General features: G+C 43.0%; 1 protein-coding gene across 1 annotated transcript; it reads right to left on the bottom strand.

Annotated features, from left to right (window-relative positions):
- Nucleotides 1–20,631: 20,631 nt before the first annotated feature.
- Nucleotides 20,632–42,721, bottom strand: E2F7 (E2F transcription factor 7; the record flags this gene model as incomplete). The annotated part of the gene is made up of 13 exons (XM_082256491.1): nt 42,403–42,721; nt 41,786–41,880; nt 35,065–35,340; nt 34,558–34,717; nt 31,702–31,971; nt 29,309–29,467; nt 29,091–29,228; nt 28,804–28,989; nt 27,214–27,298; nt 24,584–24,995; nt 24,241–24,460; nt 23,025–23,437; nt 20,632–20,796 (listed from the first exon to the last, which is right to left on the bottom strand). The coding sequence occupies exons 1-13, from the start codon at nt 42,527–42,529 to the stop codon at nt 20,632–20,634; spliced, it is 2,706 nt and encodes a 901-aa protein (XP_082112617.1). The 5' UTR covers nt 42,530–42,721.
- Between the last annotated feature and the right edge of the window lie 29,368 nt (nt 42,722–72,089).

Genomic DNA, 72,089 nt, shown 5'->3' with positions numbered 1-72,089 from the left:
GCCAGCCACCCACCACAGGGTGCCAGCCAGCCACCCACCACATGATGCCAGCAAGCCAGCCATTAAGTATTAAACAAAAATTAACATGTTCAGTACCAGTTTTTTTTTTTCAAATATTGTCTTTATTTTTCAAAACTTTAAATGTACAAAATATCTGCCCAAAATCAACCGATACCGATACGTTGTGACCAAAATATCGGTATCGGCCCTGAAAAAATCATATCGGTCTATCCCTAATATGGTCACACTCTTAAAAAGGACCACTGACATGGCATAATGGGCTTTATATGCACTTTTACCATAGCAGGCAGAATATATTATTTAAAAATATATATTTAATGATGTTTAATGCATTTGATGACTGGTTTAGGAGACACTTTAAAAGGTTTGATATGTATCAATATATGAAGAATTGTGTTTGATCCCCTTTAGATAGTCCTGCTGCCCTAAAATATACACGTACCTTCTATAGTCTGCTACTAGGAAGATGTTATGTTATCTTACATTGATCTTTTTAAATAATTGTCTATTTTCATATTCTGTTGCAGAAAAGACACAGTATACAGTGTTTATTTTCAACACATCTATGATATTAATATGCTTAAAATACATGCAGTTTCTGTATTCATGGCATTTATACAGGCATGATTCCTTGGAGAAAGAGCTTACTAGACTTGATGTCTCTTGGTCCAACCGTCCAATCCTTCCAAGATATGAAGTCCCGGGACAGGTAGTTGTATGTGACCTAGCAAGCCCATTATTATCATTGCCTAGAGGAGCATCATTTAATAGCAGCAACAGAGCCCCAAAGGACTCAATCTTTTTCTTACAAACTAATATAAAATATTGTTTTGAGAATATATATATTTTTTTATTGTGAAATTAAACAGTTACTTAGCATTTGTGTCAGAGGTCAGGTTACAAAGAGTGAGTAGAGGTCAGGCATAAGTAATGTTTAGTGAGCAGACACCCGGAAGCCCAGAGTAACTCTAGGAGAGCAGGGGTAAGTTGTATACAACACCAGCACACCAGAGGTCAGGTGAAAATAACACTAGGAGAGCATAGGTTGGGTGTAAGTAATACAAGGAGAGCAGAGATCAGGTGTAAGTAACGTAAGGAGAGCAGAGATCAGGTGTAAGTAACGTAAAGAAAGCAGAGATCAGGTGTAAGTAACACAAGGAGAGAAGAAATCAGGTGTAAGCAACGTAAGAAGAGCAGAGATCAGGTGTAAGTAACTCAAGGAGAGAAGAGATCAGGTGTAAGTAACGTAAGGAGAGCAGATATCAGGTGTAAGTAACATAAGGAGAGCAGAGATCAAGTGTAAGTAACGCAAGGAGAGAAGGGATCAGGTGTAAGTAACTTAAGGAGAGCAGAGATCAGGTGTAAGGAACACATGGGGAGCAAAGGTCATGTGTAAGGAACGCAAGGAGAGCAGAGATCAGGTGTAAGTAACACATGGAGAGCAGTGGTCAGGTGTAAGTAACACATGGAGAGCAGTGGTCAGGTATAAGTAATGCACGGAGAGCAGAGGTCAGGTGTAGTCTAGTAATGATTACTGTTGCTTCACTCTTCTGGATCACTCTTGGATCAACTTGATCTCTATTAATGGTATTAGGTAGATGCAGTTAGGGATGAATAATGATTCAATTTTTCAAATAATTTGGCATCTAGATTTATGAAGTATATTGGTCAGAGGCTCTCACACTTAGTTGGGTCTTTCTCTGGTTTGGGAATTAAGTGATGCGGGCCACAAGGGTATTGAGTTAAAAGGAGCCAGTAGCAGATATGCCATTGCATGTTTTAATGTATATTGGAACTAGAATTCTAAACAGTTTGTAAAATTTAGCACAGAATTCTAAACAGTTTGTAAAATGAAAAGCACAGATATGAGCCAATAATACGTTAAACAGGTAAAAACTCCTTAACAAGGTATTCATGTTGCCAAAGATCAGCTTTGTTTCAAGAATAACTGTACATAGTTATACTTCTATAGAGAAACATGTTCTAGTGGCATATCCAGTACAGTTAAATGCATACTGGTTTTATTATTGCAGATATTATGTAATTCTATATTGTTTCATTTGAAAATGTAGGCCATTGGTGAGCTACAATTTAGATTTTTAGAGCTCACCAATTCTCCAATGGGATATACCTTACAATTTAATACTGATTAGAAAAAATATATAAAAATGTATGAAAAGCATGTGCATTAGTAGTAAGAGTTATAGACAGCACTGGAATAGCATCACTGGAGAAAACCAAGAGTGATGGAAAGTTCAGCCAGAACTTTATTACTCAGTTCAGTTTATGTGACTCACAGGTCAAACGTATTGACAAATGCACTCATATCTGTCTTACAGTATGTAAATGGTTGTTGTGGGAGTAAAACATGTTTTGGCAGTCATATTGCTTCAGTCTTCGGTCTGACACACAGGTGCCAATCTTTTGACAGCTGCATTTTCCTGTAACAATGCCAAAGCTGTGAATTCACAGCTCAACCTGAACAGTTCTTTTTACAATCGTTATTTTCCCAGCAGATCAAACTTATGCATGTTGTTGAGATATTTGTACGTTCTGTAATTAAGACCTTTTATTCACCCAAATGCTTTTTAACACACACTTGTTACTCAACCCATAGTTGACCTTTGAAAACAAAGTTTGAATCTGGCTAAAGGCTCATGAAAATTTCATAGGATAAAGCCAGGGGCTGTGAAAAAGCAACCATAACTCGAGAACAGCAATGGAATCTTCTGGAATATGTGGCATTGGCCGCTTTCTAATATAACAAGCAGTGAGTGACAATAAGAATTCATTCGCTCAAGCCAAAAGAATAAAACTTTCCATGTTGTGGGTTTACTCCCAAACGAGCAACAATAGCCTTCATTTATAACTAGAAAAAGTGTGCCCATTTGAGCACATGAGGGATCGTGGCAATGAAAGCAATCCAGTGTCTGTAAAGTCAGGGAAGGGACAATGGACAGTGGAAGAACCTATGGTATACTGTAGGTCTACAAACAGAAAGGACAGCAACCCCTCCCTTATAACAAATCTCTTCCCCACCAACCCATGTCCTCAGGAATAAAACAATAACTGGAACAAAAGTGGTCAACAATCAGAAACTGTTCCCATAAAACGTCACTTTTATTCAATGGGCACAAAATGAATGCATGCATTTCATTAATCATAGTAGTCACTCAAACATTTCCACCTTGCCCATGCAAGGCAAAAGAACAGTGTCTGTCCAAAGGACCTCCCCAGACCTCTTCATAGTCATCTTACCTGCACTCCTTTAACACTCCCTTTCTGCATCACAGCTGGTGACACTTATAGGTGTGTGCAGCCTAATGCATTAGGGTGTGCACACAAAAGCTCAAACACACACTACCGATCACTCACGATGTTCATTCAGAAAGGGAGGGGGCCAGCAAATTATATATTTACCGGCCCCTTTCCCCACTCGTCCTATAACATCCCCACAGCAACAGCCGGCTGGAGAGGAGAGGAGGGAAGCCGGAATAACTGTGGGGGTAAGGGGATCCAGGGCAGTAGGGGGAATCTGTGCTGCACAGGGTGATCAGGGTGTGCCTCGGCACACCTGGCACACCCTGTGCGCACACCTATGGTGACACTATCTGGCGCATACAGCTATAGCAAAGCATATGACTTGCTCCCCTATCAACAATGCTTGGGCCAAGCAGCCGATCAACAGTGTTAACTGTCAAATGACCACAGAGGAGACCCCCAGGTCGCCAACACCACTGATTTCAGCACTGACTTTCATGGAGGAAGGAATAGTGAGGAACGCAGACAAGGTAAATATGAGGGATTTTGGAGGCCCCTTTGCAGAGAGATACTTGCATGGGCAAGGTAACTATATCTCTTTAGAGATGAAAGTTTGAGTGTTTATGATTTCAATTGGCCAGAATAATAATTTATTATGGCCATTGGAATAAATGAATGCTCAAGCACTAAATGTGTCTAGTGTATAGACGCATTTAGGTGCGTCAAGTGTTTCTTCTGCCCAAAAGCTCCTCTCCTGAATGCTTTGGTGATTTTTTTTTTTTTTAGCCTATAAACGCTCCTCTTTTAATACGCTTGTAATCGCCTATGTGTGCATAGATATGTATGTAGTCTAACATAGAGGTGCTTCTACATACTGATTAAAAAAAAAAAAAAAAAAAGTCAATCGCCCGTAAAAGATTTTTTTTTTTTTTTTAAGCCTTGTGTGCATGAGGCATATAGTCTGCAGCTCAATACACAGTGGAGGGTAAACATACCATAGGTAGAATTGAGAGGGGTGCAGCATAGAACATATAGCACAATGTCCAAGTTAAACCATGCGTGAAGGCAATTAAAGTATCTACTGTATATGCGAAGGAAGAACTCCCCCTTCTCCATCTCCTTAAATCAGTGTGCCATCTCTTCTATACTATGTTACAGTGGCACCATGTTTTACAGCAATACATGGTCTAAGCCATTTTACAGAGGTAACATTTTACACAATGCTCTATTGATGTACACTATGAGTACTGTGTCACACACATACACAACTAACTGCAGGTAAGAATTGTAATAATTTGCCCCAAGGCAAACATAACCCCACATATTTTAGCAGGGCCCCCTAAAAAAGCCAGCAGGTTTATTCAAAACAAGCAAAACATCGAATAATCCTCATACTCCCCTAATAATTACCCATAAATTAATTAAACATATGGTAGCAATAATTGAAGTTTCCCGCAAGTTGGTAGTAGTATCTTCTGTGTATCTGGCAGTCAAACAATTGGGCTCCTGGTTGTGAGGTATTTCCATGTGTACACCTGTCCCTGTGGCAATGCCTACCAGGGTTACTGAGCAAAAAGGAATAGATGGAGCCAGAATCTCTGTACCCAGCCAGGTACAGCAGGGTCTGGAGTAATAAGCTTAGGGATGCTATGACCAGTGCCAAAATTATAAGGGACCCACCCAGTAGATTTGATTAAGGGTGCCAATGTAAAGATGTCTGCTACAGAGGCTTCAACCCCTGCTTCAGCCTACCCCTTTTAACCCATCTTTGTCCACTTTTGCCCTGATGGGCTTTTGTGGATGTTCTAAGGCTTATCTTACCTGTACCCTCTGGCATGATACAGGAAAATTAACATTTAACTGAATGTGAGATGAATATTTTTCTTCCTTAGATGCTTTAATAAAAAATGCTGTTTACATCATGTCCTACTTATCTAATCTGTGCAATGGTTTTGCACAGAGCAGCCTGATCCTCCTATTCTCCTGGCCCCTCCACCCTGCTGAGTGCACCCAAAGCAAGCTGCTTGCTCTCAGGGCACCTATGTGTGCTTGCTCCTGAGCCGGCCCTGTATGTCCATAAGACATACAGTGCATGGCTTTCCCCGCCCCCACTCCCTCTTCACTGGCAGTGATTGACAGCAGCGGGAGCCAGTGGCTCCCGCTGCTGTGTGTTAGCAAATGAGGAGAGAGACCCAAGAGAGCCGAGGCTTTGGTGCACAGTGCTTGATTGGAATCAGCCTCAGGTAAGTATTACGGGGGCTGAAGGGGGAGTGCACGCTGAAGGTTTTTTACCTTTATGCATAAATGCATGAAGGTATACAACTTTCAGGCTGGGCTCACACTAGTGTGACTTGGATGCGGGGAAAACAGTTAAACATTTGGGTCTGATTCGTCCCTGAAATAGAAAACAAGAATGCATTGGACCCTTGCAATGACCTACACCCGATTTAAGTGTGAACCCAGCCTAAGGCTTTACAATCACTTTAAATGTATTTTTAAGTGTAAATAGTAGAAATACAGAATTATTTCTGGACATCACATAAAGATTTCTGTCGTTTAGCCTGTGAGCTGCAGGCTATTGTATTCTGACAGCTAGCATCACCATCTCTCAGAATACCTGAACAAGACATTTTCAAGGTAAGTATTTCTTCTAAAAGGTAAGTGAACCCGCGGACAGTTCAGAGGCTATCGTTGCTGAAATGCACTAGTCCTGACTGTCCCGGGGGTATTTTTTAGCAAAAAAATGTTTTTCAGGATGGAACTCTACTTTAAATCTCTGTGTTCTTTCTGCATTTCTTCCAGATCTGTGTAGTTATCTAACAGAGGCGGCTCTAGGCTTTGTAAAGCCTAAGGCAAAACTTGGACATGAGGCCCCACTCACGCCCATAATGGGAAAAATAATTCAAGCGATAAAAATTACCTGTATAAATTGCATATATTAAGAGCCTTAACCTTTGTACTAGGAATTCACAGCTTCTAGAATTTTCTCTAACCAATTCTTCTTTAATCAAAGATCATTAAACATCGGGTACGTATGTATATATATATATATATATATATATATATATATATATATATATATATATATATATATATGTCTGCCCTTACATCACAGTCCCCAGCATTTCCCTATAGGTCATGATTCCCTGAGTCCCTCCTTACATCAGAGTTCAGTGTCCCCCCTTACATAAGAGTTCTCCTTTAAATCAGATTCCCCCAGCATCTCCTCCTTACATCAGAGTCCACAGAATTCCTCTTTACATTAGAGTCCCCCTCTTAAATCAAATTTCATAGAGCCCCCTGTACATTAAAGTCTCCAGAGTTTCCCCCTTACACTGTAAGAGGGAACTTTGAAGACTCTGATGTAAGAGGAGTTCTGGGAACCCTGATTTAGGAGGAATGTTGGGGACTCTGAAGTAAGGGGGGTTCTGGGAACCCTGATTTAAGGGGGAATGCTGGAGACTCTGGTGTAAAAGGGAACTCTGTGGTCACCAAAACTCCCCCTTGCATCAGAGTTTCCAGAGACCCCCTTACACTTCCCTTCCTCAGTATGCCACAGTCTAGGGCACGATAAGTCCCACTGCAGAAGGCTGCCATACCTGAGTCCCCACAGAGGGCACTGTAAATTCCAGTATAGTGCACTGCCATTCCTCCCTGAGGAATGGAAGCCTGCTATGCTTGGACTTGTACTGCTCTCTGTGGGGACTAAGGCATGGCAGCCTGCTATTCTGGAACTTGTAGTGCCCTCTGTGAGGGACTGAGGATTCCTCAGTCCTCCACATTCTAGGGCACTATAAGTCCCAGCATAGTGGGCTGTCATTCCTCAGTCCCTCATAGCTGGGGGGAAACAACAGAGTTAAACATCTAAAGAACAACTCCAACTTCCAATCATGTACAGAGTCCCTCTCCTCCTCCCCCAGCCACCCAGGGGCCACTCTCCTCCTCCCCTAGCCACCCAGGGACCCTCTCCTTTTCCCCTAGCCACACAGGGACCATCTCCTTTTCCCCTAGCCACCCAGGGACCCTCTCCTTTTCCCCTAGCCACCCAGCGATCCTCTCTTTCTCTTCCAGCTACCCTCTCCTCCCCCAGCCACCCAGGGCCTTCTTCTTCCCCTCCTCCTCCACCAACCATTCTAAGACTCTTCCAACTTCCCTGGGGCTACTCACCCCCTTTGCGTAGTAGACACCACAAATCTATGACCAGCCTGCAGAGTGACAAGTCGGGGCCTGGTTACCTTTATGTACCAGGGCAGAGCTCTCCTCCCAGAGCAACAACTGATAGCAGAGTGAGCTGACCGGGCAGTCACTTCCTACTGATGCAGGTACACGCCCACCGATTCGTCCACATTTTAGGATTACATGATCAGACGGCCAATCCCCAGGCAGAGAAGGCGGGGTAAGTGTCAGCGGACAACAGACACCGGGCAGCCGCAGTGAAGGGACTGCAGCGCACTGCTGCAACTTTTATATCCGAGGATTTAAAACAATCTTTTACTTGGGAGATTTCCCTGACTGCGCCCTTCTAAATGATGTCGCTCCGCCACTGGCCGCGAGGCCCCTGTAGGTGCGAGGCCTTATGCGACCGCCTAATTTGCCTAATTAGAGAGCCGCCTATGTTATCTAGCATGAAACCACTTCAGCACCTTGCCTCTGTGCAGATTTCTCCAATAAAGGCTGGTTTAAGCTTCTCTCTCTCCATGTGCAGGGTGACTGGTCTTGTATCCGCCCCCTCTGTTTTCTGCAGTCAGACTGTAGTGGGAGGTCCTGATAGGTCCCACCCACAGTTCTGCTCTCTGGGCAGGTTTAGTGATGATGTCACTGATAATTTTACATGGTAATATTCAGGTTTATAAAAGTAATTATTGAGCACAATGTGGATTTATATTTTTTGTGACTGGGCAGTATAATTGAATAAAAGTTCTAGCTGCTAGGAGTTCAGATTTAAATATTTTTATCTAAATGAGAAATTTAACACCTTATTGTCAGATATCCTGGCATATCGCTGGAAATTGTATGATGACCACAGAAATAATTACAGCTTGCTGAGAACAAAAGGGAAACTTCACTTTTTGGCAACATTCACAGGGTTGCTTTCAGGCATCTGACCTAAATTGCTGCCTAGAGAGACAGTTAGCATACAGCAGTCCAAAGTAATGAATGGCTGTACACGGCTATATGTATACCATGCTTGTGTAAACTCACGTACCTGAGTGCTGCTTTTCTGCATCACAGTAAGTATGATTCATTTAGGGGTACAATAATATCCCAAACACCACTGAGCTTCAGTTTTGGGATGGGTGAATCTTCCCAGGTTCGACTAGTTGGGGGTTTGTCCAATCCTGTCTTAAATACAGGATTACTGTTTAAAAAATTAAGCTAAACCTCCTGATTTCGTACAAATTGTCCAGTGGAACAAATGTTCAGAGACCCAACAGTCCTTTTTAAGGACTGAAGCAACAATGCAGCTGTTGCATTCACATCTCCCCCCCCCCCCACCAACATATTTTTTATTTCCCCAACAAAATTGGAGTTACTCTTGAAATTTAGGCAATCCCCTTCACTAAAAATGTCAGGCAAGCCTAAATTGAGAGGCAGAGGCCCTGCACATGGATGTAGTAGGGGGAAAACAGGTTCTGCAGGACAAATCTTAGACTGCACCATCTAGAGGCAGAGCACGTCTGCCGTTTAAATCTCAGAATGGCTGTGCTATACAGCCACAGCATGCGCTGGAGGCAGCTTCGTGGCTGACAAAGCCTTCTTCTTCTTCTTCTTTCTCCTCCAAGGCACAGATAAGCCAGTTGTCAGCAGCTACTACTAATGTGCAATTATCTTTGTCTTTCTCTGCTAATCCCACCATAGCCCTGAAAACTGTCAATTTGGAATCTGAAATTATTTGATCACATTATCATTGACTTGCTGCAATAGGATGATTTTTGCCATGCACAGGCATCCCTACTTTCAGATATTGAGGATGAGGGAGATAGCGCCAGGACCGTATAGGGAGGGGACATCAGGCAGCATCCCTTCCAAGGCAGGTTTCTCTTCTGTAGCTGCCGGATCAGAATTAATATACCTAAATTACCCCCACAACCAGCATCTCAATGCCAGCTTGGAATAGCGGTTGGCTTTGTAGCTGCTCCCATTAAAGTTCGTGGAAGCATCCCCTTCCACGTTTATGACCTGCCACACCAAAGTAGCAGGTACCCAGCTATCATCATTTTGTCTCAAAGTCCATTCCTGCTCAGCATGGTGCTCAGGCTCTCGCTCCCACACAATGTTTCAATGGAAAAACCAACAGGCAGGGCATATAAGAAAATGTACCCAGTACTGCAATTCAAAGAACTCTGAAATCCCTCTGAAGAATTCCCCTCCCAGGGACGTAACATGTAAGGGCGGAGCCTATAGACCGATAGCATCTTCCACACCTGCTCGCTGTGTGAATTGCAGAGTGGTGGTTCTCTGGTCTCTTTGTTTAATGGTCCTGATGGCTGACAATTTTATTTTTATGTCTTGAGGAATAAAAAGTTTATATAATGAGCACTAGATGTGGCTTTATTGTTTTGAGGGGCTCTTATAATTAAACTTGAGTGGACCATGTGGATACATGTGGAAGAGAGTTGGAGCCATTCAGGGTGGAAGTGTCGAGTGTTGGCTGGTTTAAATATTTCTGGTGCTGTCTTGACCTATAATTTGGAGGTCTAATCCGAAATGAGCAAAATCACATACACATGTGATGTAGTATAGAAGAGACACAAACGGCAGCCTCCACAAGGGGATTAGAAGCAAAATCCAGCAGGAGCTATAGAACATAGAAGAGAACAGAGGCACCTCTAAGTGTAGCACTGTGCTTACATTTAATGAAGGTACAACATTTAGCAACTCACATGATTGATGATTAAAAGAGGCACATCTAAGAATGCAGGCATCCGGGGTAAAGCTGGAGAGAGAGAGAGAGAGAGAGAGAGGGAGACAGGGAGAGAGAGAGCGCTCTAGCAACCGGTGGGCAAAAAAGTCTCAGGTGGAGGGGGGTGGCTTTTTTTGCTGCCCCCCAACAAAGTGCCGCCCTAGGCCTGGGCCTTGTTGGCCTAGGCCAAAATACAGCACTGGCTTCAAGCCTCGCTTTCAGATCACTCCACTGCAGGGTAGTCTTCCCGGTCAAGATTGCAGACTGACAGCAGTGAGAGCCGATGGTGCGGAGGATGGTCTATGTTGACAGCTTTACCCCAGATACTTGCATACTTAGATGTGCCACGTTTAATCATCAACCATGTGAGTTGCTAAAATGTGTACCCTTATTAAATGTAACTATTTTGCTACACTTAGAGGCGCCCTTTTTTATACTCTATAGCTCCTGCTGGATTTTGCTTCTAATCCCCTTGTGGAGGCTACCATTTGTGGATGGACATTTTATGGTTACACAAACTATCACATTGCTATAATCTTTTTATATGGACTATAAACTGAAGGACTTTTATAAATGGTTGTGGAGCGAACCATCTGAATTTCCACTATTTCTTATGGGGAAATTTGCTTTGGATTACAAGCATGTTTCCGGAACGAATTATGCTCGAAATCCGAGGTTTTACTGTAATATATATATATATATATATATATATATATATAATAATCCACATCCCTAATAAGATGGTGTATACACTTACTGTATACAGCCGCATTATTTTACTTTTTTTTTTTTTTTCTTTACACCTCTAAACAATTTCAGTTAATTTTTTAATTGAATTATAAAGATTATAGGGCACATTAAAAGTGTGGGAAAAAATCTTAATTGATTTGTTTTAGCCTGATTTTTTTATCTATATATATATATATATATATATATATATATATATATATATATATATATATATATATGTGAAACTGCTCAAAAAAAACGAAAGGAACACTTTGAAAACACATCAGATCTCAATAGGGAAAAATCTCATGCCTGATATCTATACTGATATGGACTGGGTAATGTGCTAGGAATGAAAGGATGCCACATCATTTGATGGAAATTAACCACTTAATGACCGCCTGCCGCAGTTATATTGCGGCAGGCAGCCGCTCCTGCGCAAACCGTCACAGCTATACGTCGCCAGGGCAGCTCCAGGCCCCTACCTTTATATAGGCCCCAGGTTGGCCATATTCACTGTTACCGCTCTTCTGTCACTTGTAAACACAGAAGTCTGGCTTCTATGCTCGCTTCCCCAGGCAGCTCCCTCAGAACCTCCCCACACAGCATGAAGGCCGGACAAGGAGGGACAGTTGCCGATGCATGGATGTGTTTATGGGCTTCAGAGACAGCATCCCATGTTGAATTAGGCATGCATGGCTGCACCCTTCCTCCTCTGGGTGCATGCCAAGGCACGGCCCTTAAGGCCCTTCAAAATCCTCAGCACCAAGCCCATGATGCTCTTAATCCGGCCCTGTACGTCGCTCGCGTGCAGAGAGCTAGGTGGCGAGCCGCCAGTGGCGCGCTCCCACCCCCCGCTTGTCAGCGGGGAAGCCAATGCACTGGGCAGGCAGCTCCGATTGCTGCCTGACACCCGTGATCGTTCCCTGCTGAGAGAGGATGATGAACTGTTGTAAACACAGTTGACCATTCTTCTCCCTGCAATGATCATAGAGCCCCTGTGATCCTTCTATATAGGATTGCAGGTCTCTATTGTTATTTCACAAGCCAAGCCCCCCAGTTAGAATCACTCCCCTAGGCTCTTATTTAACCCCTTGATCACCCACAATGTTAACCCCTTCCCGGCTAGTGTCATTACAGTAACAGAGCATATTTTTAGCACTGATTACTGTAGTAATGTCACTGTTCCCACCAAAAGTGTCAAAAATGTCAGTTAAGGGTACGACCTGTCCGCCGCAATGTCGCAGTCCCCCAAAAGAAAAGAAAAAAAATAAAAAATCGCAGATCGCCGCCATTACTAGTTAAAAAAAAAAATAAATAAATAAAGTAAATTATATAAATCTTTCCTGTAGTTAGTAGACGCAATAACTTTTGCGCAAACCAATCAAAATATGCAAATTGCGATTTTGTTTTTACCAAAAATATGTAGCAGAAAACAATTATAAATGTTAAAAATTACAACAGTGGCCTGTTGGAGGTCATTTTGTAGGGCTCTGGGAGTGCTCATCCTGTTCCTCCTTGCACAAACGAGCAAATACCAATCCTGCCGATGGGTTATGGACCTTCTACGGCCCTGTCCAGCTCTCCTTGAGTAACTGCCTGTCTCCTGGTATCTCCTCCATGCTCTGGAGACCGTGCTGGGAGACACAGCAAATCTTCTGGCAAATAGTACATATTGATGTTCCATCCTGGAGGAGTTGGAATGCCTTCCAGGTATCACCCCATGCTTCCAGTAGTGAAACTGACCCTAGCCAAGTGCAAAACTAGTGAAAAACAGTCAGAAAAGATGAGTAGGGGGAAAAGGGTCAGTGGCCTTCACGTGTAAAACTATTCCTGTTTTGGAGGTTGCCTCGTTGCTGCCCATCTAGTGCACCCGTTGCTAATTTAATTAAAACCAAAGCAGTTGAAAATGTTTAACAACCCCCTCTGCTACTTAACCGATCATATCAATATCCCAGGAGTTTATCTGACTTGATGCTAAACTCTGATTAAAAAGTGTTTCTTTCATATCTTTGAGCAGTGTAGAAAGAGATTGGATGACCTCCATTTATCTTTCTTATATCCAGGACCTTTTAGTTAATAACTGGGTGCTATTAGTTAAGCACACATGTCCTTTTCTGTTAATATCGGTAATGAATTTCAGTTAGGTATTTATATCATCATGTGACAATGTACAGTACTTTACCACTAACTATAAAGGAAAGCAATGCTGCCATCATGTGGCGTAAGAGGAAATAACATACGTAAAACAAAACAGTGGTGGTCAACTTGTCATGTGTGGATCCTGACATCACCAAAGGGCTGTGCACCATTTTAAAAAGGCTACAAAAAAGTTTCAGAGATCCCAGACATGCAACAGGAGGTGGTCAGAGATTCAACATGCTATAGAAGTAGTTGGAGACATGTTACATGAGACTATTAGAGATCACTGCTATTGCAGCCCCTTTACAAGTTAACTTTTCCACCTTAGTGCTCCCTATAGCCCCCTGAAAATGTACTTGTGCAAGATCTGATATGTTTTAGCAAAATCTATTATACAAGATCAGACAAACAAAACGAAAAAGGGTTGATCAGCACAGAAAAAAAAAATAGTGTAAAAGAAATAAACCAAACCATTAAAGTGGGTGTAAACTCTCCAATGCAACTTCAGCACATTGCACTCCTCAAACAAACCTATTGATCGCTGCCTGTGGAATTCTCCTTACTTGTTTCATCTTCTTACATTCAGTCCCGTCGTTGGATTGAGTCAACAGCGCACGTGCTTCCCCGCCTGTCATTCATGGCACGATGTGTGCCATTTCCCCATCCACAGCATGCCGCGTACGAGAGTTCTGCTGTCTGCAGCACAGCTTTGCAGACTCGCAAGACTGGGCTTTCATTCCCAGCTTCCTGTAAACCTAGTGGCAATCATTTGAAGAAAGGTTTGGATAATAAGCAATCGCACATGCGATTTCAGCAGGGAAATTAAAGCGGAGTTCTGGGCACAAAAATCGACCTTTTTTTTGTGCCCGTCCGCTTGGTCTCCTTAACCTGAAAAGGAATTGGATAGTTAGGTATTTTTTTTTTTTTTTATACTTACCTTGTGATTGGAGATCGAATATACTCACATATCCTTCACTTCCTCCCTCAGCGCCGCGGCTCCGCCATCACTTCCTGTCTTGCGATGATTCCTGGGAGCTGAACGTCATCGCTCCCAGGAATCAATGCGACGGCACCGGCCCCACTCGTCACTTCCGGGGCGATGCCGCATTCCCTTCTAAACAGCTTCTGGGCATGCCCAGAAGCTGTGGAGGAATGCGGCGCTGCACCGGAAGTGACGAGAGGGGCCGGTGCAGGCGCATTCTGGGAGAAGAAGACACGGAAGAGGACGCCGAAGAGGATCGCGCCGGCTTCAGCTGCCCACAAGAGAGATGGCAACGCTGTGGAAGAAATTTTATAAGTGAGTATTTCTTCTAAAAGGTAAGTGCGAACCAGGACAGATCAGAAGCTAGCCATTGTGGAATGTACTAGCCCTGACTGTCCCGGGGGTATGTTCAGTGAAAATGTTTTTCTGTGCCCGGAACTCCGCTTTAAGGAAGGGCGGAAATGACATCCAAAGAGGAGTCAGAAAACAGTACTCAAGATGGTGCTGCTGAATCCCTAAAGACACATTTTTTACAAAGTACTAAAAAAACAGTAAGTAAGCAACGATTATATATTATATAGTGCAAGGATTGCAAATACGCTTTCATATCACATGGAATGAAAATCGCAAAAAGGAATGCAGAGTTTACTTTCTTTTTAAATACTAGGATCTACTTTTTCACTGGTCTAAGTAAAGCTGGTAAGGACAAGATGAATTTCAATCCATACATAGGGGAAATGGAAGAAGTGATTGGCGCTGCCCAGTGGGGTATTTGGGAAATCAATCTATGGTTGCTGCACTCCTGAGTTGAGTTTGATATAAAAGTCTGTGCAATATAATTTATATTAAGACCTGTGTATAGCCTTATAAAATCATGAAACAAATAACTAAACTGTGTAAAATCAGAGGTGGTCTATGCGCATAATCTAAACATGAAGTAAAAACCTTTAAAATTGGGTAAACATATACATACAATATGTGCAATTGGTGAATATAAAGTGCAAAAAAATTGCAATGGTGAATATCAGGAGTGGAGTGATAAATAATTAAATAACTAATCATAAATTAGCAACCATGGAATCACAATCAATAAATATAGCCATAAAAATTCTAATAAATATAAGTGCAAAAAAAAAAATATATATATATATATATATATATATATATATATATATATATGTAGCTGCAAGCGAATAAGTGCAAAGGTGAAAAAAATCCTTCTTATATATAGCTGTGCAAAAACGGCAGCACAAAAAGTAAAGGTGTCCGTATAAATTATCAAACAAATAAATCCAAAGACATGTGCAATCTCGGTGATTTGATAGATCCAAAAAAGTCCTATATATATATATATATATATATATATATATATATATATATATATATATATATATATATATATAGTCCGTATATGGTGGTTAAGGTGCTCTTTTCTCTATGCCCAGAGTGTGGTGAGTGGGCGGAAGGAAAAAGTGTTCCCCTGAGCCTGGGGTCCTGCGCTTACCAGATTCCCTTACCCCTACAGGGGTAAACAGCGGGTCGATAAGGGATCGCTCCCATACACTGGCAATCAGGATATCCCTAGACCTCGATCTCTCTCCGTTATTGGTAATCAGATGTCAGCTCAGTAGGTATAATAAACTCCAGTGCAGTACCCGGGTATGGAGAAGAAAAGGGAAGGAGCCTCCGATAGTGTATTATCGTTTTAAAATCAGCTTTATTAGTAAAGAAGACATGTACTCACATAATAGTGGAACCTAACGTATGCCCGTCTGGCATAGGAGCCGCAACCTCCTCTCTCTCCTGATGACGTCACACTGACGCTTCTCCAGATGACGTCAGTGTGACGAAACGTGTCGAGAGCGTGACCACGTCATTTCCGTCTACCGAACCCGAGGCTTGGAACGCACATCCGGCAGTTGGCACGCACGCTAATCCCAAGCGTGCACCGCGAGAGAGGAGGTTGCGGCTCCTATGCCAGACGGGCATACGTTAGGTTCCACTATTATGTGAGTACATGTCTTCTTTACTAATAAAGCTGATTTTAAAACGATAATACACTATCGGAGGCTCCTTCCCTTTTCTTCTCCATACCCGGGTACTGCACTGGAGTTTATTATACCTACTGAGCTGACATCTGATTACCAATAACGGAGGGAGATCGAGGTCTAGGGATATCCTGATTGCCAGTGTATGGGAGCGATCCCTTATTATCGACCCGCTGTTTACCCCTGTAGGGGTAAGGGAATCTGGTAAGCGCAGGACCCCAGGCTCAGGGGAACACTTTTTCCTTCCGCCCACTCACCACACTCTGGGCATAGAGAAAAGAGCACCTTAACCACCATATACGGACTATATATATATATATATATATATATATATATATATATATATATATATATATATATATAGGACTTTTTTGGATCTATCAAATCACCGAGATTGCACATGTCTTTGGATTTGTTTGATAATTTATACGGACAACTTTACTTTTTGTGCTGCCGTTTTTGCACAGCTATATATAAGGATTTTTTTCACCTTTGCACTTATTCGCTTGCAGCTACATATATATATATATTTTTTTGCACTTATATTTATTAGAATTTTTATGGCTATATTTATTGATTGTGATTCTATGGTTGCTAATTTATGATTAGTTATTTAATTATTTATCACTCCACTCCTGATATTCACCATTGCACTTTATATTCACCAATTGCACATATTGTATGTATATGTTTACCCAATTTTAAAGGTTTTTACTTCATGTTTAGATTATGCGCATAGACCACCTCCGATTTTACACAGTTTAGTTATAAATTATATTATATAAATTATATTGCACAGACTTTTATATCAAACTCAACTCAGGAGTGCAGCAACCATAGATTGATTTCCCAAATACCCCACTGGGCAGCGCCAATCACTTCTTCCATTTCCCCCATCTAAATGCTTCCCTTTTAGGGTTGCATTTTTTGAAGTGGGCAGCAGCCAGGTGCGGTGTCATTTTTTCCATATATACTCCCTATCCTAAGCGCGGAATCACATAAACCCTTTCAATCCATACATGGCTGTTCCAGCTTGAGAAAAGTTGGATCTAATTGCTCTGCTTCTCTAGAATTGGAATTTTGGAAAATTTTCCTTCGATCAGCACTGCAGGTAATTGGCTGATCAGTGTATCTTAATAGCAGAGTCCCCGCAGTCAGAATACAATAGCATAGAAGGGAAGATTCCTCTATCCACCTCAAACGTGTGAATCAGTTTCTTTTTTGATCAGCTAATCAAAAAAAAAAAAAAAAAAAAAAAAAAAAAACAAACAAACAAACAAACAATCTATGGCCAACTTTAGCACCAAAATAGACCATTATTGTCTGCAGACTCCTTGAAGGCCAAACAGTAGTGCTGAAAACCAGAAGGTTGGGCACCAGAGCAATAAACTGTGTTTAGATTCATACTACTGCTAAACTGTATAACAGAATACGGGGTAATAAAAGATATCCCTTTCTTGTCATTTTTTTTTTTTTTTTTGGTCTTTTCTACTACAGAATTTTTCAGCCTTTTTTCCAATTGAAATTAAATATAAAATTGTAATAGGATTAAGGTCCTTTTGAGACATTGCTGTACTGCATGTGCGTTTCACAATAATTGATGAAAAGATAAGTTCCAGTAACACCAAGAGACTGTAGTAGGTTTCAGTGCAGGCGAGTTGCATTTTGTGTGTAGTCAAACCTCCGATTTGCCTATGCAGAGTATAGAAATACATTTACATAAACCCTAAACAGTATGCTACCTATACTTCACTACTCTTTTCCACAGCCGTGATGGGAAGCCCCACACAAGCCAATCCACGTTTTCCCTGTCAGCACTTAGGACTCCATTCAAAACATGTGCAACTTATCATTCGGACCCTGTGTTTTTCAATGGCAACTGTTTAAATATGTGTGACTTTTTAGAATTTAAAGTATTTTTGGGTTCACACAGGACGATTACATATTACAATCAAGTGCATCCTTATGTCAGGCACAATGTGAACTATGAAGCTTTTAGCCTGAAAAAAAAAAAAAAAAAAAAAAAAAAAAAAAGAAAGGTTTACGGATCTCAAACGAACCCACTGAGCGAGTAGTGGCTCAACTTTACTGTCTCTTCCACAATCTGTACTGTAGCAGAGCGTCCTATAGGGAGCCTGGGAGAGTCCTGTTTGGCGTTTATATATCTCCCAGGGTCTCACAGATTTTAGGGATCTCTGATCCACAGTCCAACACAGGGTTTACTCCTCTCGCCTCTGGAAATGTAATCCCACCTGGGTCCTGTAGTCTGATCCCCAGGCCCGGGAGCTCTGGCAAGTCCTGTCTGGGAGAGCTCCAAGGTTGGTTAAAACCAACAAGGCGTGTGTGTACACAAGCAGTATTCTTATTCATCCTGATAGTTAGGATCGGAAGTTTGTGTAGTTGGTTGCTGGGATACGGCTAGGCTTTTGTTTTAGTATTTAAGGGGGGGTTAGATACCAGGCTACCTATCCCCAGCTCACAGTACATATTGAGATTGAGCGAAGGAAAGCCTGAAAAAAAAAAAAAAAAAAAAAAAAAAAAAGCTTGGGCTCTTCTTTCTCTTCATATAACCCTTAGTGCTCAGAAATGTTATGGGTGGCATCTGTAAAGCCCCTCCACAGCCAATTTTTTTTTCCTGTACTGGATAGAGTTGAGGAAGGTAAGATCTTATGCAGAGGCTACAAAATTTAATTGTGTGGATATAAGAAAAAAAGAAAATAGGTTATTGTATTTGCTGACCCACTGGAGTAATCTGTATGTAATACTGTACACGAAAAGGATTCTTTATGTGAATATTCCATGCCATAACTTCTAAAACCTCTAAAAAAGGTTTCTGCATATAGTTTGTAATTATCTAGGGAAACAAAAAACAATTTTATTATATATATATATATATATATATACACACACACACACACACACACACACACACACACATACATATACACACACACATTTTCTCCATCCATATGTGATCATGTATTGTAACGAGTGCAGTGCCTCACAAAATAAGCATTAGTCATTGTGCAGAGTAGGTATTCAAACAACGTATCAGTTGTTCGAGAAACATGCATTCCGTAGTTTCCACAGAACCCCAATCGCAATGGTCGCATCATACCAAACAATTTAGTACCAAGTGTTTTATTGGTCTTTTAACATTATAATAAACAATGTACATTCAAATTCATTTGTTTAGAGCTATGACAAACATAGCTAGAAAGCACATATAATAAGACCTAATATGATAATAAGAGGGTTACAAGCAGCAGAAATACATAAAACTAGCAGTGCAATAATATATTACACTAAGCAGCGCTGAATATGAAAAAATAGCACCATGTGATTTGTGTAAACATGGTAAATACACATTCAAGTATTTAGATAGCCCATTTACATTTAACAGATAAAAGAACTGGTAAACCATATAACCTGCCACATTAGGAATATGCAACTCAGTCAGTGCAAATAAGCATCAGCTTATTACAAAAACAGTATTACCGCTACAAAAACAGTGACCACAGTAAAACTGGGAAATACTCAAAAGATTTTCAGCATTAAGAATTCCTTCAAAAAGGGAATAATTAGAGCAATATCTAAATTAACATATAATAATAAAAAAAAAAAAATTGCTAGAAATTCTATTCAAGTCAATCAAGAAAGGTCATAACTACTACTGTAGTGTTAATAGCTATGAAACATAGTATATTATGTTTATTGTGCCCATGAACATGAGGACTCTGGGCAATGGAGACCTTAAGCTTTGGACATAGAAAAACATATGTATAATAATGATAGAAGATATTTAGTCCACCCTGCTCCTGTGACAAGTACACTAACCGATTATAAATATTTATTACTAAACACGTGAAAATCCAGAATTTAAACAAATTAAATATATCCAATAACAAAAGTTACCATGTGAACATGACACGGTAGAAGTGTTACAATACAGAAGTGTTATGTATGCTCTGTAAGGCGGTACACCAATACGTCCAGGATTAAAAAATAAAAAAGATCACATTTTATTTGGTGTGACAATACAAAAGAATACAATCATGTCTTTTTTCCTTTAACTTCAGATACTGAAGTTTTCGAATTTAACAAATAAGCTACAAGCAATTCATTTTCAAGTAGCAATGGAACTGCTCTTAAGAGCATCTGGGGACTAGTAACAGTATCCCACCCAAACCATTTAACAGTTAGTGTGTTGCTATGGAGACAGGTGGAATTTACAGCTTTAACATATGCTCCCAGTCACACTTTTTGAATAAGACAGCAATTTGAATTTGTAAACTCAGTGACCCTTACACAATTACTTGTTGACATCCAGTAATCCAGACAACTGGTCAAGTCCGTGTTGGTTAAGTGCTGTTTTTCCAGGCATCTCAAAACCCACCAAAATGTTACACTGATTATCATACATCAGTAGGATAACAAGTAAGGTTCTACCTAATTCCTAGGTAAAGGGAAGAGGTTTTCTGACACCTATACCATTATGGAATGCAAAAGGGAAGTGTTCCAAAGGCCACACAGGTCTAGAGAATTCAATCATCAGAGCTACTGCAGATGTCAAGTCTCCTCTGCGCAGAGCTGGAGTTCCTGGCTAGGGACCTCTCATTCTGAAGAGCTGGAGAAACTCCCAAACTGCCAGGTGTCTTGAAGAACGTGTCTTTGTGAACTGGACGTATACTCTTTGGAGTTAATGGAGACTGATTTGAGAGGAAAAAGAAAAAAAAAGTTAATACAACTGAAAAGACCTACAGTTTAAAATATGTTAGCACAACTAAAGCTGGCCATAGACAGTTCAAATCCTTCTGAATCAGCGGAGATTCAAACCATAACTAAAGCTGGCCATAGACAGTTCAAATCCTTCTGAATCAGCGGAGATTCAAACCATAACTAAAGCTGGCCATAGACAGTTCAAATCCTTCTGAATCAGCGGAGATTCAAACCATAACTAAAGCTGGCCATAGACAGTTCAAATCCTTCTGAATCAGCTGAGATTCAAACCATAACTAAAGCTGGCCATAGACAGTTCAAATCCTTCTGAATCAGCTGAGATTCAAACCATAACTAAAGCTGGCCATAGACAGTTCAAATCCTTCTGAATCAGCTGAGATTCAAACCATAACTAAAGCTGGCCATAGACAGGTCAAATCCTTCTGAATCAGCTGAGATTCAAACCATAACTAAAGCTGGCCATAGACAGGTCAAATCCTTCTGAATCAGCTGAGATTCAAACCATATAGTGGCAGACTGAATGTACCAAAGTTGATCAATCACAGGAGAGATTACCCCATCAACATTGACCGTGGTTGCAAAGAAGAAATATTAAAAATAAAAAAATAATAATAATAATAATAATAATAATAATAATAATAATAATAAATTGCTCCATTTATGAGCAGCTTTAGGCCTCATGGACAGTGCTGCTGATAAACGGACGTTTAGGAGCAGTTGGGCATTTTTTTCAGCAGCCTCCGCACTCTCCTCTGTGATCTACTCTGTCCATGTACACCAAGAAGTTTATGGTCCTTTAGAGGCAGTTGAGTTTAGTGGACTTTTTTTTTTAAAAGCAAAAAAAAAATGCCTTCAGACAGTTTATTGGCATTTGAAAACGCTTGTAACAGCGTGCAAATGCATCTAAAATGCAGTAATAAGGGTTTACTTTATAGGTTTTTTCAATGGGGGATTACCCTTCTGACCGATTTTACAGTGTAAAAAAAACTTCTAAACGCAAAAGCCGCTAAATGTGCATAAACGCAGCATGACAGGCGTTTTTAACTGTCGGTTACTAGCTGTCAAGTTTCAGCGTTCAGGGGAGCTTTTCAAATGTCCTGTGTACATGAAGACTTTATTCACAAACTTGTTATTGATAGACAGCCTTTTACATGTGCTTTCATATAAGACTTGTTAATAAAATTCAGGTCCTAACTAGGGATCGATCGATTATCGGCAAAGCCGATATGCACTTTCCCCGATATATCGGAATCACCAAGGTGACCGATATTTCAGGAAAGTGCTTGTCCCGGAGTGATGCAGCTAGAGGCATCACCCCAGTACTGGCGTCCATAGCCAATGGTCGGCTGTCTTGTAATGACAACCGATGCGGCTGAGAAGCTGCTCAGCTGCCATTACAAGGAGTAGGGGGGGGACGTTCCCCCCCCCCCCCCCCGGGTCTCCCATCCCACCGGGAGACCCGGCAACCAGCCCGCACGGCCGCCAAAGACCCGATCAAGCCGCATTCCGCTCTGATCGGGTCTCCATGAAAAAAACCCGGAAGTGATGTCATGAGTGACATTACTTCCGGGTACTGTCTGGTGCCAGATTAAAAGAAAAATGACCGCATTCAAAACAGCCAAACTTGGCGTCTTGAATGCTTTTAAGTGCAGAAGAGGGGTTTGGGGTCTTTTATACCCCCAGATCCCTTCACAAAAGTACCTGTTAAAAAAATAAAATAAATTTTTTTTTTAATGTACAAAAATAATCGTCCCATACGCATTGGCTAAAATATCAGTATTGGTAACAAAAAACCGATATCGGTCGATCACTAGTCCTAACTATATACACCAGACTAGAAGGCCCTTTAAAAAGAGAATAGAAATACAGAAGTTATTAGGTTATGCATTTGGGTTTGAAGGTGCATGCTTCTTGGCTGTTTTATCCCTTCTTCACCAATTAATGAGTCACCAACCTAGAACACACTGGTTTGAGGGGAACAGGTTGGACCACACATACCCGGGAGTCTGCAGCTGTAAAACTGGCATGCATATGCTTTTTCTAAGGGAAGCGACTCTCTAGATAATAATACAAGGATAAGCATGACATTTCAACAGCATGCAACTTTTAATTCAACAGAGGCAGTTACCATCTTCATTTGCCAATATAGTTTCAAGAGTAGATAATTCGCTTTCATAATGAACAATGGATTCCTCACCTGGTTTGGTTTGATTGGAACAGGTTGGACCACACACACAGGCGAGTCTGCAGCTGTAGAACTTGCAAGTTTTTCAGGCACTGGACTCCCACACACCGGGGGAAGAGCTGATGCTGGTTCCAGAGAGGTTTCGCATTGTGAAGGAGGTACTACAGGTGAAGCACCAAACATGATATGTGAAGAAGGCATGCCAGGTAGACTGTAATTCATACTGCCAGGACTAATACCAGACCCACTGGAGACAGCAGAGATTTGGTTGGCAACTGCAGGAGAGCAGATGAATGGCAATGCAGCAAGAGCTGATGATGGCACCATTACATAGGGAACATTCATCTGCGATAGATTATTCTGAGGAAGGCCCATTGATCCTGTAGCTTGACTTGTAGGAAGAAAGAAATTGAACCCATTTAATCCTAAAAAAAATAAAATGTAGAATATGTAAAATATTTAAAACCAGTTTTTTCAAACACTCTGCACCACAATGCATGACTAGAGATAAATGGCGTGGAATCAATGATGTGGCATCCTGCATGAACTTTTTTTTTTTTTTTTATGAAATGATTAGTACTTTGTTAAAGTTACTCATGCAATAAAACTGAACAGGAGTAAAGCCCCGTACACACGTACCGATCGTCGGCCGAACGATCGGCCGTCTTTTGTCCAGGGCTGTCCTGTCCGCTGAAAAGTGCAAAAGACTGCACACGAATTTTGTCGGCCAACAACAGCTGACTGCAGAAGCGATGTCATGTGATGGTTAACTTTCCGTGTTTTTTTTCTTCTCTGAGCATGCCCAGTCTTGCAAATCTACTGATTGTCGGCCGAATTCTGTACTGACTGATGCACAATCGGCCGTTCTGGTGTCGGCCTACAAAAATTTTAATGCCTGCATGACAGATTCTGTTCGGCCGAAAATGCGATGTCGGCTGTCGGAAGAATCATACTAACAAGCCTACAATCGGCCGGCGGCCGAATATTTGCGGCCGACAATCGGTACGTGTGTACGGGGCTTTAGTCAGACACCCATCTCTAACTACAGACCGAAAAGTTTAAGCTAGTGTGGTTATCTCACTGCTCTCTGGAGGAGCATTCCCTCTTCAGAATCAAAAGGGCTAAATCCTCCCATCGGTGTAAAAGAAAGTTATAAACTTCTAAATTCCATTTAATACTACAAAAAATTATACAAATTACAAAAATACAAATTGAAGCATGAACTTACCGGCTGGCGAAGGAACATACAGATACTGTGGTGGTGCAGAAGGCTTAAGACCAGCTTGCAGAATCTCATCTTTTGTATTGAAGACATATTGAATGCCATTTTGCTCAAATGCCTTCTGTACAGCATGAGTTGAGTCTATATGCTTTTCCTCCCCAACACGATCTGGTGATTTATGCTGAATACTGGTCTCATAAAAAGGAGTTTCAGGTGCCCAAATGCTCTAAGAAAAAAGAAAACACATTGATATTTGTCATTAATACTAAATACAGGTCATATGAAAGAAGTGCACAAAAACACATTAGCTTAGCGAACAGGAAAGTCACAGAACTGTGGTTATACCTACCTTTGGTTTGACCAAAGAAAGAGGGGCCTCATCGCTACTGTCTGTCCTTTGTCTTATGGCTGGTTGGTTGCCTTCAGACATGTTCCCCAGATCTGGATTTGGAGATGTATTTCCTTCTCTGTGTTGTGTATCCAAACCCTTCCCCCCAGGAGGAGGATTGCCACACAGCATTAAGACAGATGTAGATGGAACATACATGTATGGCTGATTAGGTAGAAATCCGTGACAACTCTGATCCAGGTTAGAGGGGGCTATAAACTTTAACGCACTCATATCATTCTGAGCAACAGAGCTCTCCTGGTCAACGCGGTGCCTGACATACTCAGAATTCACAGGTACAGGCACAACCACAGAGAATGGCATAGGACTAAGGTTCCCATTGGACGGTTTATCTGTAGTAACCCTCTGAGTCCTGAAAGATATGAAAAGAAAATGTATAAGAAAGAGATGTATAAGAAAACACAAAATAATCTAACTTTGAAGGATAAATATAAATGCCCCCCCCCCCCATATGGCTCTGCTTAAAATGGGTTTCCATAACTAAGAAAAAAAAAAAAATCCTCGCACTGATTTGGAAACTCCAGCACCACAAAATCCTACTAGTTCTTTGTTTGGGAGGGAGGGAGGGATGGGCATCTGTGTTTGTCATAACTAAGCCTGTCTGTATTGGGCAGGCAGGCAGATCTTAACCACCAGTTGAAAAACTCGAATTGAACCCTGTCTGTTCTAACAAAGAGTTCAAGACTTAGAACAGGGGTCTTCAAACTATGGCCCTCCAGTTGTTAAGGAACTACAATTCCCATCATGCCTGGTCATGTCTGTGAATGTCAGAGTTTTACAATGCCTCATGGGATGTGTAGTTTGGCAACAGCTGGAGGGACATAGTTTGGGGATCCCTGACTTCACAAGTTTCACTGTAGAAGTGGCAATACACGCTAAAGGAAACATGTGCTTTGACATTAAAGGGCAAAAACAGGTTTGCCGTTACAAGTTATGTTAAGGAATTCGTAAACCAAAAATGTTATTTTTATGTAAAACAGGCTACTTATGAGTTATAAAAGTATATCTACACGAAAATATAATTTCAAATTAACTGCAGTCAACTGTAAGCAGTAATTTCAGGCTATACAAGTGCTGCAAAAAAAAAAAAAAAAAAAAAAAAAAAAAAAAAAAAAAAAGGGGGGGGGGGGGAGGAATAATTGTAAATCATTTAGATTGTAAGCTCCACGAGCAGAGCCCTCCTATTCCTTCTGTATTGAACTGCATTGTACTGCCCCCCTTTTTAATGTAATCCACTGCGCAAACAGTTGGCGCTATATAAATCCTGTATAAAACTAAATAAAACATTTTAAAAAATATCTTTTTTTTGGACTCCATTGAGGAACACAGGATTTCAGATACAATCCGATTGCTCAAAGTAATCCACATGAAGGATCAACACCTAAATCAGAACGCGGATAAGGTGGGACCCCTTACTAGACAGGATAACCTGCCAACATGACCAAAAGGAGGACACCGAGAATCAACCTGATGCTCAAGACCAGCATGAAGAAGTTCCCCACCAAAAGGGAATGACTCCACACAGAAGGCAGCACTGAACCAGCAAAAAGCTGAGCAACTAGAACTCACCAAAAACAGGTGGGACAACAGCAAATCCCTGAGTATGGAAGAGCATACACACAAACTAATGTGGGCAACGGAAAATTGGGGAAGACACCCAGTAGGTACACAAGAATGCGTAAAAAAAAAAAAAAAAAAAAAAAAAAAAAAAAAAGAGCACCTCGCCTCGCTAGAGTGAAGTATAAGAGAATTTATGGTATGAGCACAACACAACAGCTCACTAGGGGCAAGAAGTGGCTCATGAAAGACCTGACAGAAGAATTCTGCAGAGACGACCTAATCGTAAACACTAGCCATAGTCTTAGAATCTCCTGAACTCCCCCAAATCCAGCAAAAAACACCCACAGCCATTGAGACAGGACATGCATCTTTTCAGAAATGCCCCCCCCCCCTCCAAAACGTTCACTTGATAAAAGGGGAGGGTGAAAAAAAAAAAAAAACATCTGGGGAATCTCCCTCAAAAGGGATCAACCTCCAAAGGCAGCTGTAAGCTACCCTCAGTAGTAGGTACCTGCAGCAGGAAGGTAGTGCATTCTGTCTGCTAAAGATCTAGGGAGGCACAGGGTCCCTCCAGCAATAGTTTTTACTCATGACATAGGATCTGTGTGCACCTCTTCTCTTGGTAGAGATTACCAGTTCAGAGGATCTAGTTTCAAGGACATCGTCCTTTAGGGAAAGAAAGACTAGTGTTGTCTGCTCTCCATGCTTCAGCCTGGACGGCCTCACCCAACAGTGGCTTATTTCTGTTTTCCAATCCTTATTTATGGGGCAGTAAAACCTGACTCTACTGAATGCCTTTGTCCCTCAATGGGCAGGAACAAAATATTAAAAAGAAAACATTTCTTAAATGTACCATAGACATTAAAAGAGCTTCTTGACCTGGCCATTCTAACTTGGAACAAGCAAACATCTAAGGTCTGAGACACCCACAGCTAACTGGGGAAATAGTGCTTGGTCATGTCAGAAAACCTGAGTCAAACACTGGCATTTCTAACAATAATCTGGCTTACCTGCAGTCGTCTTCAATTTGCTGTCTACAGATAGCTGCCAAATGTGCCATCTTGGAAGAATAAGTATCAACGTTCTCCGCAGAAACTAAAAAGCAAAAGCATTGGTTTAAACATAGTATTATGATTAAAGAAATAGATCAAAATTCCTGTACTTTACTGAGATCAATGTAAAGGACTACTACCATAGTCGTTTTTTTGGCTGGCCTTTTAGATTTCACCATTTGACTACCCACACTGTATAAACTCAAATGAAGCAACCCTGCTAGGGGGTTAAAAAAAAAAAAAAAAAAAAAAAAAATGCCAAAAGAAGCAGCCTGTGAAGAAAATTGGTTTTAGATTTGCCTGTCCATCAGCCAGTTTGCCTATTACTGGCTACCAATTTTGTTAATTTGGGTCCAAGGATTTCACTCCGATACCTAATGGCAGTCAGGGTGTCATTGTTTAGCCTGTAGAGGTCTGTGTCTCTCCATGGATATGCCTCCGCAGATCATCACTGACCTACCACCAAACTGTTGTGCTGAATGATGTTACAGGCAGCATAACATTCTCCACGGCTTCCCCAGACCCTTTCACATCTGTTACATATGTTTAGGGTGAACCTGCTCTCACCTGTGAAAAGCACAGGGTGCCAGTGGCAGACTTGCCAATTCTGGTGTTTAAAAGGCAAATGCCAATCAAGCTCCACGGTGCCAGTCAGTGAGCACAGGGCCCGCTAGAGGATGTCAAGCCCTCAGGCCACCCTCATGAAGTCTGTTTCTGATCGTGGCATGAGACATTCACACCAGTGGTCTACTGGAGGTCATTTTATATGGCTCTGGTGGATACCGGTCCTGCTGATGGGTTAAGGAACTTCTAAGGCCCTGTCCAGCTCTCCTATAGTAACTGTCTGTCTCCTGAAATCTCCTTCATGCTCTTGAGACTGTGCTGGGAGACACAGCAAACCTTCTGGCAATGGCACGTATTGATGTGCCATCATGGAGGATTTGGAATGTCTGTGCAACCTCTATAGGGTCCAGGTATCGCCCCATGCTACCAGTAGTGACACTGACCCTAGCCAAATAGAAAACTGGTGAAAAACAAACAGTCAGAAAAGAGAAGGGGGAAAAAAAAAAAATGCCATGTCCTCCACCTGAGGTGGTCTCATTGTTGGGTATCTAGTGCCCCTATTGTTAATTTTATTAACACCAAAGCAGCAGAAACTAAATAACCCCCTCTGCTACCTAACTGACCAGATCAATATTTTAGGAGTTGAATTGGCTTGATGCTATACCGATTAAAAAAAGTGTTCCTTTTGATTTTTTTTGAGCAGTGTAATATGTCCCCTGCTAACTGCTTTGGTTCCTCTTGACAGCCACAGGCAGTAACTAGAAGTAAGAAGGAACATGCTATTAAACTGGGCCAAGGAATTGAATAGAATCAGGATCGGGGAACTCTGCAACAGTGCAAAGTTTCTGTAAACTGGCCAAAGAAAAAGTTAGTGATAAGCCACTCTTGAGATTGTTTATCTTTCTGAATTTTTGCATCCATCAGAGTTGCTTTTGATTCAACTCTATATCACAAAAAAAAAAAAAAAAAAAAAAAAGGATTTACCTTTCTGACACTTGTGAGGGCTACTGGGCTCAGAGCAGACCTTCCTTTTCACAGTATTAATAGCCTGAATGTGGTTAAATGAGGAATGACGTAGCAGCCTCTGCCTGTTGCCATCAACTGTGGCAATACAACCATCTCTTTTAGAATCTGGTGACGGAGTAGTAGTTGTGACTTCCATTTTCTGGTCTACAAAACATAAAACAGAATTTCAACAAATGAATCTGGATATCTACTGGCTGTTCTACATAATTATGTAAAGAGGCAGACAAGATAGAACACAAACTTACCACCTTCCATCTTGAAATCAGTAGGACCAATCCACTTGAATGCAGGTTTTCTTCCACGCTCTTCTGTTACATGGACTTTCTTAATCAGGCCAAGACTGGTTAGGACATTAGCTATGTCATAAAGTCGTCGTACCTTGGCTGCAGAGAGAAAAAGAATGAATACATGCAGCCCACACTACTAATAAATGCAAACCTTTTATTGGTATAGGAATGCTTACTTTTAAATTTGCTGTGATCAGAAATATCTTGACTCTCCTCAATGAGGATTTTGGCTGCTATCTCAAGAGTGATAATCTTGGTGGTTGATACAAGGAAAAGCATAACAAACTTCTGGCTCATAATCCTCAGTGATTTGTCCTTGCGACTGCTCGCTGATGCTAGGGTAAAATAATAATTAGATTAATAAAAAAAAAAAAAAAAAATTATAAAAAACATAAAATCATCAGTAATTGAATGATTGAAGCTAATCTCTTTACAGAAGTGTGGAAAATGAGTTCTGTGATATCTTATAATGATACTGTCACTGATGTCACTTGTAAAGTAAGCTGAGGCTTTAAAAGAAGAGCAGGTATCCATAGATTTTTAGTGGCTCATGTGTTAAAACACTGGCACTTTGCTGATTTAAATATTACACCTAAGCCCCGTACACACGATAAGAATTTCGGAAGGGAAAATTCATCCGACGACCGATCTGCCAATTTTCGGCTTGTTAGTATGATGCTTCCGACAACCGACTCTTCATTTTCGTCTCATTAGTACAGATTTTGATGGGGAAAAAAAAAAAAAATCTTATGAGCAAGACTAGGCATGCTCAGAGATGAAAGAACACATAGAAAGCAATCCAACACATGACATCACTTCTGAACTAGAATTCTGTCATACGGGAAAATTTGTGTGCAGTCTAGAGCACATTCCAACCAACAGACACCACTCTGGACAAAAGACAGATGACCGGTCGGCGGAAATTCGTAGCGTGTGTACGAGGCTTTAGGAGTCAATTTACTCAACAGTGCAAAATCTGGTGCAGCAGGGCATGGTTGCCAATCAGCTTCTAACTTCAGCTCATTCAATCAAACCTTGACAAAAAAAAAAACTGGAAGCTGATTGGAGAGAGTGTATAATCGTGTGCTGCTTTGCATAGAAACAAGTTTTAGTAAATCAATGCCTTACTTTTCATGAATACCTCTCAACCAACCACATAGTGAAGTTCTTGTTGGGTCATATTCGGTCACCTGGAAGGGATGAATAACTGTAGCGGCCAGGGCACATCAGAGTGTAAGTGCTGGGTCCCACTTGTGCGATGCAGGAAGGCTGCGAATTCTCAGCCTGTTCCCGGCATCGCAAACGCACATATGGCAGTTCACACTGCCATATGCGATACACGCAGGGGGTGTCAATGAAATGTTAAAGACACCCCCAGTTTGATCGCATATCGCAGTGCGATCTGACAGTTCGCACAGGATCGGATTGCACAAGTGTGAACCACTGTGCGATCCGATCCTGATGCGGCTGGAAAAAAGGGTCATGTGCGTGTTTGGTGCGGATACAGTGCGAATTCGGCCATACAAAGTGTATGGCTGAATTCGCATCCGCACCTCCGATCGCATGTAATGAAGGAGCAGTGCGCTCCGAATTACATGCGATTGGCACACTCGCAGAAATGTGAATCAGCCCTTAGTCTGAACACACTGATTGCAGGAAAGGCGTGTATACCATGTCCTCTTTTACAAGTTGAACTCCCCTTACAAGTGACCCTGTGGTCACGATAAATAGCTACATTCTTTGGATCCACTGCTTAATGACCAATTTAAGCCATTATATTGAACTACATAAATGTACTATGAGCCATGACCAATATAAATTGCCACAAACTACAGAAATTTTGAAACTTAAAACATTTCCATTTTTCTGAATGTAAAACACCACACACACGTTAAAACGAGTAAATAGATATAACTATATGAAAATTTTGTTTAACTGCTTGGATCAGGCTTTTCCCATTGGTCCCAGTCAATGGCATTAAAAGGCTCCTCTTCCCCCGCTTGCATTTCTAGATTTACTGATCATTCTCAAAAGACAACCATTGCTTTTTTTTGCATCATCTGATTAAATTGCCAAGGGTTGTGACAGCTATCGTGATGACAAATTAAACGAAAGAAATCTAACTTGGCATGAGACAGAAAGAGCAGCAATTACAGAGGAAACAGACCAGCAATTACTGAGATAATTTATGACCAGCAGGTTGGGAGCCCCATAAGGTACACTGCAGCTTGTGGGCAGGTGATCAGTACCTGTATGTCCAACCATCTGCTTCATTATACTCCTTCGTATTTGTACAAAACAGGCAGAGGCTGCCCAATTTATCTTCCATCAACCATGTTAAAACCAAGATCAGACGCTAGGAAATTAGGGTCCCCCATGTATAGGGGGGATGTTAATGGCTAGGCCTCTGCATGAACACTATTAGAACGGCAGAGGTGTTATTGTTTATTTATTACAGTTGTTTACCAAACAATGACAAAGTAGAAAAGAGTTAGCTCATTGCCAGCAACAAATAAATGACAGTCACCATTGTCAGCAAATAAGTGACAGTTAGCCATTATTCACTCACCAGATGGGCAGTCTGCTTCAGAAAACTGTAAGGAAAGAGCACCCTGGTTTATCGAACAGTTCTTCTTCTGCTCCACCATGAAATCCTTGTGATGGAAGGAGGCAATCTGTGCTCCGTAATTCTGCCTTTCCCCCTCCCGCTGAAGGTTTTTTAAGGTATCATTTAGGTTGTGCTGTCCATGCCAGCAGTATTGATTCTTTGCCACACGGCTCACCAAGTTCAAGGATTCCAAGACATTTACTATGTCATAGATCCGTCTCCGCTCCACTCCTGGTGATGAGAAGAAGTAACAAACTGAAATATTTTTTATGTAAAAGCCACACCTTATCACAATCCCAGCATACCCTGGGTCTATAAAATAACTGTATCCAATGAGCATGCAAATGCTGTCAATACACAAAACACTAATACAGTCATACTGCGGATCGATTTACTGTCCAGAAGAAAAATACAACCGGAAGAACCAAAAAATATTACTCGATGTGCCATGCATTTCAATTACTTTCCTATGGTTGGATTTTATAGCCCAGACCGTTCAGAATAATGTCAATGACACTGATCGGTTTTGCTGAAAATCGATTGACGACACAGTACGAGTCTTTTTGATATTTCAGAGTTCCACCATAACATCTGATTCTGTGAGGAATAGTTCAAATTAGACTCCTTGGGCAAAACAATGTACAATTTGTGCTGATTTTCCCACCTGGTAGCCACAGGTACACTACAGTACTGGAGCATACAAGAAAGATTTCTAAAAAGGTGGCTGTTTGCACAATCCTAGGTTCCTGAGTGGAGAAATACGCCCCAATTTTACATTTTATGGCCCCAGATGTGCATGATCATCATGTACTGGACGAGATCTTGCATCACCTAGTAATTCGATCATATTTTAAAAATTATATTCTTATATATTTATTTATCATCATCTATCTATCTATATACAGTATCTCACAAAAGTGAGTACACCCCCCACATTTTTGTGACAACGCTGAAGAAATTACACTTTGCTACAATGTAAAGTAGTGAGTGTACAACCTATATAACAGTTTAAATATGCTGTCCACTCAAAATAACACAGCTCTAAACCGCTGGCAACAAAGTGAGTACAACCCTAAGTGAAAATGTCCAAATTGGGCCCATTAGCCATTTTCCCTTCCCGGTGTCATGTGACTCGTTAGTGTTACAAGGTCTCAGGTGTGAATGGGGAGCAGGTGTGTTAAATTTGGAGTTATTGCTCTCACGCTCTCATACCGGTCAGTGGAAGTTCAACAAGGCACCTAATGGCAAAGAACTCTGAGGAGCTGGAAAATAAACAAACAAATAAAAAAAGAATTGTTGCTCTACATAAAGATGGCCTAGGCTATAAGATTGCCAAGACCCTGAAACTGAACTACAGCGTGGTGGCCAAGACCATACAGCACTCTAACAGGACAGGTTCCACACAGAACAGGCCTCGCCATGGTCGTCCAAAGACGATAAGTGCACATGCTCAGTGTCATACCCAGAGGTTGTCTTTGGGAAATAGATGTACGAGTGCTGCCAGCATTGCTGCAGAGGTTAAAGAGATGGGGGGGGGGGGGGGGGGTCAGCCTGTCAGTGCTCAGACCATACACTGCATAAAATTGGTCTGCATGGCTGTTGTCCCAGAAGGAAGCCTCTTCTAATGATGATGCACAAGAAAGACTGCAAAGTTTGCTGGTCTGCTGAAGATAAGCAGACTAAGGACATGGATTACTTGAACCATGTCCTGTGGTCTGATGAGACCAAGATCAACTTATTTGGTTCGGATGGTATCAAGCGTGTGTGGCAGCAACCAGGTGAGGAGTACAAAGACAAGTGTGTCTTGCCTACAGTCAAGCATCGTGGTGGGAGTGTCATGGTCTGGGGCTGCATGAGTGCTGCCGGCACTGGGGAGGTACAGTTCATTGAGGGAACCATGAATGCCAACATGTACTGTGACATACTGAAACAGAGCATGAACCCTTCAGAGACTGGGCTGCAGGGCAGTATTCCAACATGATAAAGACCCCAAACACACCTCCAAGACGACCACTGCCTTGCTAAAGAAAAGAATGGTGGTCACACAAAATATTGCAAAAGTATTGGAACCCCTGCCTTTACATGCACATGAACGTTAATGGCATCCCAGTCTAAGTCTGCAAGGTTCAATATTTTGTTGGTCCACCCTTTGCAGCTCTTCTGGGAAGGCTGCCTACAAGGTTTAAGAGTGTGTCTATGGGAATGTTTGACCATTCTTCGAGAAGCGCATTTGTGAGGTCATGCACTGATGTTGGACGAGAAGGCCTGGCTTGCAGCCTCTGCTCTAATTCATCGGAAAGGTGTTCGAACGGGTTGAGCTCAGGACCCTGTGCAGGTCAATCAAGTTCCTCCACCCCAAACTTGCTCATCCATGTCTTTATGCACTGGTGCGCAGTCATGTTGGAACTGGAAGGGGCGATCCCCAAACTGTTCCTACAAAGCTGGGGAGCATAAAATTGTCCAAAATATCTTGGTATGCCGACACCTTAAGAGTTACCTTCACTGGAACTAAGGGACCAAGCCCAACCCCTGAAAAACAACCCCAAACCATAATGCCCCCTCTACCAAATGACTTGGACCAGTGCACAAAGCAAGGTCCATAAAGACATGGATGAGCGAGTCTGGGGTGGAGGAGCCTAACTGGCCTGCACAGAGGAGTTTTGATCTCAACCCCACCAAAGTGTGGGCCAACTCAGTATTGAACCCTACATACTAAGACGCCATTAAAGTTCAAGTGCGTGTCCCAATACTTTTGACAATAGCGTATATAGAATTTATTTATTTTTTTCCATTGTATGATGATAGAGATAATCTTACCCAGGCTTGAAGCAGCTTCATCCAAAGAGATAGTCGTTTTCTCGGTGGAAAGAGGGTAGCTAGGATATCGAGCCAAAAATTTTTGACACAGAAGGCCCAGGCTCTTTTGTTTCCTGCTTGGTCTCTTCTCTAAATCATCAATGTCATCCACTGTCTCAAACTGACAAAGAAAAGTATAGAAGAATTAAATAAAAAATATAGAACACAAATTATCTTAAAAAGATATTCTGAGGGCACTTGTATGAAACCGCATCACACTCAATTGTCGCATTTAGATTGTTCTGTTTTAAATATTCGTTTAGAATGAAAAAAAAACTGATATCTTCCAACCAATCTATAAACCACTTATTTCAAGAATACTAAATACAAAGTTATTTTGGAGGAGTGCATTCCAAGAACGGAACAGCCCCTAGCAGTGATGTTTTTTATTTTGAGACCATGCCTTTCTAGTCGCTGTCAGTGCCTAATGGATGAATGCAATAACTCAAAACTTGTCTTCTGCAGTACCTGTTGGGCATCGGGCTCAATGTCATCTGGCTCATTCTCTATTGGGCGGAAGAGTTCCTTCTTCTTTTCCCGGTCCCGGATTTCTGGGCTTGCAACGCTGATAAGCATCTTTAGGTTGGCAGTAGGTGTCCATGGGTCTGCGAGAGGTCTATCCACCAATTTCACAGGGGTGATGGGAAATTTCTCTGGGGTAAGACCCTTTTGTTTTGACAGATCAATGGGCTCTCCTTTCAGTGGTATTCTTGGGCTTATTCGAAATCGGTCATACATATTCTCCTAGAAAATCAAGAAAAGTTTAAATGGACAGAAATAATATATACAAAAAAAAAAAAAAAATACACTTTAAGGCCCCTTTCACACTAGCGGTCCGATCTGTCTGCCTGTCCATTTTTTTGGAGGACCCGATTGGACCCTCCATTATTCTCTATGTTGCGGTGGTAGTAAATGGACTTGTGTCCGTTTACACTCGCTTACATCTAAATCTGTTCCAATAAAAAACAGAGAATGGGGATCAATTCCTCTCCATCTGCCTGGATCGGATGGCAGGTAGGTGTAAAACGACAGGTGGTCCATTTACATGGGACCGCTCATAGAGGACAACGGGCTGTGATCGCGTCCGCTTGGATCCCCCGCTGAGCAAGCAGACACCTGGTGGAAAGTAAAGTAAAATAGTAGACCAACTTGCTTCTCTTTGGAGGTCAAAATGATTTTTTTCTCTGGTTACAAGATTTTACATATCTAAAGCAATCATTTCAGGGACATAAATAAGCTATCCAGACATACTTGCATAGCCAACCTGAACAGCGATGGCTGTACTGTACATGGGCCAAGCATTGGGTCATGTACAACTGACAAATACTGGAACACTGCTACTGTACAATCTACCGACAAATGTGTAGCAAGGGCCTGAGCAAATGGATACAAATTGAATGGATTATTTAGGTTTGTCATCATACTACATAGATTTGTTGAAGCAGAACTATATACTCACCTTCAATCCACCGATGCGGCTTCTCGGAGCTCCCTGCCGGCCGCTGACATCTTTGGGCGGCCAGTTTCCTGGTCTCGATCACTGGCTGCTTTGATTGACCAGGCCGGGATGATATCACTCCTGCGCACAATTTCAGCTTTGGTGTTGCCGAAGTTGTACAAAGGGCTGCCTATGTGCAGCTCACTGTACAGGGATGGATAGGCAGGTAATGCAGAAAAGACAAAGCCGGTCTTTTCTGCATTAAATGTATTGTCCGTTAGCCCAATTTGTTCCCACGTAAAATTCCACTTTACATTTAAATGACATTGTACAATCAGACTATAAATGTCTATGCCTGCCCTAAAGTTCTGCTCTCTTCACAGAAAAGGGAATGCAGGCTGCACAAGGCATACTTTGTATCCCGAGATCAATCACTGCTATTGATCTTAGGGAGACACCTGTTGGTGTATTGCTAGCTTAAAGCTTGATAGCCAATTTACTATTGCTGGCCATAAATAGAGGAATGTATATTCCTATGCATATATACATATTTTTCTAGCAAAATGCCCTATTTCCCCCCCTTAGGCAGAATAGCTGATTTCTGGAAATTTTCTGCAACAAGGTATTAACAAGTTACCTTTCATGCAATAGATATATTTATACAATTAAAAAAAAAATAAAACAAATGATATATTGTTGTGAAGAACTAGGGGCGCAGAGAAATAAATACGATGTTCAAAAAAAAATGAAAAGGAACACTTTTTAATCAGAGTGTATAGCAAGTTAAGTAAACTCCTGTGAGATTGATCTAGTCAGTTAACCACTTCAATACCGGGCACTTTCACCCCCTTCCTGCCCAGGCCAATTTTCCCCTTTTAGCGCTGTTGCATTTTGAATGACAAATTGCGCGGTCATGCAACACTGCACCTAAACCAAATTTATGTCATTTTCCCCCCACAAATAGAGCTTTCTTTTGGTGGCATTTGATCACCTCTGGGTTTTTTCCTTTTTGCTAAACAAATAAAAAAAGACCAAAAAGTTTGAAAAAAAAAAAGACTGCACTGACAGGCACTGATGGGCGACACTGATAGGTGGCAATGATGGGCACTGGTGGGCAGCACCGATAGGGAGGGCACTGGCGGGCAGCACTTGAGGGGGGTCTCCCTGAGCCCTGATTGCCATCCCTGGTGGCCATAGTGGGCATCCCTGGGGTCATAGGTGGGTATCCCTGGGGTCACGGGTGGGCATCCCTGGTGGTTCTAGTGGCACCCCCCCCCCCCCGAGGGTCTGCACTGGTAATCAATGATCTGATTACCAGTGCCGACCTCCCCTGTCAGGGGAGCCGCCGATCGGCGCTCCTTTACTCGTGCCTGTCAGGCACGAACTAAGGAAAGCCGATCAATGGCTCTTCCTGTTTACTATGTGACCAGCCGTGATTGGACACGGCTGGTCACATGGTAAAGAGCTACGTCAGTAGGCTCTTTACCGAGATCAGAGATGCAGGGAGTCAGACTGACTCCTCGTATCACCGATCGCCGCTCTGCGTGCCCCCAGGGGGCGCGCAGAGCTGTATTATCCTGCCGCCGTCATATGACGTCCGATCAGGATAATACAACCACAATCCCGCCGTCAATCTGCTATAGGGCGGGCGGGATGTGGTTAAGTAGCGGAGGCAGTTGTTAAGCAATTTAATACCGGCGATTTCTGGCACTCCACTCCTACATGTAAAAAATCATAATTTTTTTGCTAGATGATTACTCGGAACCCCTAAACATTATATATTTCTTTTAGCAGAGACTCTAGGGAATAAAATGGCGGTCATTGCAACACGTCACACGTTTATGTCACACGTTATTTGCACAGAAATTTTTCAAACGTGTTAAAGGAAACTATGTTAAATGGACTGTAGTGCGTTTCTGCAAAACGCACTAAAAACACATAGGTGTGAACCTAGTGTAAGTTAGAATGATGCAGCCCCCCCCCCCCCCCACAAACATCATGCACCCCAGAAGACTGCAGGGCAATCTTCTACAATATGTACCCTGCAGCAGGTCACCAGGGGACTGGCTGCAAAAAATGGCTACTTTAGTGCATTTCTGAAAAAATGCACTAATAAAAACGCTGTAGAGGCGTGAACCTAGGGTAAGTAAGAATGATGCAGCCCCCCAGCTTCCTAGAATACTAACAGCTAACAGATAGATTTAGCACTAGCATGCAATCTCAAGCTGCAGCTACCAAAGCCGGCAGAATATTAGCTAGAGATCGACCGATATATTAGTGCCGATATGCACTTTCCGCAATATATCGGAATTGGCCCCTGAAGTTACCGATATTTAGGGAAAATGCATGTCCTGGGGAGATGCCTGCAGCTAGAGGAATCACCCCAGTACCGGTGTCCATAGCCAATGGTCGGCTGACTTGTAGTGACAACCGAAGGAGCTGGAGGGGACTTCCGCCCCCTCCCACGGCTCACCTGGGTCTCCCGTCCCACGGGAGCATGAAGATGTGTCCCTGCGAAAGCCGGTATCCCTGCCACAAGTGCGCATGCGCCAAACTAAAAAAACTGACAGCATTCAAAACAGCCAAACTTGGCGTTTTGAATGCTTTTCAGTGCCGAGGAGGGGTTTGGGGTCTTTTAGACCCCCTGATACCTCCACAAGGAGTACCTTTAAAAAAAAATATATATATATATTTTTTTTTTTTACATGTCCGAAAATATCGGCCGATATCCGATGGCCAAAATATCGGTATTAAAAAAAACGATATCGGTCAATCACTAATATTAGCATGTATAAATAAGGGGTTGTATTCCAGAGATAAAACTATAATCCTACCACTTTATAAAACTCTGGACCGACCACATCTGGAGTATTCTGTCCGGTTCTGGTTGCCAGTCCTCAGGAGGGATGTGTTGGAGCTAGAGAAAGTCCAGAGAAGGGCAACTAAACTAATTAGGGGATTGGAGGACGTTTATAATGAAGAGCGTTTACAAGTGCTTGATTTATTCTCCCTGGAGAAGAGACGTCTGAGAGGGGACTTGATGGCAATTTACAAATACCTCAATGGTGATCTCAGCATAGAAAAAAAAAACTATTCAGTCGCATGAGGACTCGGGGGCATACAATGCAATTAGAGGAGAAGCATTTTAGCCTCAGACAACAAAGGGGGTTCTTTACTGTAAGGGCTTCAAGACTGGAATTCTCTACCACAAAAAAAGGTAGTTACTGCAGGAAGTATGGCTACTTTTAAAAGACTCTTGATGTACATCTCAAGGATCAGAACATTCAGGGGTATGAGAAATGATTACGGCCATACACACCTACACAGGTTGAACTGGATGGACTATTGTCTTTATTCAACCTCAACTGCTATGTAACAAGCATAAAGATCCTTATTAACCACTTCAATACAGTGCACTTTCACCCCCTTCCTGCCCAGGCCAATTTTCAGCTTTCAGCGCTGTGACATTTTGAATGACAACTGCACGGTCATGCTACACTGTACACAAATTAAATTTTTATCATTTTTTTCCCACACAAATAGAGCTTTCTTTTGGTGGTATTTAATCACCGCTTGTTTTTTATTTTACTTCTAAGAGTGGGTTCACATAGGCGCGACCCGACTTGCCGGGGCGACCTGTGAAGTCGCGGTGCGCAGCTCACACCGCGACCTCGGAGCGGCATGCACGGACTTCATATCACTGAAGTCAATGCAGGTCGCCCCAAAGAAGCTCAGGACCCTTTTTGCCAAGTCGGAGCGACTTGTGTCGCTCCTAATAGAACGGGTTCTGTGCTAATCTATGGCAGGCGACCCACGGCGACTTGTCAGGTGATCAGGCGGGCGGCAAGTGGTTGTAAAGTCAGAAGGTTTTTTTTTTTTTTTTTTATCTTAAGGCAGTCAGATAAAAAGCCGAAGAGGGATCCGAGAAGAGGAGGATCCGGGTTGCTCTATGCAAAACCAACTGCACAGAGCAGGTAATTATAACAAAAAATAAATAAAAAATACCACAACCACACACATGAGATTTGACTTTAGTATCACTTTAGAATGATATTCCCCATAGATTGAGAAGGGTCCCACCTTGAAATATATATATATATATATATATATATATATATATATATATATATATACACACATACATACATACATACATACATACATACACACACACACACACACACACACACACACACACACACAATTTCAAGGTGGGACACCTCTGCTTTACATCTATTGTGGCACTCCCTTCTTACCACAAAATATCCATCAAATAGAAGATGCAATCCAATTGTTGTTCCAAATATCCTTTACTTCTGATCTTCATGCATATAAGTAAACATACATTTACAAGCGACTGCAAAGTTTCGGATATACATATGTCCTTCATTAAGCTACATGCAAACATGTAAATGTATGCTATGGGCCGGCGCTACCTATAGGCAAAATAGGCAGCCGCCTAGGGTGCACTACTGCCTAGGGTGCAGCTACCAATTCTGTCTTGCTGAAGCCCCAGGCGTGGGTGAGCTTGGCTCTCCTCTCCTTTACACCGTGAGCCTCGGTCAGTGCCGGCTATCTCAGGAACACATCGGCTGCAGTTACCGGCGCTGCCAATCCAATGTATCCCCGCTGAGCTCCCTGCTGTCACTTCTCCTCACTGTACTACCTGACAGTGCTGGCCCGGGTCTCCTTTGCTCTGTCCCTCTGGTGCGACCTATGACTTCAGCAGAGGGTGCGGTGCAGGGCGGAGTGGGGTGCTCGGTGGAGATCACAGGAGCATTGGGAGAGTGGCTGTTACCTGACCTCCCAGCCAACGGGGGGGGGGGGGGGGGGGGACACACCAAAGAGCAGCTGTATGGCGCTGGCAGGGACTCTAAGTTCTAAACAATACTGCCCGCAGCCAACCCACTGCTGAGGAGGGCGCAGATGAGATAGACGAAGAAGTCAAGAAGAGGTAAGAAGGAGGATAGATCCGACCTACATCAAGCCGTCTGTGTGAGGGATGGGAGTAGGAATCAGGCAGGTCAGCGGAGTGGACAGGTAGGGTCAGTGGAGTGTAGTGGTCAGGTAGGTCATATGGGTTATATAGGCAGGGCAAAGGGGTGGAGTCAAGGGCGGCAAAATGAGTTTTTTGCCTAGGGTGTCAAAAATCCTTGCACCAGCCCTGTGTATGTTTACGTATATGCAGAAGTGAAGGATATATGGAACAACAAATGGATTGCATCTCCTATTTGAGATCTCTCTCATATATATATATATATATATATATATATATATATATATATATATACATACATACATACATACACACACACACACTATATATATATATATATACACATATACACACACACACACACACACATATATACATCACACATATATACATACACATAGCTCGAGAAGAGCAGAGTGTTGCTTGAAACTGTATGGTTGCTTGTTGGATCAATAATTTAATTGTACATGAAGATGGATTTTCCAAGTAAGGAATAATTACATTATACAGAGATCTCAGCCTCTTTTTTGCTATCTACACATACACATATATATATATATATATATATATATATATATATATATATATATATATATATTTTTTTTTTTTTTAAAGGAAAACATCTGTATAGTAAACTTTTAAAAAGGCAAACTTTTTGGCATTGCAGTACAAGATATTGCATGCTGATGTATTCTATCGCTAAGCCAGGTATATGAAGTGACAGATAGATAGATCGATCGATAGATGTAGGTTACCTTATGTGCAGTTCGGTCATCCCTGTCTTGCTCCCCTTTACTCCTCCTGGAGGTGGCCAGATCTTTGAGGGTCAGACAGCCCGAGATCTCCATGTCTGTAGAGAGAGAGATTGTATGACATTAGGGGGTTCCCAGTTTCCATGGAGAAGATAAAGCATGTATCCTATAGCAGAGGGTGATGTCCTGCAGGCTGCAGAGGATCGCACACAATTTGGGCGCCCGATCTGCCCGGGACTTGTAAATTTTGGCGCAAAGGAAATGGTCAGATCCCGGGAAGACGAGATCGGGGAGTGTAACATGACACCATCGGAGGATCTGCTGACTAAGATTAACCCTCTCACTGCTGACCCCTCCTCCCCGGCTACAATGGAGGGAAAAAAAAATCCAGATCAGCAACAAGTGCTGAGGAATGCCGATCAGCTGTGTAATAGAGGAGATCAGATGTGTAATAGAGAGGAGCTGCCCTACATCAGATGTGTAACAGAGGAGCTGCCATACATATGTGGAATAGATGGGCCATACATGACACCAGCGATCTGTAAGAGATGGGTACATACCAATGTATTGGCAGGCGCCCGATGACTAATCGGAATATTAGATTACAGCGGATCTCTTACCGGTGTCTCGGACCATGAGAGGAGTGAGCGATGACCAGCTAGAAGTTATGACATCGGTTTGATCTGAGCACAGGCAATGAATGGACGGTTCAGGGGTCTGATGGAACTTTCTCACTTCTCTTCTCATCCCGCTACAGCTTCTATTCTGGCGCCCTATTACGTGACACTAGTAAACAGCCAATCAGAAGCGACAGCAGTCAACTCTGCCCAACCAGATGGTGCGTGCGGACACGCCTCCCCGACCCTCCCTCCTGTGCTGGGTAGGTGTGAGGTTAGCGCGCTGTACTGTCCCTCTCCCGCCTTCACCTTGTCTGCTGGCAGCACCTGGGACTGGAGACGGCGGCCGGGCGGGAGGGCGGTTAGACTGGTCACTGCGCGCCACTCGCTTTGTTATGAGGGAGGGGGGAGGAGGGGGCGGGACTCGGGACTGACCCGCCAAACTTCTGAAACTTCACTAATTATATCGAGACATGGCCCGGTCCGGCGGGCTGTACGGAAGGGGGAGGGATGGTAGTAGCTGTGGTGATGGTGTAAGGACGCCACGCTTTATTCTATACTGATCCCCGCTCCTTTATGTGTGGACTGGTCCAGGCTTGTAGGTTGGTGGGGGGCGGGGATGGGATGAAAGTTCTGTGTACTGATACAAGTTGATTGTAAGTGATCTCCTCATAGCTCATTCGTATGATAATGTGTGGATTGCGCGGGATCAGCCGCTAATTGTATATTCCCTCATTCATTCATTACTACACTTTAATGCCAGAGAGTTTTATTGTCTTTTTTTTACACTTCCTTTCATGCCAAATAGTTTTTTTTTTTTCACGGGCTGATGGTTTTTATTTATTGAAACTAAGAATTTTTCTTCCACTTGTTGCTTACAAGTTAAAAATCTGTATTTTCTCTTGCGTCCTCCGACAGTTGCAGTCCCCCTCATACAGCCTCAAACAGCACCCCCTCATACAGTCTCATACAGCCCCCCCTCATACAGCCCCCCCTCATACAGCCTCAAACAGCACCCCCTCATACAGTCTTACAGCCCCCCCTCATACAGCCTCAAACAGCACCCCCTCATACAGTCTTACAGCCCCCAGCCTCATACAGCCCCTCCTCATACAGCCCCCCCTCATACAGCACCCCCGCATACAGCCAGCCTCATACAGCCGTATGAGGGGCTGCGACTGTCAGGAGACTCAGAGAAAAGAGTTTTACGGTAAGTTCTTACAAAAACTCTATTTTTTGCTAGAAAATTACTTAGACCCCCCCAAACATTATACATTTTTTTTTTTTTTGCATAAACCCTAGAGAATAAAATGGCGGTCGTTGCAATATTTCATGTCACTGTGTCTTTCAAACACATTTTTAGTGGAAAAACTACACTTTCATGAATTTAAAAAAAAGAAAAGATAGTAAAGTTAGACCTCATTGGTTGGATATGCATAAACCATTTTATTTCTGTAGGTATTTTATTTGCCCGTGGTGGAAGATCATTCATCACAGCCCACGTATCTTTGGAGGAGTTGGAATTTTCACAAATACCTCACTATTTTAAGCACACTGGTGTTGATGGACAATAATACTATCAGCATGATTTAGTGTTTGAGAGCGCAGTTTATTTTATAGCAATATATACCTTTACAAGTAAAGTTACCCTGTTTTTGCATAATGTGAAAAATGTCACGCCAAGTAAATAGATACCCAACATGTCATGCTTTAGACCGCGTTTACATTGCTCCGACTTGGTCCGCGACTTGTCAGCCTGAGAAGTCGCGGTCCGTCACGCTCCCATTGTGTAGTACAGGACCCGTTCTAATAGGAGCGACGCAAGTCGCTCCGACTTAGAAAAAGGGTCCTGTACTACTTCGGGGCGACCTGGAGGCGACTTGCACAGACATTCATTTTATGAAGTCATGCAAGTCGCGCTGCACGCGACTTCACAGGTCGCCCCCTAAGTCGGAGCGACCTAATATGAACCGGCAGTTAAAATTGCACGCACTGGCGATAAACTACTTAAAAATCTACATAGTTGACACTTTAAACATTTTTGACTGTTACCTGTTTAGAGTTAGGGCTCTTTCACACTATCCGTCCGTCGGACGGACACAGTTTATCTCAGCGGGGGATCAATCCGTCGCTAAGCAGGAGGATGACAGCTGTTCGCGCTGTGTGCGGAGACACAGCTGTCAGAGCCCCGTACATTTCTATGGGGGAATCGGATGAATCATCTGATCTGATCCACTGGACGGATGGAAAATAGGGTTTCCATCCGTCCAAATTTGACGGATCGGGTGTCAGCGGACATGTCTCCGCTGACATCCGATGCCCCATAGGGATGCATGGGGGGACCGTTCAGATCTGCCAAAAAAATGCACAGGTGGATCTGAACGGACCGCCTGTGTGAAAGGGGCCTTACAGAGGAGCTCTAGTGCTAGAATTGTTAACTCTCCCTCTATTGATCACAGCGATACCTCACGTGTGGTTTGAACATGGTTTACATTTGCGGGTGTAACATACATATGCGTTTGCTTCTGTGTGCAAGCACAGAAGAATTGGGAGTGCTTTAAAAAAAAAAAAATAGATTTACACAGGAGGTCTAGTGCTAGAAAACTGCCCATGATCCGACGACGTTCACGGTGAGACCTCACATGTGTGGGACGATTGCTATTTGCATGCATCCAGGACTGACATGTGCGTTCACCTTCACACGTGAGGACGGTAATAAGTATTTTTTTAAATTTTTACACTGTCACTTCAAATTTATTTTATTGCTGCCACAAAGAATGAAAACATCAGTTGTGACAGCAATAGGCATGTGACAGGTACTCTTTATGGAGAGATCTGGGGTCTATAAGACCCCCAAATCCCTCCTCTGCCCTTAAAAGAATTTGATTACACCAAGATCGACCAGATCAAATGCTTTTGATTTTTTAAAAATGGCGCCATTTACATCTGGGTAACACGGGAGTGATGTGATTTCATTGCTTCCAGGTTATTATATCATAAAGCCTATTAGATCTTTGCTGGGCCTTATGATCAGCCGATGGAAGCGCCGGCTGGTTGATCGGTACAAATTCTGGATAGACCCTCTGCACACTGCTATACACCCTTTCCAGCAACCAATGCAATGAAAAACAGGGATTTTAAGTTCACACATATTGCAATACATGCTTAAGCTGGCCAAATGCGTCAAAGTAATCCCTCTTATGGCCAGTCCTACACGGCTTTACCATGGAAATGTTACGGTGGACACCACTGGGCATAAAGACATGGTGGGGGGAGCTCCTAGGTTCAGGTCTGGTCACTGACCTGTATTACAACAGAGAAAATGTATGCCTGTGCTCAAATCCCAATAGCTTGTACATGTATTTAAACTATCAGTAGCTCCCCCAACCTTGTGTCTTTATGCCTCAGGTTAGCATGGTGTCCTCTGAAGCAGAGCAGAGTAGGACTGGCCATAATAGGGATTACTTTTACGCAGTTGGACAGTTTAAGCTAGGGCTGCACGATATTGGGCAAAAAAGTACATTGCGATATTTTGTTTTCAGCGATATAAGCAATGTGTGTGCGGTGTGCCCGGTGTCAGCTGATCACCTCCATTCCTCCTCCAATCTCACCTGGTGATGGTGCTGTGCCCGGAGTGTAGCCGGGGAACACACACACCCGACCCCCCCTGGACCGAGATCCGGTGTTGTGTCGATATCGGTTTCCCCTTGCTTTCGGCTGTGATCTGAACTCCAGCCCTCCCAGCCCTGCCTCTAGTCTCCAGCCGACCATTACTCCGCCCTGCTCCACCCATTGTCTCCCCATTAAATCTATTTACCAAACATTACACCCTGATCCCGCCCCCATGCAGCCAGGAGAGACAATGGGCGGAGCAGGGCAGAGCTGGGAGGGCTGGATTGCATCGGGCTAGAAGGGCGGAGTTCCGATCACAGCCGAAAGTAAAACGGATGTGTCGGCTGTGAGTCCTCCCCCGAGTCCCGACTTCTCCCTGTGCTAAATATCGTGTCTTCGACGATATGAATATCGCCCACGCCCGCAGAACGATATTCGATATCACATCGACTATCGTTCAGCCCTAGTTTAAGCATATATTGCAATATGTGTGAACTAAAAATCTGTTTTCATTGCATAGTTTGTTGGAAAGGGTATATAGCAGTTTGCAGAGGGTCCATCCAGAATTTATAGTGTTAATATGTGGTCACACACCTTGAGCACCTGATAGTTTAAATGCATGTACAAGCTTTTGGGATTTGAGCTCAGGTGTATCTTTTCTTGGCTCGTCGATCAGGACTCTCGGTGGGTTGGGAGATCCCAGTATAGCCATGGAAGGTGACGGGAGTGGGGTGAAGTCCCCTCCCGCTGCTTGTAAAAGCAATCTAGTGGCTAGTTAGCAGCTACGGTTGTTTTTACAAGGTAGCTGACCGCTGGCTCCAAAAAAAAAAAAAGGTACCTGCAGGCTTCATCCCTATAACAATTTGAAGTCCACCGATGTACGGGTACATAGCTGTTTGGCAAGTGGTTAAAACTTGAGCTTCCATGTCTCTTTAAGTATGTCAAAGGCTAGGTTTTTGTGTCTTGCAGCTTTCTAAAAAACACATTGCAGGAAACTGCATAGATGTAAACTGGTTCTATAGGAAATAAGGTTACATGGATTGTAGTGCCTCTGTGCGTTTCTGTAGATATGCAAGTGCACGAAAGTGCATAGATGTGAGCCTAGCCAAATGCAGCATTGATCATTTGAGTGTAAACGTACCAGCTATTGCCTGTCCTTCCCAATAACGGTGGCTCATTCATACCATATACACCAGGTGACATTGCCTAACTTATAGAGAGGGCAGTTTGTCCTATTGTTTCAATGAGAAGTAGGGTCAAAGGTCTTTTGGTCATACTTCTCTTGTGGGTCAAAGAAGTGCACTTAGTTTTTCTCTCCTGTGACCTAGCATCAGCCAACAGCGGGCTAAAGTGTGCTGTCGGCAGATGTCACAGAGCAAGATTTAGAGAATCCCAACAATATTGTCAGGATTCAACCAAATTCCTTACTGGCAGCTGGCTCAGCGTCTCAGTGTGCCGCTGACAGCCCGAGCCAGCTGCTGCTGCCCTTCCAGTTAGCAATCTGTGCTTAGAGCAGACCTGTGATCACTCAGTTCTCAGGCTTAGAGGCAGCCAGGGACAGCTGCAGCATCAGACCAATGCTGCAGCCATATAAGTGAGTTGTGTGTCTGTTTTTTTCACTTCCTGCACTTCTTTCAGTTCACATTTAACATGCTGAAAAATTTGGATGTGATTTTATGGAGTGTGCTGAACTTAGAGGAGCTGCAGTCTTGGCAAAAATAATTAAAGTCAGCAGCTAGAAATACTGTAGCTGTTGACTTTTAATGTAAGGACACTTACCTGTCCAGAAATCCAGCAAAGTCGGCACCCGAGCCAATTCTTCAATCGGCTTTGGGTGCAGGCGCTGGAATCTTGGGTAAACAGGCAGTGAAGCCCTGCGGTTTCACAGCCAGTTTCCAACTGCACATGTGCAAGTAGCGCTGCGCTTTGTGAATGGGTACGCAGTCTTCTGTGGCCTGTTTGGCTGGCTTATGTCAGATGAGCATGATGGAAAGCTAGTAGCCGATCAGCGCGCTTAGAGGAGGAGATTGCTGAACTAATGTTGGTTTGTTAGTACAGCGGCTCCTAATGGAGCTGACAAATTTTTTTGGTTCAACTTGCTGGGTTAATGGAAAAAAAAGTGTGCACCAGGCTATCTGCTAAAACCAATGGTGACTATGCTGTACTTTTACTATTCGACCTTTCTGCTGTCCTTGATACAATCTGCTCTTTCTGATAAAAATTCACACCCTTGGCTTTTGAGACTCTGCTCTCCTCTTACCTAACTTACTGCACCTTCAGTGTCCCTGACAATTCAATCTTCCCTTCTTACTGTAGGAGTTCCCCAAGGTTCTGTCCATGGATTCCTTTCCTTATTACACCTTCTCCCACAGCTTCCAATACAGTGATTTTCTTTCCTGTAACCACAGGTTGCAGGAAAAAAATGCCTAGATTCCCCTATCAACACAGTTGGCTGTCCCTGCCTGGAGAACACAGTGATTATTGCTAACAGCTATAAGAGCCGCTAGCAATAATCGCATGTAAAATGCGGAAGGCTGTTTGTACCCAAATTGATTAATCGATCAACTCGGATTCATTCAGCCTGCCCATCTATGTTTCAAATCTCAGCCGGTTCCTGCTGAATCGGCCGAGATTCAAACAGTCTATGGCTAGCTTAACTGATTTATCAGTCTGGATGTCACACCACTTCCCCAAACTCAGTCTTTCAAAAATTGAGCAGGCCAACACTCTTGCCCCTCCGGAAACTGAAACTTCTTACTGCATTTAGCAAATTATGCTAAAGTGGATTGTGGCGTCCCCAGCAGCCAAAGTTATGACATATGGAAGACTGGACAAGCTTGCCCTCAGTAAATCTCTTATCACACTTTTCCCGGAGTTCTGGTTTAACCTCGGTAAAATCTCAAAAATGAGGCCCCTTCTTAACCAACGACACACAATGTTATATATGCACTGCCCTGTTATCTCTAGCCTCAGCTATTGCAGCTCCCTTCTCATTGGCTTACCTTTACATAAGCTATCCTAATTTTGGTCAATTATAAATGCTGCTGATAGACCCATCCACCTTACCAACTGTTCAGTGTCTGCCATCCTTTTCTGCTAAACCCTCCATTTGTTTCCGCACCCTCAATGCATACAATTCAAAAAACCAACAACAGCATACAAAGCCACCCATAAATCTGCCCCAAGCACCGAACTTTTTTCAAAGTATCTTCATTCCTTCCAAGACCTCCTGCTCTCTGGCTCCCTTGTCTCTTCCCATGTTTGCCTCCAGGACTTCTCCAGAGCCTCTCTCAACCTGTCTGGCTAATTCCTACACTGCCTTTAGATAATCCCCGAAACCCCAACTTTTCAGAAAGGCCTACCCCACCTAATAAACTTTTTTTATGAAAAAAAAAACCCAAACTTTCCAAATCGCCATTTTCACGTGTGTTGTGGTCACATGAACATCAAGGGCTTGGGTCCTCCTTCACTGTCTTCTTCCTGGATGGGTCCTTCTTTCAGGTGTACATGTCTGCCTGTGAAGGGTGCTTTCAGGAGCCAGAAGAGGAATGGTGATACCACATGGGAGACTTTTTCACAGCCTAGCCACATACAGAGGCCCAACATGCAGGGAGCACCGTCGGGTGTTTTAGGGACATAAATTACACATCTAATTGCATGACAACCTATCACATTTTTGAAGGCCCTGGAGAACCAGGACAATGGAAACACCCACAAAATGACTCCATTCTTTTTTTTTTTTAATACAAAATTGTCCATTTATACAATATTTCTAACACATAGCATTTACATACCAAACATTGCACCCCAAAATACATTCTGCTACTCCTGAGTATGGCGATGCATGCGTGAGACTTTTACACAGCCTAGCCACATACAGAGGCCCAACATTCAAGTACCACCTCCACCTGATGCGCGACAGGTGCACCGCTGGCGGTTACTGGGGGACAGGCGCACCGCTAGCGGTCACTGGTGTACTTTATGGGCACTGATGGGTGACGGGTGCAATTTATGGGCACTGGGGGGGGGGGGGTGACAGTAGCACTGATGGGGGACTGTAATGCTGCTGATGGGGCGATGCGAAAGGGTTCTCTTTTTATTTTTTTTTGTGCTTGTGCAGTACACTTACAGACATCGGAAACTCGCTCATCCTGGCTCTTCTCTCCTCACACTGAAAATGGTGTGTGATATCGCTGCGCTGTGCGCTCCCGATCGCACGCATGCGTTGTTTGAATGGGTCGATGTCATACGGTGGGCGGGAGTTGGTTAAAATCCTTTCAATGTACAAAAATGATCCAGAAGAGATAGCTGTGGGATCTCTGTAGAATCTGCAAATAGGCTTCTGTTGAGTAGAGGAGGCCACAGACTGATCAAAATGCATCCGATCCCTGCTAGGACAGGCTGAATTTTGAACAGTGTGTAGCTGTTCCTGCTCAACAAAAGTCAACTGTTTGATTAACTTCTGTCAAAGGAACATGCTGGAAAATGCTTGTCTATCAGTGGTTGCAGCCACTGATCAGTATATTCTGATGTCGGTGGATCCCACAGTTAGAATATAAAGTCCTGGTAAGGGGGTTCCTCCATCTAGCTCATTTGAGTGCATGGAGGAATGCGTAAAAAATCCAAATTGTTTATGGCCAGCTTAAGTCTCTGAAGTGAGGCGCACCAGATAGACATTTGATAGTTAGACACTTTTGGGAGCATCTATTTATAGCTCAAATACGCTTTTGACAACATCTGTCAGTTGGAAACCAAGACTTTTGCAAAAATGGCAAATCCAAAGAATTGCGTGACATTACAAGGCAATATATGTGTACTGTTATGCATTGTCTTTTATGACCAATCAATCATGGGTGCCATACAAACCTCAGCACATGTTACATTTGTGTTTTATTAATAATAGTAGCAACACTTTATAATGTACAGCCTACATGTACTGGTTTAATTGATGTAAATAAATGTCTAAACTATTAGGGTATATTCCAAACGGAATTTTGGTGCATTGTTGGGATTGAGCAAGGGAAATAAAACACACTGCTCTTAAAATGCAAAACACCTTAAACTGTGTAATAGTAGGTCAGATGAAAAAAAAAAAAAAAACTTTTTCCAGTTAATTTATCAGTGTCACAATGGTAGAACATCATGTGTGCTTGACTACAAACAAATTCACATTTCACTAGGCTCATTTAATTTCCACAAGCCTTGAGACTCACTGTTCACAAATGTCAAAAAAGATTTGTAGTAGTCTTCTGTGAATGTGTTGTTTTCTCTGAATTAGATTTGTTGTAGCGCCCTGTTAAAGGGTCCAATACATAAAGGCTCCGATGGTTCTTTTAGGAATATGATTCTGAAAGATCCATTTCGCCCCATTAGCTCAGATTAGCTAATCCATTGTATATCAACTGTACATAAGGTGTGTTATGCAGCAGGGGCTTATTTATGTACATTCAACACATAACAATATAGCTTGGGATCCTAATGCTCTGCAGATGTCTGCTCCAGTAGTTTCTATCTATACATGGTTAACTATATTTTGTGCAGAAATATCTGTTTTGCACCCACCAGTCCATAGAGCAGAGCAGGATCTTTCAATGTCCACTCTGCAGAAACTGAGCAGACACGGACCTGTCATCTGTCCTCTCTGCTTAGATTAGTGGACAGATCCCCTGCTGATCCAATCAGTGTCCACCCAATGTGCAATAGGTATTATGGTATTTTCATTAGAGTACAATATTTGCCTTTTTTTTTTTTTTTTTTTTTAAGAGTGTAGGCATGTACCCACAGAGTAATGTGGCATATGTCTCTTTGCTGTATGTTACAAAAGTTATGTTTTCTTTGTATTGTTTAAAGCAGATCTTCACTGCATCTGAGCACCACTAACCAAAAACACTATTTAATTCAGTTTTAATATTCAAAGTAAACTCCACCACCCACCCATGTCTCCATGCTTTTTTTTGTTGAGAAATAACTTTGAAAAACAACCCCTTACATGTCTGGCTGTGGCCATCTTGAGTAAGGGCAAATAATTCATGAAGCATTTACTTCCTGGAATTATTTTGCCCTTAGCTCAAGAATGCAGGCAGGAGAGTATGCCTAGTTGAGAAAACCTCTTCTCCTCCCCTCCCCTCCTGTAGATGTATGACATCATTTGCCTAGGCAAGAAACCCCGGAGTAACTGAAGAAATGTAGAAAATAATTGTTAAAAACAAGTAAATAACTTTGCTATCTATGTTCTAATGCTAGTAGCATGAGGAATAAAAATAAGTATGCTTAAGTATGCTCCTCTTTGGCGGAGGGGGACCCAGTCGGGGTTCCCAGGACATGAACATCATGGACTTGAAGCCAGGTCTCTCTGGATTATTGAGGTATGAATGGTAAGTATGGGCAAGAGTGGTACCAGGAGGTATCACAGTTTGGGAGTGTTGGAGACTGTCCTTTATACTCAAGGAAATGTAACATGATGTGTGCTGTAATAGATTAAGCTTTTACACTGCCTGGGCTGCACAGCGTATCCAAAGAATGGGCTTAACAGGGGGGTAAGAGGAGCTAGTTAAGATTCTGTACTAATGTCCAAAGAGCAGAGAAGCTATCATAAGGAGTCTATATTGCCTCTGCCAAAAGCGCGCCACACACCCCTATAAATAGTGTTTGTGAACTTGGTTCCTTTCCTGACAATTGGTGCCCCACATACTGGATCCCGCAACGTGGCACTAGGGGCCCAGTCTGGATTGGCACAGAAAATAGAGAGAGAGATACCTTTGGGGGTTAACAGATTATGGATATGTGCAGGAATGTGGCTTCCTGGTATCCAAGTGTAACATTGATCAATGTCACTAGGGATGAAGTGACTGGTAGCTGAGCTGGTGGAGTCCGATACAGGCTCAGTGGTACCAGCTCAGCAGTGCTGCACCAGAAGAGAACAAGTGTATTCTAGTTCCCAGAGCATAGAGAGAGTAATGACCTGTACTGTAGATTACAAAGTGTTAAATAGCGAATGGAGTAGCATCGCTTTTAGGATGGAGTGCTACATTTAGGGCACTAGCGAATGCTATCCTGGGTTCCCTACTCCATAAGCCCCGTCTACAACATTTTTTCAGTACAGGCTTAATTGGATGGATCAGCTGAATTTACTGAACACACAAAAATATTACATATGTTGTCACTCTATAAAGCAGTTGTACAGCAAAATAAACCTGGACTGTAGATTTTAGGGCATGGAATGCATAAGGCTATCGTGTTCTCACTTTTAAAATTTTTGCTAATTTCCAAAATTATTTTTTTACAAGCTTTCTCAATATTCATGTGACTGCAACATTTTAGCTTCATACTGTGCTTTTACAGTGGGTGTAAGTGGGTAGAAGAAGTGTTAGGAATGTCACTTACAAGTGCCAGAGATTTCAGTGTGTGGCACACATTTTCCAGTGCTGCTCAGAAATGAAAACCGGTGAAAAGGGTAGTGCTATGGGAGCTGGGGAAGTAATCTGCCTAGTACTCAGCAGTGACAACACTAGATGAAGAGACAACTGTCAGGACACACAACTGTAATCCAGTCAAAAAGGACAAATCCTGCACATGCTGATATACAACAAGTACAAAGAGGAGTACTTCACCAGCCCATGGCGCTGTCCATGTGTTCACCTCCTTTGTTTGTATGTTTTTTTAGCTGAAATGTCCTGGTTGCTGCTGCTCCTCTCTCACTCCACTGGGGGGGGGGGGGGGGGGGCGGATCAAAACAATTCAAATCTGTAAAGAAAAGCGCACGCAACCTCGGGCAATAAAGCTTTAATAAAGGACAATAACACAGTACATTGGAATTGCACTCATACTTTTTCTTTAAGACAATCGCTTTACAGCATTCCAACAGGAGCTACTTGCTCCTCCCGTCCCTCCAGATGGTGACTCTGCGGTCTCCTCATCCGCGGCTGCCGCCGCTGTATCCCCACTCTCCTTTACTTCCTGTGTTGCCTGGTCCCCGGATGCCGGTTCTAGTGCGCCTGCACACTACCGACGTGATCTACGGCGCCTCATGAGAGCCTCAGCCAAAGCCGGAGCCACAAGTTGTACGGAGCTGCGAGGTGGGGGATTCAAGGCACGGGTGCACTGCCTCTGCTGTTACTACGGACAACGCATTTCGGAGGCTGAGCCTCCTTCCTCAGGTCCCACACGGCAAAAAGAAAAGTGTGACAATGCTATGGATGATTCCACAGCCACATGACAGAGTTGTAACCCTTTCACATGAAAGGTTCTGTAGTCTGTTATATTGGTAGAATCATTAGTTATGAACAAGGAGATAAAGACAGAGATAGAAAATTCAAACTATAGAATCTTCAATAAGCGCAAACCTTCTAAAAAAAAATCTAAAGTGAAATTGCCTCTAACACCCTAAAGTGCATCTACCGTACTAAATAAAAGAATTTAAACCCTGTGACTGATGTTGCGCAATTTCTAAATCTTATAAAAATAAAGTGCATCAGTGTCTTTACTTACAAAATATTATACATACGTTTCCTGTGCTTAAAATTATTAGTAAACAAATCCAAAATAAAATGCTTCAGTGCCCATGCTTAACCACAATATACATAAAGTATCTGTGCTCCAAAAAGTCACAACCAGCTCCGTATTAATATTTGAAGCTTTTCCACTGATATCAGTATTCCACCACTGTGATTACAGCCAACACACAGTGCCAATGTTATCCTCCACCAGAGCCCACTAGCTGCTCAACTCACAGTTATAACCCCAGCACCACCAGTAGGTCATAACAAGCTGTTCCCCATGGGGGAAGCAATAGAAGTCAGTCGTTTTCAATGTTTCCAGATCTCCTATGACTGCAAATTGACTCCCACCATATCAGATGAGAATAGGAGATAGGGACAGAACACACAGAATCTAGTGCTTTCCATTTCACATTATTTAATAAACAAAGTAAAAAATTTAGTGCACTAACATAAAAAGCACTTGAGCAGTGCTAGCTGATAAAAGCATATGTCGGTTCTACAACCAGATAGCGAGGTGACTGCGTAATGATGTCGAGAATCAGGCCCTGCCCCCATGCGTGTTAAGCCCCAAGTGTGTGGACTTCCTCAGTAGACCTCCTGTCTGATGGCTGTAATCACAGTGGTGGAATACTGATATCAGAGGAAAAGCTTCAAGATATTAAGACGGAGCTGATTGTGACCATTTGGAGCACTGACACTTTGGGGTTGATTTACCAAAGGTATATAGACTGTGCATTCTGCAAGTGCAATTTGACCCATTTTCCTTTTAAATCTAATGTAGTAAAGCTTACCCTTTTAAAGATTACCCAACCAGCTGCAAGAAAATAAAAAAAATATTTTTGCTTGCACATGATTGGATGATGATAATCAGCAGAGCTTTACCACATTTATTAAGGTCTGGGGAAAATGAGTGCAACTGCATTTGGAAAATGCACAGTCTATTTTCCTTTTAGTAAATGAACCCTTTTATGTATATTGTCGTTTAGCACGGGCACTGAACCCATTTATATTGGATTTGTTTGTCCATACACCCATAATTGTTAATAATTTTAAGCAAACCAAAAAAAGTCCCAACAATAGAGGTTAGTGAACCACTGAAAACAGTCCAAATAACACCATCCAAATGTAAATGGAATAACTGAGGGATCCTGTGATAGTGCTTCTTCTGTTAGCAGCACCTCCACCAAATAGCAGGACCGCCCGGTGTGTCAAATTGCTTACCGGAAATAGTAGACCCCTAAATTATATGGGGTCAATATAAGCCTTGATTACAAATATAGGACAGGATAGATGGTCAATTCTCACTATATTCATCCAACCGAATCTATATCGGAATGTTATCCAGAATAAGCAGCTCCCATAAATCATGCAGAGATGACAAAAAAGAGCTCCATGGTGAAGTAAGTTGGTACAACTTAAAATTTATTGAGAATAAAACTTACAATTTAAATTCTTGGTTCAGAGCAGATAAAAAAGACAATGGATGCCGAAGGCCAGGTGAACGCCGCTTCCGCGCTCCAGTTTGCGTTCCACCCGGAGCCGGAAATGACGTAACAACGTGATGCGATCAAACATCCCGACGCGTTTCGTCAGCGCGCAGCTGACACTTTCAAGGGTCATTATTTCCGGTAAGCAGTTTGACACACCAGGTGGTCCTGCTATTTGGTGGAGATGTTGCTAATAGAAGAAGCACTATCACAGGATCCCTCAGTTATTCCATTTACATTTGGATGGTGTTATTTGGACTGTTTTCAGTGGTTCACTAACCTCTATTGTTGGGACTTTTTTGGTTTGCTTATCTATTCATATACCAGCCACCTTGCACTATATTGTAGGATTAATTATTTTATATGTATGTGCACATGTATTTAATTTATGAGAGCTTTTTTAGCTATTGACACTAATCACGTGGGTTTTTGCTAATTTATTATTTATTACTTTGCACCATTTAGTTAATGCTATTTATTTATTTATAGCATCTGAATACTTACTAATTAATTTTGCTAGTTTATTACTTTTTCATTCACCTGTATTACACTATAGGTTGAGCGCAGCCATTATATTTTATTATATAATTTTTCATATCATACGTGTTTATACGGTTACGCTGGGGCTCCCTAATTTTGTTATTTGGTTTCCATTTCTTGATACCATCATAATCACATATTGTATATTAATTTTTTTCCACTGCGCAGGATTGTTGGTGCTTAACACCAAGATTTCTCAATAATTTTTAGCACAGGAGACTTATGTGTAATAGGTTAACACTGATGCACTTTATTTTTTAACATTAATTCGTTCAGATATTTATAAATACATTGTGATTTATGATAAGATTTGGAAATTGCGCGACATCCATCACAGGGTTTAAATGGAGGTGGGAAATTACACTATTGTAACTAAAGGTGAAAAGGTTGAACATTCAGATATTAATACGATTTTCATTTTGACTGAACATTCAGTTTAAAATACAAATAGCTGAAAACTCTGCGGTGCCTAGGAAAGCAGGAAAAAGATCCATTTGAGGTGGTGAAAAATTATTTTGTGAGATGACATCACTCAAGAATAAATGTAATGGTTAAATATGAACAAAATAACAATTGCACGTCTAACCAATATTTATCTTTTTAAACTCATCAATTTGAAGAGAAAATAATGCAATGAAACACAGAAAGCAGTTTTAATTATCGTTCACATCTTATTCAATTGGCACTAATGAAAGATGAATGCCGTGGGTTAATTTGCTCTTTACCTTTGGAGTGCATTTTTGAAGCTTCTGCTAAGAGGAGATGGCAGGAGTAGGATGGGGGTTAAATTCAGTAGAAAGAAGTTTTAAGTGTGACAACCCCTACCATAATCATTCCATTGTTTCTTGTGTTGATTAAATTACTTAAAAAAAACTGTTGAAAATGAGTCAAAGACAGCAACAGCTAACAAATTAATCACATTTTTTCTGTATTTGTTTTCAAGTGTTTTTGGTGGTATACAGGAACTCATTAAATGATTGCTGTAAACCTGAAGAAGTTCTTGTTCTTTTGTGCTTTCTCCATTTTGGTCTTTTCAAACACTTTTTTTGTAGGTTAAATGCTGAAGTGGCAGCCTGTTTTAATGAAGAGGCATTTGATGCAGGAGCCACAAGCTTTCAAGATGTGATTTTCCTGAAACAAGTGCTACTTGACTGTATGGGTCTGCATGGATTTTAAACATGATGGCACTAGCATTGTCCACTGCATAATACAACCAGGATTACACCTACTGTATTAGTGATATGTTTCTTTGTGATGTATTCTCTAGTAGAGGAATAAGGTCTGATAGATTGAGAGACAGCAATAGCTTTGTTCTTCTTTCCATCTGTTAGCTTTTGGAAAAGACAAATTTCTCTTTCGTTCATTGATGGACACAGCTCCTGTCATTCTTGACCATTGGGTTATGCTGCCCCCCTACAGAAGTAGGACACTAGGCAGAAAAAACTTCTGGCTACACCCATGGTCATTTTTTTTTCATGCCTAGTCAGGAGTAAGGACCTAGTTCCTTGCTGGGATCTTTGGTCCTGGCAAAAATTTTAGATAGAAAATGTTTTCCTTCTGGATTTTTCGGTGAGATCTACAATCAACTGCCGGACTGCGCGACAGGCTGGATACTCTAGATCAGTGGACGAGCCCTGCGAGTTAAACGTCTCACGAGGTCACATACGACCTGGCCTCAGGCTGAGTAGCAGCGTTCCTCCAGGCTGACAGCCCCCCATTTTGATGGAGAGGAGGATCTGTCTGGAACGGTGCCCACCCTGTTCCTGGTATTGTGAGTAGCGGTCCCCCCTCTACCCTTTGGAGAGTTTTGGGGTGGATGTGGGCCCCTCCTTGGGACAGTCAGACCCCCGGGTTCCCATCCTTCCCGCAGGCACCTCCACTCATCCTGTCTCCCCCCCTACACATATATTGGGGATGTGTTTTTTTTGGGTGGTCTGGCCATTTTGCTGGGGTGGGGGTAGGGCGCTAACTTCAGGTGGGGGCCGGGGGTGTGCCGCCAGCGACCAGACGATCGATTGAGTGAGGGGGGAATTTACCTGGTGGGGGCTCCTGCCAGGGCCCCCTGTCCTGCCTGGATCTGCCCTGAGGCCTGGTATGCATCATGGTGCCGCGCAGGGCCACCATTTTGTTGTAGCCTGTGTGTTTCGATAGACGTGTGGCTTACCAATGCAAATAGCAGCGGTCATGACAGTGGAGCTTTGTGGGTGGCATTTTTGGGAGTGGGAGCCCCTCCTGCTGCATCATTTAGCTTCACCAGCGTTTTCTCTGCTTTGCTGTGGGAGAGGAGCATTATCAGTTTGTGTCATTACTCTTTGGTCTCGCCTCCACTCCTCGGGTCTTCACAAAAGTGTTGGCTCCGGTGCTAGCCTTGCTACGCCAACAGGGGATCGCGGTACTGGGCTACTTTGACAATCTCCTTCTGTGAGCGGAGTCTCCCTCTGCTCTGGTGGAGAACCTGGAGATCACAATACGAACTCCTGCGGGAGTTCGGCTGGATTCTGAATTTTCAGAAGTCTGCCCTGGGGCCGCCCACGAAGCTTTGGGCGATTTGGGTCTGACTCTAAACTCAGCTGTAGCCAGAGTGCTCCTTCCTCTGGACAAAATCCAGAAATTGCAGGCTGCAATTTGCCTCCTGCTGTCCAACAAATGGTCATCCCTCTGGACTTGCATGCGGGTGCTGGGCCTGATGGTATCTACCTTCGAAGCAGTTCCGTTTGCACAGTTCCATACGAGGTCCCTGAAAAGGGAGATTCTGACCAAATAGGACAAGACTCTGAAGTCTCAGGACAATCAGATCTGGCTGAGTCGGGAAACAAAGGAATCTCTAATATGGTGGCTTTGCTCTCTGGCACTTCGGCTGGGAAAATCCTTCCTCCCCTTGTATTGGACAGTGGTCACCACGGATGCCAGCCCATCTGGCTTATGTCAATCACCATGGGGGCACAAGAAGTACCCTAGCGGCTCTGGAGGTAGTCGGCATTCTAAGGTGGGCAGAACAGTTTGTTCCAACCCTCTCTGCTGTACACATTCCTGGGGTGGAAAATTGGCAGGTGGATTACCTCAGTCAGCAAGCGTTGGTCCCTTTTTCCGAAGGTGTGTCAGTAGCTGTGTCTTCAGTGGGGCACCCCCGAGGTGGCTCTGTTGGCCTCTCGGCTCAACAGAAAGGTGCAGAGGTTTTTGGCTTGGTCAAGGGATCCTCTGGCAGACGCCACAGACGCACTGGTGGCCCCGTGGGGTCAGTATCATCAATCTTCGCCTTCCCTCCTCTCAAGCTTCTGCCCAGACTACTACATAGGAGCAGGGCAGAAGGGATTCTGGTCATTTTAGTGGCACTGGACTGGACTCCCTTGGCCTGGTACGCCGACCTAGTGGGGCCGGTCACCGACGTTCCTTGGAAGCTTCCTCTCAAGGAGGATCTGCTGTCCCAAGGACCGATCTTCCATCCTGCTTTACAGTCGCTGGCTTTGATGGCTTGGCATTGAACACCAGGTGCTAAAGGATAGAGGTTCGTCTGAGTCAGTGATTCCTACATTGTTAAAAGCTAGGATTTCTACCTCTAGGAAGATCTACCATCGTACATGGAAGACGTACATTGCGTGGTGTGAGTCTCTTGGGGTTCATCCTCGCTCCTTCTCAGCGGCTCAGGTCTTAACCCTACTTCAACAGGGGGTTGAACTGAATTTTTCTTTGAGTACCATCAAGGGCTTGGTATCGGCCTTGGCAGTCTTTCTCCAATGACCCTTGGCCACACACTCCCTGGTACATACTTTTCTTCAGGGTGTCCAACGTTTGGTTCCTCCAGTGCGGGCACCGTTGCCGCCTTGGGATCTTAATTTGGTGCTTTCAGCTCTACAGAAGCCTCCCTTTAAAAATATTCGGGAGATTCCCCTGCTTACTCTGTCCCAGAAGGTGGCCTTTTTGATGGCTATCACCTCTGCACGCAGAGTGTGGGAACTGGTGGCGTTATCCTGTCGTTCACCTTATCTGGTGATTCTCAAGGATAAGGTGGTGCTTCGCTCCTGTCCGTCATTCCTTCCGAAGGTGGTCTCTGACTTTCATTTAAATGAAGACATTGGGGTTTATTTACTAAAGGCAAATTCATTATGCACTACTATTGCACTGCAAGTGCACTTGGAAGTGCAGTACTGTAGATCTAAGGTGATGCTTTGAAATGAGAGAAAGCTCTACTGATTTCTATCATCCAATCATGTGCAAGCTAAAATGCTGTTGATTATTTTACTTGCATGTACAATCTACATCGGATTGACAGCGACTGCACTTCCAAGTGCACATGTAGTGCAAAGTGGATTTGCCTTTAATAAATAAACCCTATAGTGTTGCCTTCCCTGTGTCCTAGGCCTAAACATCCAAAGGAAATTGCCTTGCATGCCTTGGATGTGGCCTGGACAATTAGGGTTTACCTGGCAGCTATGGAATCTTTCAGGAAGTCAGACTCTTTATTTGTGCTCTTGGATGAATCTCGCAAAGGGTTGTCTGCTTCCTCAGGCCTATTCCATTAGGGGTCAGGTTCCTCCTTTCCCTGTCAAGGCGCACTTTACTAGGGCGCATAGTGCCTCCTGGGCTTTCCGTCATCAGGTGTCAGTGACGCTGGTTTGCAAGGCGGCCACCTGGTTGTCGGTACACACTTTTACAACGTTTTATAAAGTGCATGTGTTGGCATCTGCAGATGCTTCCTTTGGCCACAAGATTTTGCGGGCTGCTGTTTAAGAGGACCTGATCCTCTTTGAGCGTGTATTGTTTTTCCTTTTTTTTTCCTCAAGTGGGCTCCATTTGTTTTGGTTGAGCCCCTGTTGCCTGGTTGGCTACTGTTTAGCCTTGGGAATTTTTTGCTGTTTTCCACCCCTCATGTTTAACACTTCTTTGGGATGTCCCAATGGTCAAGAATGACAGGAGCTGTGTCCATCAATGAACAAGAGAGAAAATAGGATTTTTGACTTACCGTAAAATCAATTTCTTTGATGTTCATTGAAGGACACAGCACCCACCCCACTGTGAAGTGACTATAGCAGGAAGAGGGAGTATACCTCCTGGGACTGCCCATGGGTGTAGCCAGAAGTTTTTTCTGCCTAATATCTTACTCCTGCAGGGGGCAGCATAACCCAGTGGTCAAGAATGACAGGAGCTGTGTCCATCAATGAACATCAAAGAAATGGTAACGGCAAATTCAAAAATCCCATTTTTGCCGTTATTTCTATTAATTGGGAAACAATGAAAACTTACAATAAAATTAAGTTATACATATCACAACGCTTAAATCAGTTTCTAAGGGTTCACAAAGTATAAGTGTACAGTAAAATACAGAGATATTGTATACATACTGCATATGTAAGTGTTCTGTTCATCCAACATATTTCTTAGAGCAAAGATAATGCAAATAATCTCTTCACATGAACTATATATGTATAGGAATAAAAAAACACATATATTTTGATGTGTCCCTGTACTTCAGATAAGATCGCATTAATAAATGTAATGCATCAAGAGGATTTGCAGGTAATACCCAATGTGAAGGATTTCTGCCACCACCCCTACTCAGGAAGGAAGCCTAGACTAACCCCAGATCCGGGCTGTGCTGACATAGGAGGATTACACAATAAGCAATGAGTAGACTCAGCTTGCTGAGTGGAAAAAGTGGAGCATGGATACTATGGTGGCAACATTTCAGAGGCTCTATGAGGCCACAGGTCTTTGCCACTAATAACAAGGAAGGCTTTACTTTTTGTTTTTACTGACACTTTAAAGTGTGGTTTTAAATAAAGCTTCTATTGGCAAACCCCAGATAGGCGCTTACCTGCTGCTGGTAGTACTGGGCACTTTTACCCCCTTCCTGTCCAGGCCATTTTTAAGATTTCAGTGCTGTCGCAATTTGACTTACAATTGCGCGGTCATGCATCATTTTTTTCTATAAAGATAAAGCTTTCTTTTGGTGGTATTTAAACACCACTAGGCTTTTTTTTCCTAAACTTACAAATTAAAAAAAAAAAAAAATTAAATTTTCTTAAAATAAATACAATTATAAAAGTATAAAATTTTGCAAATAAGTAATTTTTCTTCTTCACTGATGTGCGCTGATGAGGCTGCACTGATAAGCACTAATAGGCGGTGCTGATGGGCACTGATAGGCTGCATTGCTTATAAGGGCACTAATGATCAGTGCCGTGATTATCAGTAACATAGTAGTTGAGGTTGATTAAAGACAATAGTCTATCCAGTTCAACCTGTGTAGGTGTGTGTGGACGTATTCATTTCCCATACCCCCGAATGTTTTGATCCTTGAGATGTACGTCTAAGAGTCTTTTAAAGGTAGCCATACTCCCCGCAGTAACTACCATTTGTGGTAGAGAGTTCTACAGTCTAGTAGTCCTTACTGTAAAGAACCCACTGCGTAGCCTAAGGTTAAAACTCTTCTCTAATCGCATTGTATGGCCTCGTGTCCTCATACGTTCTTTGCGACTGAATAGTTTTTTTCTATGTTGATATCACCATTGAGGTATTTATAAATTGCTATCATGTCCCCTCTCAGGCATCTAGGGAGAATAAATCAAGTGCTTGTAAGCGCTCTTCATAATTTAGGTCCTCCAATCCCCTAATCAGTTTAGTTGCCCTTCGCTGAACTCTCTCCAGCTCCAACACATCCCTTCTGAGGACTGGCGACCAGAACTGTACAGAAAACTCCAGATGTGGTCGGACCAGTGTTTTATAAAGTGGTAGGATTATAGCTTTATCTCTGGAAACCATCCCCTTCCTAATGCATGCCAATATTCTGCTGGCTTTGGCAGCTGCAGCTTGACATTGCATGCTATTGCTAAGTCTATCTTCTACTAAGAACCCCCCAGATCTTTCTCCATATTTGATTCCCCCAGGGGTTTCCCTCCCTAAAGTGTATTTTGCTTTTTTATTTTTTGTCCCCAAGTGCAACACCTTACACTTCTCCACATTAAACCTCATTTGCCATGTAGTTGCCCACTCTGCGATTTTTTTCAGGTCACTCTGTACGATTCCTGCCTCACTATGTGAAGTTATTGCCCCGCTTAATTTTGTGTCATCTGCAAAAACTGAAATTGAGCTACTGATCCCGTCCTCAATGCTATTTATAGATAAAATGAACAAGATTGGTCCCAGGACTGAGCCTTGGGGGACCCCACTTTCCACCCCAGTCCAGTCTGAGTATACGTTATTTATTGCCACCCTTTGGACACGCCCCTTTAACCAGTTCTGAAGAGCAGACCTTGTGGTCGATGCCTGCAGACCTTATTTTATATATTAAACATTTGTGGGGGACTGTATCAAACGCCTTAGCAAAATCCAGGTACACCACATCCACAGGTCTCCCCCTTTCTAGCTCACAGCTCACCTCCTCGTAGAATGTTAACAGATTGGTTTGACAAGAACGCCCTTTTGTAAACCTGTGCTGATTACTGCTGATGATGTTGTTCTCTTTATCAAACTCTTGGATATGGTCCCTTATTATCCCTTCCAGAAGTTTACATAATATTGACGTCAGACTTACTGGCCTATAATTTCCCAGGATATGCCTCTGCCCTTTTTTGGATATCGGTATCACGTGAGCTTTCCTCCAATCACCAGGTACAGTTCCTGTCAAAATACTATCAGCAAAGATCAGAAACAGTGGTTTATATATAACCTTACTGAGTTCTTTCAGTACTCTCGGATGTACGCCATCCGGTTCTGGTGATTTACTAGTGCTAATTTTATCCAGTCTTCCCCTTATTTTACACTCTGTTAGCCATAGCGGCAAGTCCAGTGAAGTACTGCTCACCAAACTGTCATGGTCAGTGTACCTCTCCTTTTCCTGTGTAAAGACTGAGGAGAAGAAAACATTTAGCACAGTTGCCTTCTCTGTGTCCTCTGTAACGATCCTCCCCTCATCGTTAATTATGTGTGCAATATGGTCTGTCTGCGTTCTTTTGCTGTTAATATATTTAAAGAATTTCTTAGGGTTCTTTTTGCTATCCTCTGCTATTTGTCTCTTAAAGTTAATTTTGGCTATTCTGATTCCGTATTTACTTATTTGATTCCTTGTAATGCTGAAAAGCCAATACAGTCCCCTCCGATTTATATTTCTTGAACGCCATTTTTTTTTTTCCCTAATAAATTTTGTTATATTACGGTTTAGCCACCTCGGCTTGGCTTTGGCTCTTCTAAATTTATTTCCCATAGGAATGCACTGTGAGATTCTTTTGTTTAATATGTTCCTAAAGCATTCTCATTTTATCTCTGTGGTGTTCCTAGGGTTTGGTCCCAGTTTATTTTCTCTATCATTGCGCACAGTTTGGTAAAGTTTGCCCTTCTGAAGTTTAAGGTTATTATGTTGCCCTCTTGCTTCGCTATATTGCGATTTACGCTAAATGTGATCATCCTGTGATCGCTAGAACCCAAGTTGTCCCGGACTCCAACATCTGAGATTAGATCTGGGTCATTAGTGATTAATTGATCTAACACTGCATTTTTTCTAGTAGGAGAATCCACCAACTGAGACACGTAGTTGTCCTGTAAGGTTTCCATGAAGAGATGGGCCTTTGGTGAATGTGCAGTCCCCACCTCCCAGTCAATGTCGGGATAATTGAAATCCGCTAATATGATGACAGATCCCAGCTTTGCCGCGTTATCAGTGATATAAATTCCAGCTCTACCCCCTCCGTTTGGTTGGGCGGCCTATAACAAACCCCCACGATTACTTTCCCCTTTACTTCTTCCCTATGGAGTTATACCCACATGGATTCAAGCTCCGTACTCATCCCTTCCAAAATATTACTGCTCTCTACCACCCTTACATTATTCTTGACATAGAGACATACCCCTCCCCCTCTTTCCTTCCCTGTCCTTCCTATACACAGAATACCCTTGAATATTAGCTAGTCAGTCGTGTGAGGGGTCAAACCAAGTTTCAGTTATTCCCACCAGGTCTATGTCCTCCTCATGTACTAATAGTTCCAACCCATCCATTTTATTAGCTAGGCTCAAGGCATTTGCGTATACCCCTCTTAATTTTGTGGAAGTGGATAGTGAATATTTTTTTCTTGTTCGGTATGGGGTTTGTCCGCACGGCCCCCCAATTGTAGACTTTACAGACCAACTGTCGCTGTTGCCCCCAACGATAACTTCTGTCTTTTGCTCCCACCTAAATTACACTACCTCTGAGCCCTCCCCCCCAACTCCTAGTTTAAAAGCCCCTCCAACTTTGTGGCCATCTTTCTCCCCAATAGAGCTGTACCGTCCATATTAAGGTGCAGCTCATCCTTACTAAAGAGCCGGTAGCCGACTGAGAAGTCAGCCCAGTGCTCCAGGAAACCGAACCCCTCCTTCCTACACCAGTTCCTCAGCCACTTGTTCAGTTCCCTAATCTCCTTTTGCCTCTCCTGTGTGGCTTGAGGTACGGGCAGTATTTCAGAGAAAACCACCTTGGAGGTCCTATTCCTCAATATAGTCCTTGAAATCATTTTTTTAGGATCCTCCACCTTCCTCTTACTTGGTCATTAGTGCCTACATGCACCATGACCGCTGGGTCCTCCCCAGCCCCGCCCAATAATCTGTCCACCCGATCTGCAATGTGCTGAACTCAAGCGCCCGGTAAACAACATACTGTTTTGCTCCCACGATCGTTTTGACAGATTGCCCTCTCTGTCCTCTTGATAATTGAGTCCCCCACTACCACAACTTGTCTAACCTTTCCTGAGTCTCGGCCCCCCTCTTTCCTGGAGCCTCCGCTCCCCTGGCAGCTGGGGTAGGGAGTCTGCTCCAGCACTGCCTCCCCTGAGCTGATATCCCCATCAACATGCAACTTGGCAAATTTGTTAGGGTGAACCAACTCAGGACTGGCCTCCCTAGCGCTCTTCCCTCTTCCCTTCCTTCTAACGGTCACCCAACTGCCTACCTCTGGTGCCTGCGTCTCCTCTACTCCTCCCTCCTCTATGATGGCCTCTGCCAGCACCTGATGGGTAATGTCCAAGCTCCTTTCCAGGTTGTTGATGCTACGCAGTGTTGCTACATTGTTCTCTAGATCCAGGACCTGGGCTACCAGAGAAACAAGTCGCTCACATCTTGTACAGCAGTTTTCGCCCTCGATTGGTTCATCAAGGAACGCACACATGCAGCAAGAAGTGCACTGGGTGGCATCCCCAATCCTGTCGGACGTTATTACCCTCTTCTCCATGGGGATAATTAGTAAAACGACCAGCTATTCCTTACCTACTCTATCTCTATCTTCCCTGTCGACCCGTAAGTTACTCACCGGTCACTAAGGTACCCAGCGGTCGCTAAGGTTCTCCCTAGTCGCTAAGGGTACTCACCAGTAGGGATGATCGAACTTTTCAAAAGTTCGGTTCGACCAGAACACCCGAACTTCCCGAAAGTTCGGCCCGGATTTCAGAACCCCATTGAAATCAATGGGACCCGAACTTCGGTAATCAAAAAACACCATTTTGAAGCCCTAAAACCCAATAAATGCCCCTAAAAAGTGCCTAGGGTTCTGGGTCATGCCCCAGGGACTATTAATCACCCAAAAAAGTTCTTAAAAATTGTCATTTTTGATAGAGAGCCAATTATTGAAAAAATTATTGAAAAAAAAAAATGAGATTTATTTGGATTTAGTATCTGGGGGGTCTAAAAGTGTACCTGTGAAGTTTCAGCTCTGTCTTTTCTAGCATGTCCAGAACCAGAAAAAAAAGGTTGTTTGTATTAGAATTAATACAGAACATGGATATGGCTCTGCTATTTTCACACCTTGCCGGTTTTGTAGCAAGCGTTTTTTTGGGCATTTTTTGGGGGACTTTGGAGGCAAGCATAACATCAGAACTTCTGTGTAGGGGTACGCCTGCAACAACACACCTGTGCATTTTTTTTTGGCGCAGGCATTTTTTTGGGCATTTTTTGTGGGTCTTTGGAGGCAGGCATAACATCAGAATTTCTGTGTAGGGGTATATATACATACACCCTTGTATGTATATATACACATACACATATATAGGTGTGAAAATAGCAGAAATCTATGCTTGCGCTAATGAAATAATTAACACCAATATGGCTTCTTGTCTATCACACCTATATGTGTGTATGTGTATAAATACATATAAGTGTGTGTGTGTATATATACCCCTATACAGAAGTTCAGATGTTTTGCCTGCCTCCAAAGACCCACAAAAAATGCCCAAAAAAACGCCTGCAACAACACACCTGGGCATTTTTTTTGGCGCAGGCATTTTTTGTGGGTCTTTGGAGGCAGGCAAAACATCTGAAATTCTGTATAGGTGTATATATATATATATATATATATATATATATATATACACCCACTTATATGTATTTATACACATACACATATATTGGTGTGATAGGAGCGGAGACATATGCCTGTTAATTATTTCATTAGCGCAAGCATAGGTTTCTGCTACTTTCACACCTATATATGTGTATGTGTATATATACATATAAGTGTGTACGTATATATACCCCTACACAGAAGTTCTGATGTTATGCCTGCCTCTAAAGACGCCCAAAAAATGCCCAAAAAAACGCCAGCTACAAAAACGCCCAGGTGTGTTATTGCAGCTAACGTTTTTTTGGGCATTTTGTTTGGGGTCTTTGGAGGCAGGCAAAACATCTGAACTTCTGTATAGGGGTATATATACACACACACACTTATATGTATTTATACACATACACACATATAGGTGTGATAGGAGCGGAGACATATGCCTGTTAATTATTTCATTAGCGCAACCATAGTGTTCTACTTTCACACCTATATATGTGTATGTGTATATATACATACATGGGTGTATGTATATATACCCCTACACAGAAGTTCAGATGTCATGCCTGACTCCAAACATGTCCTCAAAAAAGCCCTATAAACGCCTGCAGCAAAAAGCTGGGAGACAGGCGAGAAGCCATATCACTGTTCTGTAAGTGAGCTAAGAGAAACAATCTTTTCTCTATAGCGGTCACCCTGACATGGAAGGGTTTTGTCACCCTGCCATAGCAGTCAGAGTCAGTTAACCCTACACTACACTACGGTCCCCTTACACTTAACACTTTCCCTACAGAAACTAGATTATTAAAACTAACTATAGTGGAAAATAGCAACCTAACTACACTAGATATCCCTTTCCTCACACTAAAAATTGCTAAATGACACTTTGTAGCAGAAGTAACAGAACTGCTTCCACTCTCTTCCATGTCCCTGTATTACAATGCTAGGAATTTGGCGGGGGCTATCTTATATACTGGGGGGCGTATTCACTAATGATTGGCCTCTGGACCCCCTAGACACTCCAATCACATTCCTAGCATTCTCCTGCCCCCTCAATTGGCTTTTACTGATGGTTCTGGTCCAATCACGGGCTTTTAAAGCCCATTTCCTGTACCATTGCATTTTGGTCAGTTCTGGTTGCCGAATTCCAAACTTTTTCAGCAAAAAGTTCGGAATTCGGCCGAACCTCGAACAGCCAATGTTCGGGTCGAACCGATGGTCGACCCGAACTGTTCGATCATCCCTACTCACCAGTTGCTACGGTTGCTCCCAGACTCAAAAGTTGCTCCTAGTCGCTAAGGTACCACCCAGTCGCTAAGGTTACACCCGGTCGCTAAGCTTATACCCAGTCGCTAAGGTTACATCCGGTCGCTAAGCTTACACCCGGTCGCTAAGCTTACTCCCAGTCGCTAAGCTTACGCCCAGTTGCTAAGGTTACTCCTAGTCACCCGGTTGCTCCTGGTCCCAGTCACAGCCGGAAGCTGTGTGTGGATCCGAGTGCAGCAAGGGGAGCTGTGTGTGTGTGTGTAGGAGGAGCCGCGATTGACACGTGCGGGGAAGCCACACTAGGAAACCAGAAGCCGGAAGCAGGAGCCTCGGAGGGTGACCGGGGGAACGGGGCGGCAGCGGAGGAAGGACCTGACCTGACCGGACCACAGAGAGAGGGGACGTGAGTAGGAGATAGCTGATCAGCTGTTAGGGGGGGGGGCTGGGGTTGGTGGGGACTACAAGTACAAGACTGCAAGTACTACAGGAAACTAAGAGGCTACTAGAGACTAAGAGGGTAGCTGTGGATGCAGTGAGCTGATCTATCTTCTCTGCTCACTCTAAAACTCCTAACCCTGCGGTTAGGAGTACCTTGCGACTGAGTACCTTGCGGCTATGAACAGGAGCAACCAGGTGACTAGGCGTAACCTTAGCGACTGGGCATAAGCTAAGCGACTGGGCAAAAGCTTAGTGACTAGGCGTAAGCTTAGCGACTGGGTGTAAGCTTAGCGACCAGGTGTAAGCTTAGCGACTGGGTGGTACCTTAGCAACTGGGAGCAACCGTAGCCACTGGTGACTAGGAGTACCCTGAGGTTCAGGAGTACCTTGCTACTGATTACCTTGCGATTGGGACCAGGAGCAACCGGGTAACTAGGCGTAACCTTAGCGACTGGGCGTAAGCTTACCAGGAGCAACCTGTGTCCAGTAAACAAAGTACTTACAGCTTTTCTGGGTATCGGCTATCCTTTCCTTACACAGACACAGCATGTGAGGAAAGGACTGCCGATAACTGGCAATACTGTGTACATGTGATCAGCTGTAAATGGACACAGCTAATCACATTGTAAAGAGCTGCTGTGATTTGCTCTTTACCGCAATCTGTGATCAGCTGTGTGCAAAGGACACAACGATCGCAGAGCGCACCCCAGAGGTGCGCAGGAGGCAGGCTTCTGGGAGAAGGTCTATGGACGCCTTCCTTGAACTTGACAACCACACTGTCGTTTGGCTATAGTGTGGTCGGGAACAAGTTAAAGTGGTTGTAAACCCTCACATATACCCAGTGAAATGACTGGCCTCAGGTGATACACAGAGATGAAACAAATCCTCCTTGTATCTTTCTATAAGCAGTATTCTCCTCTCTAAATCCATTCAAAATGCTGAATTAAAGCTTGTCTGACAGTTTGGGAAAAAAGGGGGGTGGAGAGCTGAAGTTGAAGAAAAAAGGGGGGGGGGGTGACCAGCGCTATATATATATATATATATATATATATATATATAAAAAATGTGTATACAGGTGTGAAGCTGCCACCAACCAACCCCTGGGTATAGGGGTCAAGTGTAAATGAAAGGTATGAAAAGGTTGGTACCGGCGCTACCTGTTATGAATATGTGTTAAATTCATCTGCACATTGTTTATTGAAAGGTTTTTCAACATTTATTTCCAGCACTGAGCACTTTTATGGGCACAGACACGCTAGCCCAAATATAGATCCTGTTATTGGCACTTGCACTTTATCATCACTTGTGGATTTTATTTATTTATATCCTTGTTTTTTATTTATTTTTTTTTTATAAATTCAAGGTTTATTAAGAGAGGAAAAGGCATACAGTACAGGCACGATCAACAGTACAGGTCTATAAATATCAATACAGACATAAACAGCTTACAGTCTAATGCAGAAAATAACAGCAAAAGCCGCTTCTTGACCAGAGGGCAGTGGTAACAGGCGTCGTATCAAACCACCACAGGGGGCTAGGTCCCCGGAGAGGCCTCCCCCTCCACCGGCATCTATCACATGGCCGGGTTACGGAGGCGGAGAAAAGGCAACCCGGGCGGGTCCAGCCCCCCGCAGCCAGTCGTGAGAGGCCCAGGTATGCATGCTCGTGAAGGAAGGAACGAGGAACATCAAGAGAAAACAAAATAATTGAAATTTCCCTCCCTCTCCTTTGTTTTAATTTCCGTTCCAAGGAAGGTGGGGATAACCCACCAAAGAAGAGAGAAAAAAAAAAAGGGGGGTGAAGATAGTAGGGGGGGGGGGGGTGAGAAGAAGGGGAAGACAGGGGGCAAAAAAAGAAAAAAGGAGGGGGGGGGAGATGGCTACCCAATCCGCTAACAACAAGCTAGATCACCAGGTCTTTATATTCCGCAGAAAAACTGAACTCATGCCAGTAGTGCCTTTTGAGGAACTTTTCCCTCGTGCCCCGCTCAGCAGCTACAAGATCCTCCATTTCATTGATGCTAGCTACTTTCCTCAGCCACATAGCCACCGTGGGTGGCTGGGATTGCTTCCAGAGGAGAGGGATACAGCTTTTGGCTCCCGTGAAGAGCAGCGGCAGGATGGATTTTTTGTAGGATGCTCGTGGAAAACTGTTGTGGTGAAGGAGAAAGAGAGCGGGATCCAGAGTGAGGGTATGGTCTGTGAATTTTTGTGTGATGCGTAAAACCTCAGCCCAAAAGGGTTGCAGGCGGCTACAGGACCAAAAGATGTGAAGAAGGGAACCCACCTCCTCACCACATCTCCAGCAAAGGTCAGAGCAAGAAGGGAACATTCTGCGTAACCTGACCGGAGTGTAGTACCACCTGGTCAGCAGCTTGTATCCCGCTTCCTGATATTTGGTACAAATGGAAGTTTTATAAGTGAAAAACATAATGCGATCAATCTGGTGATCCGTGAAGGAGAGGCCCAGGTCGCGCTCCCACCGGTCCAGATACAGGGGGTGGGAGGAAGGATCCTCCGACGGCCCCGTTAAAAGGCGATATATCAAGGAAATGGT

The sequence above is a fragment of the Pelophylax lessonae genome (genome assembly GCF_965119305.1).
Source record: "Pelophylax lessonae genome assembly, chromosome: 4".
Taxonomy (NCBI): domain Eukaryota; kingdom Metazoa; phylum Chordata; class Amphibia; order Anura; family Ranidae; genus Pelophylax; species Pelophylax lessonae.
Note: the sequence above shows the minus strand (reverse complement) of the source record. Positions and strands in the feature narration are given on the sequence as shown.